Consider the following 72,089-nt stretch of genomic DNA (forward strand, 5'->3'; position numbering starts at 1 on the left):
ACCCTCAGAGGTTCAGTGAGGAAAGTAAAATCCATCAAACCAAGTCAATATGTTTACACAAATTACCTCAGAGCTTAAGTCGCTCACAGAGGACTTCAAAAGGAAGCTACAAGAGTAATGAAAATAAAATCCTTGGGTAGAAGTGTAACAGCGATGGCTCCCTTTTATAGACCTCACTAACTTTTGATATGTCCCGGTTCATTACTTTCTTACTCATGCCTCTGGTTTAGTTGAGCTGGGGTAAAACAAAAAAAAAAAAAAAGCAGCCTTCAGGGATTTTTTTCTGTGGCTCCCAGTAGCTCCTTATGTCTCCTTCATAAGAGTAGAGTGCTCAGCTAAGTGCAGGCTGGCTGTCCTTCATCCGTCCCCAGGGCCTGAGCTCAGGTAGCAGAACAGGTGACTGGCTCTCAGGTTTCAGGACTTACATAATAAGTCCCCATTGCACCAGATATTAATGGAGCCAGAGGCCTTTAACAGCTCCTCTGCTTGTCTCGCCGACACTGGTATGAAAAAAAAAAAAATCTATATTTAAAGATGGAGAAAGTACACCTGGATACACCTATTTTTTATATATGTTTTTTATTCTTTCGAGTGTTTCTTCAAAAAGAAAACTGTCTTCCAAAAAGTTTCCTAAAGCTTCTGAACAGCAACGCACTTCCTCCGCCTATTGAAGCAGGTAGACTACGATGAGGACGAAAGTACAGGGAAAAAGCTGCAGAAACAAACCTATAAATAAACAAACCTATTCTGTACAAGGAGGAAAGTGCTGAATGTTCAACTTATTGCTTCCCCCTCCCTGAATAAAACCCCAGCAAGAGTAGGTTGGATTTCAAATTACAATAAAGAACCCAATGTTTACATTTTTCAGTGATGGATTACTCGACTATTCAAGCAAAAGAGTAATAAAATTGAAGAATATTTCACTCTTGTCACTTCTTGTGACTAACAACACTAAAAATGAATAAACACATGCAGAAGTGTAACGCCTCTTTGAATTTAAAGTCATGAAGAATGAATGTAAAAATGTAGGGTTCACAGTGGGTGTAAGTTTTTACTAAATTTAGTAAACCTTTATATTTAAAGCCAGATGTTTGTATCATTGTGCAAAAGACAGTCTGTTTGTGGTGCTTGTAGAACTTTAACATCAATTCTGGTCTGTAGTTTTGCCAAAAAAAAAAAAAAAGCTAAATACAACCTTACCAGAAAAACTAAGCCAAAGTCAACAGAATCTTTCCTTTTGTGTTGGGTTTCTGGAAAAAAGGAAAACAGCTGGCTTTTGATGAATCTGATTTCACAATTATGTTCCTGATTTTATAATTATACTTGATGGATCCACAAAATGCAAATTGGGGTAAAGATGCATGAACACGGCCCTGAATGAGAAAGACGGAAGTAACTGTTGGAATGAAGTGTTCAAGACTAAGATCACAATTTAGTTTCCTTATGAGAGAAAGTTTGCAAAACTCCTTCATAGAGTTCCTTAAAATCAGGAAACCAGGATCAGCAATGCACTTCCAGGAAACCATTCTTTGATGTCTTACCTTTACAGAGGTACCAAAAGTTTGCACTTTAATCTGATAATTTGAGGCTATTAGTGATTTATTTTTGGATGTTTACAAAGCCCTTTCCACCCTTAGGGCTTAAAGGGTTAATGAACCTTAATTTCCATCCATTTCAGCCTTAATGGATCAAATAAAGTCATTTTCAATGTCAACATTTTTTTCCCCCATTTATTTATGCTGTGCGGACTTTTTTAGAGAGAAAATACTTCTCACCTTACTTTCACTTGGTGAAATCCTAAAATTCCTAAATGTTTGCATCTCTTCTAGGTGGAAAACACAAAACTGAAGTTAACGTCTGACTCTTGCATTTCATTACTGAAACATGATTTCATCAGACACCAGAAAGTGCTCTTAATTTAGCTAAACTGAAACTTAAGGGAAATTTCAAAAGGGATTTCGTGCATCCCCAGAGACTCAGTGGGACATAATAATGAAACTATGAGGACAGAACTCTGGATCATCTGACAGAGGCTCATCAATAGGAAATAAGATTTTTTGTGGACAGCAACAATAGGTTCCAAAATACTGTGTATGTATGTGTGTGTGTGTGAAGCTTTGTGTGTGTGTGAAGCTTTGTATTTGATACAGTCCCTTTTAAAGCCCATTTTCCCAACATGGGCAGAGCATCTTACATTGTGAGGACCCACTGTTCATTATGGGGCCCAAAGCCAGGACCTCATAAAAGGAAGTGCTGTTCTGGGGTTGGGTTCAGCATAACGTTACCTTCAGAACGAAAACGTTTTGCCCGTCAAAAAAAATGGACACTTTAAAGTCAGAAGAGTCTCTTGACTTTTGCTTTTTATTTTTCTACTTCTCTCTGCTCAATGGCAGATGAAATATTGAGAGAGTACCTTGGCTACTATATCCAAACCAGGGCTGTGAAGAAGTTGTGCTACTGCAAGAAAATTCAACTGCCTAAGAATCATTCGACCAAAGGAGGCCTGTAGTTTTAGCAGTTTTAGGCAAAAATAATGCTGACCCAAACAAATTATGTCAAAATTCACATAGAATCATAAAAGTAGAACCCTAAATAACCTATTTAGACAGTTTGTCAGCAAAATAAAGTTTGTAAAGTGAAAAATGCAGTTTTGAGCTGTTGCGTTTGAAGAGAAATTTTGGTGGGTGAATAGTTGAAGGCCAAAGGATTCCCTTGGAAAATTGTATCTGCACTGCCAAGGCGCCTTAATGTGCCCTCGGGAAAATCTATCTTGAACCAAGCTGACTCTGCTGGTTATTTTCTGCTTCTCGTCATCTCACACAGAGCGTAACACCACCCTCTAAAACCATCTATGTTAAATCGATCAAACAACAGTCTGTATGCACGGTATAAACAGTGACAACTTTAGCTGCTTCGACTTGTTATCCACATTCATAGCAAGGAGTGAGGAAAGACTGTTTACCCATCAGGCATGGCAAAAACATAAAACGGTTCTGCTCAAGGCAGAAGGCAATGCGTAAAACAATAATAATAATAAAATAAATATACTTTGTTCTTTTATCATAATTAAGGTAAGTGCCAGAAGGGGCTGCTAAACAAACACTGATAATCTGTCACTTGAAATGCAAGGTAAATTTGCTATTCCAGTAGTTTTGGATATGAGTTGACATAGTAAACATAATTAGCTCATTATTCTCCATTTATGGAGAAGAGTTATGAAAACACTTATAATCTAAAGTACAGAACAATACAATGAGAAGTTAAAAAAAATAAATAAATAAAGTAATTAGCAGGTGTGATAATTGCGGATAAACAAGTCCAACGAATCATAGTGATGACTTATGTTTATAAAAGCGTTGGCTATAATCCCTTTTTAATTGGAGTACTATAATCTATGCAAACACATGAAACAGATACAGTAAAAGAAAAGTGGAGGATTGTTTTTCCTGAATTTTATTGAATGTTTTCCTCAGTTTTATGTTTTGATCTTTAAGACAGTGTCCATCTGTTTACTCTTTTAAGTAAAAGCATCTCTAATTCCCTACTTAAAATAAGCTATATACAATGTATTTGATGTAAAGAGAAATATACTGAACATTTTTTTTTTGATACTCCAGTTTTAATAATAACAAAACTAGCAGAGGGGATAGTGGTGTAAATGTCATTCACTGCACACCTTTCTCCCTACACAAAGAGACCCTGCACAGGGAAGTTGGCGTAATGCCACACTGACCTGACAACTGTGGCAGGTTCAGGCTTAGTTGAACATTTCTGGCTGAGAAACAAACATGCAGGACAACAGTCAGTTTTTTTTTAAAACTATTCCCTAAAAGAAGCAGCAGCCGAGGCATAAGTACTACCAGGCCTTTGCTCCAGAAGAAAGCACAATCAGTATGTGCCGGATCCGCTACTTGTGTGTTTTTCCTTCCAGCAGGGTGTGATGGGCGAGATGACTGGATCTAGCTGTCGCTTATTAGTGGCTGTCAGGGACTGGAGTTTAGAGCGGGTTCCCTGCGACGGATGTCAGATGGTTACCGTGGTTTGTGGTAACTAGTGTTCGCTTGTCTTGAATCCTAGACAAGCTAACACCCATGTTGCTCGTCTTCTTCGCAGCTGGTTACCTCTCTGAGTTCCTCTCTGGTTTCTTCTTGGTTCCCCAGAATGCATCCGGTGTCCGCTCTTGCTCCACGATTCCTCTCTGGAAACCTGCCTCTAAAACCTCTCAAAACAAAACAACACTCCAGTTATGGTTTTGATGAGGGAATAACATAATACGACATAAATCTAAAAAAAAAAAAAAGATTTTACATAATTCCTGCACACTCACCTCCTTCCAATTACCTATTGCTGTTGTTTATTTGTTTATTTTTTACCAATTTTATCCCACTTCATTCTTTTCTTTACAATCAAGTCAGTAACTAACGGAAGAGTAATTGCTTTAACTTTGCAGATTAAACATTGCAGTCCTCCAGTTCTCTGCTGGGAAGTCAAGCATCTGTTGTTAACACAGATAAGAAGCATGGCACGCTGAACGCCTGACAGGATTGGCTGTCATTCCGGCTCAAGTCACCAGGCATATGCAAGTATGTGTGTTTGACTCGGCTTGACGGGATCTGCTTGTTACACTCTTCACCTGTGACAGTTATGCCTGCAGCACTGAAGACGCACACACACACACACACCCACATATATCACACACACACACACACCCACGCAGAGCAGCTCCCTAATCCATTCTCAGCTTCTTACTAAGTTATAGATCTTTAGTAAGATTTTTTAAATGCATTTTGCAGCACCTTTTGGAACCAGGTTGGCACTTTAAAAACGGTAATCTGCTGCTGAATTAAGACCATTTCAGGTCTACAGTTCTTCTGTGATTAATGTTATGTTTTTGTGTAATTAACCTCTATACTGACTGTCTTTGACTTACCACAGTCTGACCCCGGACCTCTTAGCTCTCCCATGCCATTGCATTTGGCCGTTCCCCATTATAGGATTCTTAGCAAGAGATATTTACCTCTGCAGCCCTGAATGTTTAAAACTCCCATCCACATTTGCAAAAGCAATCCTGCTGTTAATAGAAATGTACTTCTCCCCTTGTTTCAGTTGTGCTCTTCAACTTTGCGTTTGCTCTGCTCATGGGTGAGAACATTTTAGTGTCTGTACTGATTTATGTAGGGTAATAAATACAAGCTGTTCAATCTTCACTATTTTATGTAGAAAACTTGATCAGTAAATGTTATTAATTTCAGAATGAAGTTTGTGTTCCCCTGTGTAATTTATTTCAACCTTATGTTATTATTCTCTAATGAGGTTTCAAAGTAGTTTTTAAGAATAGATGCTGTTGGTTTTCTAAAATGGAGTCCTTTTGTGAACATCAAATATGTCTACAAACTGTACAAAAAAGAAAATTGGAATCCATTTGGAAGCTCTGAAAGAACAGAGAAACATTTTCTGTCTTTAAGGAGGTCCAGACAGGTTTTGTAGTTTACTCATTTTATTGCCAGACAACAACAAGAGTTTTAGAAGCCTGTGTGTGAAAAGATGTTACAGATGCATCTGGATTGGATCTATTTAGGCAAAGATGTGATGAGATAATGTGGCAGAGAACTGTGGGAAATTGTTAATTTTTTTTTACTTCTTTGGCAGTCCTCTGTGGTTGCACAAATGCTATAGTGTAATCACTTTTGAAGCAGTATGCTGCTATGTAAAAGTAGCCTGAGGTAGGTGATCACAGGCTGGCTACCAGAGAGGATAGTCTGACTAATTAATTAACCAGTGTGTGCTTGTTATACTAGTCCGGCTGTGCAAAGAGCAGAACAACAAACATGTAAAACATATTAGTAGTCTCTTCCATTTTGCGAGCTATGAGTGGTGACTATGATGGAGAAATTGGAAAAAAGAAAGCAGTTGCAGAACACTGCAACAAAAACATTAAAGCCTTTGCATACTCTGAAAATACAAAAAAATATATATATAATGTTTTCCAAAGCTGCAAGAAAAGATGACATGGTTCTATTCCTGCAGCTCTGATTCGAGAGTTCTTGAAGCTTGACTGTGACTCATCTTCTGGGCAGAAACTATCCTGTGACTGCATGGTCAGAAAGTTGAAGTTGGCGTGACAACTATGCTGATATTCGACATATGTTGACCAGTGCAAAGTTCATACAAGGAGTGCTACACTCACTTTTGCTTATTTGAGGTAAGACATGACATGACTCAGCCAGAAATAACTTTTGTCGTTCTATCTACCTTGAGTTTAAAAAAAATGTTTCTCTGTTCTTTCAGAGTATCTGAAGGTTAAATTAAGCTGACAAAACCAATATGAAAGAAAAATAAATAAATGTTAATTCATAAAGAATTCATTAAACAAATTTGAATGAACCTCACATAAAGAGAATATTTCAAGAGTTAAAGTCAAAATAAATGTCATCCAACATTTTTTTAAGTTCCCTGCCAACTATCAAATTAGCAAGCAGCAGAACGTATAAACATAAGCACAAGGGCAACAGTAATTATACCAGAGGTATAATTGAGGCAGAGAGGCTCAGAATTTGTCAGCTTTAATAAGATCTCTCTCCTGCTGAGAAGAAATAATCTACTTGAAATTGATGTGACTGATGAACCTTAAAATAAACCACCAAGCCAGTCAATTCCTCAAATCAGACAGCACATTACTCTAGAGATCGCCGCAGTGAAAGGCTGTCTTTAAATCTGGCCAGTTTATTGCACTATAAATGTAAATTAATTATAGTGCAATGAAATTTGTGAACATCAGAAGCCTGCTCAAATTCAATGTATCTATGGAGAACCAATAATGTCAAAATTAGAAAAAAATACAGAATTAACTTAATGAACAAATACTCGAAAAACAAAACAAAAAAAATGAAACATGTATTCAATAAGTGATCTATTACTTGATTGTTTAGGGACCTATCCAAAAATTGTCCACCATGTTGTCTGGTGATGTAGATCTAATGATACAGCTTACTTATGGTTATCGTAAATGACAGCTTCATAGTAACATCCCTGTTCCTCTTCTGTTGATCACTCAAAAGTGGAAAACACCCTGTTTTATTACATCTATGATTGGAATCTACTAATAATAATTCTCTGAACAATAACGTGAAGCGGACCAGAAGAACATGTACAAATTAACGGGCAGCTGAAAGTGCAGTCTAGCGTGGCAAACATGCAGTAAAAGGACCATCTGTTTATATGGCTTCCAGTTGCATCACAGCTGTGTTTTAAAGGGTTGATTGAGTATAAAACAGGAACTGAGTGACACCCTATTTATGACAGGTAAATGTCCCTTTTCTTCAAGATGTTCTTAGTGGCCGTAAAACATTTCCTTCTGAGCCATTGCAACATCGGATTTTCTCTATTTTTAAAAATATATATTTATACAAAACCACTGATTTGGAATTTTGCTGTTGCCTCATGTGAAATCCCACCTAAGCAGAATTGTGTTCTGCTTGGCGGAGGTTTCATTGTTTTCTGTGCAGGAGTGTGGAAAATCCCTCTTGTGTATGCACAGCACTACTGGCCTTTCTTCAGGAGGAGAGCCTCGCCGTTCCGACTGAGCGAGACTTATTACAGCGAACATGTCATGTGGCAAACTGTGACAATAATTCACAGGGAAACGCTTGCCTCTGTCCTGGCGCCGTTCGTCGGGACAGCCATCTGCAGCCCACATGTCAGAGAGCAGCAGCCAACACACTGCTGCAGGATAATTGGTGTTGGGAAGAGGGTTGGAACAGGAGCTGGGGTTTAAACCTACCTAAATCAATTAGCAGGAGCTGGAACAACAAAGCAGTCTAATTTGGGTGCATGTGCGTACGTACACCCACAATGCTGCGATCGGCTGACAATTTGCATACCCGCCGCGCATACCGTCAGAGTGGGAGAACAGTTTAGATAGACTCCCTGACTGTGAAGGTGCATGATTTATTCATGGCCTGAGGGGGCCATCATACTATACTTTTCATTGCGCGATTTGTGTAAACATCACTTGTGTTGGGCCGACAAAAGTCTGTGCATAAAGAGACGCAAGACATCACTGCCACAGAGCTGCAAGAACACACAGTTTTCAATTTACGTCAGCAGGTGCTGCGCAACACATTTTACATTTACACACCTTAATTTTATATGCTGCTTTGCAATTAACCATTAATACATATACCACATTACCCATTTTGTGTTCAAATGGTTTTCTGTTTTGTTCAGGCTAATGTTAAAAACAAAAATAAATCAATATGCCACAGGGTGTTTTTTTGGACATTACGCATTTATTTCAAGGGGATATTTTCAATTTTCTATTGTAAAGTTAGCAAGACTGTTTCACAACATCAGCAGGCCAGACCCACACTAACTGTGTGTGTTATTCATGCAAGATGCATAACATACACTAACACTTAAGTCTGCCAGAACTTTACATACGTTTAATTTGTCCTGAAATTAAAAACAGAGACAACTGAGAAACTTTAGACACAGTTTAGTCCTCAGGAAAAATGTCTCAGCTACATGTTGGCAGCTAAAGGATTTCTGAAGCTCTGAATGTATGAATACATTTATGGGCCTGAGGAGCAACTTTCAGCTTAGCAGGTTTTCCTTGTAGGAATCGAAGGCTGTTGATTTACAGATGAGTAGCTCATCTTCTTAGCTGTGATACAAACACACATATCTGAAGAATAAATGGTTTTCCCCTCAAAAAAAAAAAAAGTTTCTCTTTCATAATAAAAGCAGAAACTGTCTTGGAGATGAAACCACACGTTTCATCTCCAAGAAACATGTGGTTTCTTGGAGGACCCAAAAGATTAGACAGAGTGACAACTAGGTAAGGGTTTAATGTTGAAACAAAGAAAAACTTTGTAGGTTTGTCACACAGAGAGAGAACAGTACATAAAACCATCAGAGATCAACGAGAATCAAAGGGCCTAAATGCTGAGGTGTGAAAAGTGACATTGAATCCAGGTGAGGCTAATCAGAAGAATGCCGAGCAGCTGAGGGAGTGTCCTGAGCGGGCAGCAGAAGGACAAAGTAACTAATAAATGCAATGAACAGATGAAGCTGAACACAATGGGAATATGAGCCAGGCTTTTGCAGAGACAACACAGAAACAATCAAGTAAAATGTAGAGATCAGAACACAGTAAATAAGAATAAAGTACTATTGAGAAACTCTGCTGACAATAATAGTCTCTTTAAAAAAAAAAAAGTCAACCCCTTTGATGTTTTACCCGTTTTGTTTCTTTTACAAATCATTCCTTAGCAATAGCATTTGGCTTTTTGACGACAAAGTAGCAAGATTACTGATTTCCTCAACTTAATGACATTACATGACACCTCCTTCAGGTCAGCATTGGAGCATGGAGTCTGTACGGAGGCAAGGAAGTATGCTTTTGTTGGGCATTCATGTCTCCTGACTTTTCCTCGTCTTTGCTTTTTTCCTCTTTTCTTCTTCTTTTGTTTAGTCCTGGACTCAAGGTTATTATGTGTCACAAACACGCGTGCAGGGAGAGCAGTCAGGTCGCATCCAAGCATCGGGTCATGCAGTGTGAGAACATGATTCATGAGCTGTGAATTATTGAACCCTGCCATGTGGTGGTGCAGTTTGAGCTGGAGCGCTGAATGCTGCTGGACTTCTCTGTCCAGTGTATGCCCAGACTTTGGCAACATTTCATCCAGGCAAATTCCACCGCTCCCTGAACGGGAAAAAATTAAATAAAATTACAACACTTGTAAAGGCACATAATGATTTCAGAAATTCTTTCAAAAAATTATTCCTTCCCCATCCTTTTACTGTAAACGGATAGGAACCTTTGCTCACCAGCTCATTTAAATATATATATATATATATATATATATATATATATATATATATATATATATATATATATATATATATATATAAAATATACAGTCCACTGCATTTCTTCCAGACATGCCAGAGTTGTTGTGACTCGCTTCCAAAGCTGTGGGGCAACACAGTGCCACTCTTAAAAAAACAAGCTGTCATCACTCTCCATCTCAGGGCTGCTTTTCTCAAAAATCTAACTAAAGATCACTGAGCCCATTCATCAACAACATTGTTTAAATATGCTGGATACAGGCATATGGATACAGACTTTCTATAGCCTCTGACCTTTTGTGGTTGTTCAGCTGCTGCATTCACACCTAGTTTCTCTTGCTGTTGATTGTACCTGCCCCTTGTTAGTCTTCAGCTTTCTCAGTGTACGTCGTTCATAGTTGTCTGTCCTTTATATTTTAGTTCCGACTGTAACTTTAGACAGAGTACCAAAAAAAAAACCCCTCAAAACCCCCGATCCTCTCTCTACGAGTATAATTCCAACAAATCATAAAAGCAACATTTTAAAAGAATAAACCACAACGTGTTAACCGAGAGGTAAAGTTATTTTATTGCAGCGCTATGAGCTACTGCGTATATAACCTTGCAAAAGGAGGAGTTTGCCGAGATCCACCCGTGATAATATTTGACATTATTTCTGTAACTGTTGATGTTAAGGTAGAGGCCTGCACTGGCTTTGGGATATGACAGGCCCAGTAGGTTTTATTGTTGTTTTAAGTGGGAACAGATGGTTCAAACGGTACACAGCAGGCACTCCTCTGGTATTGAGGTAGCTTTAATTGTCATAATAAACCCAGCACACTGCTTTTCAATAACACTTTTGCACTACCTTAACTTCCAAAAAAATAGAGTTGGCACTTTTATTCTCAGCCTCAATTTCTGTCTGGACAGTTTTTGAATATTTTGTTGTTGCTCATTTTCAACATGTTTCTACTCTGCTGGCAATAGATATGCTCTAGATCTTAGGGCTCCTTTCCAGTCTCAAAACCAACGTTAAATATCTGAGCACATTCACTGTTATTTTGCTCAAAGGGGTATTTTTATCCTGGTGTTGTATATAAATTGCAGGCACTGTCAGTTATACAGTTGCTGTCAACACTGTGGCCTTATTAAGGTGCAAGATATTAATAACATAAAATGAAAACCCACTACTTTCAGTAACAAAAGCATTTCGTAACAGAATAAGGAGTCTTTCCGTCTTAATTGCTCATTAATTATTCATGAAGCCGAGACCTTCTGTGGACATGATGGTTTCAGAGGAGTAAGAATAAAACAGGGGAGTGTTGTTATTGTGAAACAAAAGCAGAAACATATGGTTGTTGTGTTATTTTTCAGTGTTTTCAAAACCTTTGTGGAGACTTAGCACTGCTAGCTTCGTTAGCATAGCAAACTTTAAAAGTAGACTCTTTTTGTATTTCCTAGATGGTAAACACTCCAGCTTCATACAAAAATCTTCCAACATGCCACCAGCATCTCCAAATCCATAATGAACAATGACAGAAAGAGGTCAAAAGTAAAAAAGGGAACAAATAAAACAGCTTCCTGTTTTTAAGCTAGCCTTCTCACTGCTGCTGAAGCTGCTTGTTGCTCCTCTGTTGAGTTTTCTCCTCAGTTAGCTCAACCTAACTTTGAAAACTCTTAATGTTTGCATTTGCGAGAGAATTAATTCCAAAAAGCTCGGGATCAATCAGTCTGGATCAATGGATGAACAGGTGGCCTCGATTGATATCAAATCCAAGATCAGCTACAGTATCACATCCAGTGATGGCAGTAGATCAAACCCGTCTCTACTTATAGAGACTTCTTCTTGCTGAAAGAAAGATTCCTCTCCAAACTGTCACCAAACAATGATAAAAAAGCTATCAAAATTACTGCAAGTAATAACGCTAATCGACAGCCGAATGTTATTTTTTATTGCTGTTATCTTTCGGATTGGGGACCATGATTCTGCAACATTTAAACACAACAAAGGACGACTGAAACATAACTCTATGATTTTAATTGGACGCTCCTGAGTATAAAGTAATGTCATGATTTGCAGCAAAATACTTTTGATATACTAACTAGAGTGCTTTGAATAACTCTCAATGCCCTATTTTTTTGTTTTTATTTCTATTAATTATTTAACCAGAAAACATGACTCGGACCCTCAGGCTGTGACGGCCCTTAAGTCTCTCACAACTCAAAAGGTCCCCAGAACATGGCCAATTATTCTGGCTGGAACAGCATCATTTTAGGTCTGGCTGGTAACAGGCACTTTTTATTTATTTTTTATTTTTATTTTTTGTCCTTCAAAGTAACAATAGCCACAATCTTTATTCTTATTTTTTTGTCTTCATGTGCAGACTAAAACAACACATTCTGAGGTGCTATACCCGTTCACAAAACAACAGAATGTGGCTTAAGGTGAGTGAAGCATGTGGGAGTGATTTGCTGTGAAATTGACTTTGTTATTAGTGCAGTGATGGCCGGCAGTGAAATGGAGAAAAAAAAATAAATAAATAAAAACTCCTTTGAGGAGACTGTCAGACATGAACAAACTTCTGTCTCACAATTGATTGTGCATCATTTCATGTGTTTTAGAGAGCATTTAGACCATTTTATAATATTATTCATATTTTGCCCAGAGCTAGAATGAGTATGCATGAGAAACAATTCTGAATGAATTATAAGAAGGCTGCCTGCAAATCTCACCACTCAAGAGAGCAAGACTAAATATCTTATGGACCTTGCTAATAAACAAAAAAATAAAAAATAAAAGAGAATACTTGATTATAGCTTATTTGAAACAACTGATACTTGGATTGTTCCGCTAAAGAGGTTTAATTCGTTCACAGAAAAAAAAAAAATTAACTAAACATGAAATTGTTCTTTATATCTGTGAAGTCACTGTAAATATGCACAAAAAAAAAAAAAAAAAAAAAAACACAAAAGAGGATTAGCAAGGGGCTTATATAGTCTGTGCTTTTTGGCTAAGGGCATCAAATATAGAAAATGTTAAATACTTTCCACAAGCTGATAATCTCATTCCTATACAAACCCAACCACAAATAGCACTCGCTGGAACAGTGAGGAAATTCTCATTGGTACATGTGCCAGTTGGAAACTAGTCTTTTTGCCTCCAGACAATGTCAACGTGGGAGAGAAAGTAATCCAATTGGGGGGTGTCAGACAGTGAACATGAAACAAGAAATGAAAGATGGCAGCAAGAGAGGGATTTGTGACTCAAGTCTTGTTCAAATTAACAAACCTTTTTCTGCTCTCTGAGCCAACCTTCCCCCATGAAGAAGTGCACATTGTTCCTGATTTCAAGTCTCGCTTGGCAATTTATCTACTTCTCTCCTTGCTTGAGTAAATTTACTGTCTCTCTGCCTGATGACTTGGTTAGTGGTCTTGAAATTAATTTTGACACTCCCAGTTTTCATCCTGATTTCTTGTCTACCTCACCTACTGGGTTTTCCTATTGTTTTTGGGGCACTAAATGCTTTGAAAGATTACTGGCAGCACTCAATGACCAGTCTGTTTTTGTTATTTTTGAATCATGAATATTGCCTTTAATAGGGACAAGTGAAGGCTGCAGTGCTTTTAGATAGATTTTGATGCACTTTTTGCAGTACTTATGGTCGGCCAGCAACAACTTGGAAGACTCACCATTTAATTAAAGGGAATTACATGGAACCTGAGTTCAGTATTATAAGCCCGTCTCTCACTCAAGTTCACTAGAGTGCCAAAGCCTTGGAAACAGTTTTGTAACCCTTTCTTGACTGGTGGATGTGAGTCATTGTGGTATTTTTGTTTTCTTGAATTGCTTTAACCCTCGGCAGGATATGGTGCTTTTTATGATTTTCTTCATCTGTTGTATGCTGTCAGCTGAGTTCTGTTCACATGATTTCTGGAAACCACAGGGATGGGTGTGAACATGGTTTGTGAAAATGATGTCAGCCTTTAAAAAAATTTGCTTAACACAATGAAAGCATGACTTAAAAAAAAGATAAATTTCTTATTTTTCAAATGGAGCTTTCCAGATTGGTTTGGATAATTCTTATATGCTTTTTGTTTTTATATACTGCTTATTTTTTGTCATATGACTTATTAATGGCGTGAAACAGGTAAGCAGATAAAATTATAAAACAAACCACTAGCAACTGTTAATCAACTCAGTCGAGAATTAAGTGCATTTTCAGAGTTAAGTCGACTCACTAAGGTCTTGAAACAAAAATCCCTGTTCAAACTGAAATGAAACTGAGTCTCAGTTTCAGTTCTGGCTCATTTCATTGGATGTTCCTGTGCTTCCTCACTTTGAAATGGATACTGGGATGGGCAAGAAAGAAAAATATATACACATTAAAGAAAGTATGTTGTTAGCACACTTTCAAGTTGTAGAGGACAAAAAATAATCAAAGCTTTCAACAACAACAACAAAAAAAAACTCAAAATCATCAACTGAATCTGGAAATGATGATCGGTTCTGGATCTGAGTCGATGCGGCAGAGCACATACGTAGCTTCAATGGTTCTGTATGACTGAATCATCGTGCATTCATCACGGGGAAACATCAGAAGAACCTGATCAGCCAATAAGAGCCAGAAACCTGCAGGCTTATCACATTAATCAGACAAGGAAAAGTGACTTCTATTATTATCTTCCAAAGCACATTGCTTTAATAAGAGACTGAAAAGGTCAGGAAACTAACATAGCAGATAAAATAACTCTTTCATGGCCAGGTTTATATTTTCATTGAAGGCAATTATTGTATAATTCTACTGAATTAAAAAAAAAAAAGATTAAATTTAAAGGTGATCTGAATTCTGTGATAATTTGCTGTCTGAGAAAGTGCGAAAGTTATCGTCTTCTGCGAAGTTCTTAGAGAGCCTGCAGCACAAAGTATTGATCCATTAATTATGAATTAATGTTCATAATTATTAGCTGATTTTCATGTAATTTTGTCTTTGCAACATTTTCAGAAATAAAAGTAAAATGTTTAGCATGTGGTTTTGATTTTAATCAGAAATAAACGTTTGGCGGCGATCTAAAAATCTACCATGAGTTTAGAGTTGAAAACACCAGCTATGTAAAATGAAAATGCTCTGACAGCTCTGTGCTTAAAAAATAGAAAGCTGTTTTGTCTAAAACCCAGAGTAACAGTTATCTCTGCAGGACTGTGAAGTGGAAAAATTAGCATATCTGTCTGCACTGTTATTTTTATAGATGTGTCTGTTTTATTTCCTTTTGTAAGTCTGTATCTAAGCAGGTTTTAGGCACATAGTGCCAGAAGTAGGTGGATTTCAAAGATCAGATAATATAGGTGATGACCACAGAGTGCAAGTAAGGTTCTTTCCGATACATATATGTGTGTGTGCGTGTGTGTGTGTGTGTCAAGACAGGATGTGGTTTTAACTAAGGATTTATAAGAATTGTGTGCAGCTGTACTTCTGGGCTCTGGTCTGCTTGTTTGTCTTTCAGTGACAGAGCCTTGAACGCTTCCGGCCTTCGAAAGAAAACATTTAAAGACAAAGTTCGATCTTTCTCATTTCTTAACAGATTTCTTCTACCCCTTTAAGAATTTCCATAGCAACTGTGTTAGGTTAAAAGATGACCTTTAAGCAATTCAGTAATCTTTGAAAAAATGTTGACTGAAATGCAAACAATTCCCACAGATCAATAGAAATCCTGACTTCCTTAGACATTAGGATAAACTTTTACACAGATTACTTTATATTTATAACTCTAGGCCCTTTATTGTCTTGTTGAGATGGATTTGAATTCCAAGTGAAACTGATTTGGAAAGTTTACTTTATGTTTTCTTTAACCTTTTAGCAAAATTGCTATGACTCGTAAACATAATCAAAGAAATAACAGAATGGTCAGTCCCGGTAGTTAAGTCACACTCTGACTCCAGCATAATCACCAAACACAAATACACATATGGTACACCTTTTTGTTAACTTTAAAATCTAAAAGAGAGGTGTCAAACTCATTTTCATTTTGGGCCATATCAATATCATGAACGTCCTCAAAGGGTCAGTTGTGGCAGAATGTATTTTTAAAACTCATTAACAAACTGTTAAAATATAAACTAGAAAATTCCTGCAGAAATTTTAAGGGGCCTGCCACCTGTGCCCATCCCTTTAAACCCAGCGTTTCAAATTTGTCATGAAAAATAGAAATAAGCAGGTCTGACATACTTAACCCAACACTAGCACACAGTAGCTGTGAATATTGTCAAGTATATCATGATTTATGTGTCACCATTGAAAATCGAGACCGACGACTATAAGCTTCGCACATGTGGTTCTCACTCATGGTCCAAAATAAAAAACATGAAGAAAGTTGGTAATAGTTAATTTCTAAAAACAATTTAAATTTTCATAGTAAAGATTTTAATTTACACTCAAAAATTCAGACAAATAATAATTTTATGTAAGCAAAACATGAAAAGTCACAGGAAATATGTATTATTCCCACAATGCATTGTGAGATCTGATTCAGCGCTGTGAGATTACTCACTGCCTCTGTCTAGGACCCGTTGCTATGGTAATTAATTATCTGCACCTGGGCTGGCTCTCTCCCTGGTTTCTATACTTGTGAGACACCCAGCGTCGGTCTCAGGGCCCTGACAAAAAACCATAAGCCCTAGGTAAATTTTGAAAACATTTTACAGGAGCAGGCATGTGTATCTATGTCATGACCAACTTTGAGATCAATAGGCCGCTTTTTGTGCCTGTGAGGGGGAGTTAAAGAGAGTTTTGGAGTCAGACCTCCACTGTCCTGTGTGTGTGTTTCAGAGAGAAATCTTAGTGATGCTGCGAGTTCCTCAGATTAAAGTTTTTTCGTTTTTTTTAATTTATGTCGTCATTTTATCTCAGAATCCCACTAAAAGTAATAGCTCCAATGCCGGGATCGAGCCGCTCGTTTTGATACCACTTTTGTTGGTGGGCACGCAGCGGTACGAGCCGCATTAACGGTAGTGGAAGAATAATAAATAAGCTATAATAAAGAGACATTCTATTGGGTGTAGAACAATAGGTGCCTGCCATGCAATGCATGGAGGCAGTGACTGATCTGCTTTGCAGGTCAGTCACTGCTCTCCCTATGCATTGCTTATGGCAGGCCCCAATAAAGAGACATTCTATTGGGTGTAGAACAATAGGTGCCTGCCATGCAATGCATGGAGGCAGTGACTGACCTGCTTCCATGCATTGCTTATGGCAGGCCCCAATAAATAGCTGCCTCTGCACTCGACTTTACTCCTTAAAGTTAAATAAAGCCCTAAACCCCTCCCCCCCCAAGCTTTGAGTTTCACACGTGAGCTAAAATATTTCACCTATTTCTCTGCAGTTGTTGTTCTTCCATCTGCTGCTCCCACCAGCTGCTGCAAAATAGGAAGGTATTATGCAGACAACACAAAACACAGTTTCTGCTTCTTTTTTTTTCTTTTTTTTTTTTTTTGCTCTGTGAACCCCTGACATTTCTGCACGAGAAATCTGATTGGCTCTTTGAGTTACAGAGAGTGCAATAAAAAGGGATGTGACAAAGGTAGTGGAAGCAAGCTCAGAGCAAGTTTAAACAATTGCTGTCTTTGAGTCAGACACACACACGGAGGGAGTTTTCCTTCAAAGCCAAACTGCTTCGGTGGAGTTCAGGGTAGAGCATATGGAGACAAACTACAGAGAAACACTGCAGGCGGACTTTGATGCATTTGATATATCTGAAGAGCTCGGATTTATCCTTGAAGAGCCACTGGTAATATTTCTTGTCATCTTTTCTTTTCTAAAATGGCAGGCATTCAACAAATGCCCTAAGAATAACGATATTATCCGTTATGTAGGAGCAGGGTTATGTTTTATTAAATTTTGAGCCCAAATATTCCTTCTGTCTCCTCAGTCTAAATGTTTGGTCAGCAGCACACGCAATCCCTGCAGACTGAAACAGATAAGTTTGACTTGGCTTGTGTAACGTTAAGGAAGGTTATTGATTTGATGGAAGCCTGTTGTTTCTAGCCTTTGTTGAGCCTTTCACATGACTGTGACTGTGCAGTAATGTACAAAAATAAGTTCATTTAAAAAAAAAATGATCAAAGGTCTGTCAGATTTTTGTTTTTGCCTCTGTCCTCTAAGACATTTAAAAGACTGCAGTACTTAACCAACATACTCATAACCACAAAGATTCAATATATCTTGCTGGGATTTTACATCAACCAACAACAAATAGTGCATAATTGTCAAGTGAAAAGAAACCATTCATATATATATATATATATATATATATATATATATATATATATATTCTTTTTTTACATTGAAAAACCTGAAGAATGTGACTTGCACTTATATTTCCCTTTACAATGACAGCTCTAAAAATATATATATGCATTCAAATATTTTTCAAAAATCACCATATTAGCAAAAAGAGTTTACCTGTGTATCATTTTGGCACACCTGCAAACCTACTAAGACATGACCATCCAGCTAAACCAACAGGCAAAGAATTAATAAATCAGAGAAGCAACTAATCAGTACTATTTAAAATTTGCCACAAGCCGTTTAGGGATCAAAGTAAACTTGTACCAAACTGTGCTTCGGTGAGATTGAACTTATTGATCTAACTACAAAAAGGCATTTAAGGTGACAAACTTATAATGCACATAACCCTGAAGGTACCATGCCTTTTGTGGTGGTGGCACTAGGCTATGGTGGGTTTAGGCTTTTCTTCTACAGAGAGAGGGATTGTAGAAGAGTCGTTGTGTTGTTGAGGATGTGGAGCCAAACACAGGAGGGTCATAGAAGAAAAACTTGTTGCAGGCTTCAAAAGACTTGAGACTGAGCTCAGCTTGCAACAGGACTGTAATCATAGCACCAGAGCTAGAAGAGTCAGATCAAAGCTTATCAAGCACTAGAATGGCCAAATCAAAGTCCAGGAAACAATCATTTCTCTATAGCTCAGGGTCCAGAGACAGAACACAGCAAAGGGTGGAACAAGAGGCTGGTTTTTACCACGTTATCTTGCAAAAGAAAAAAGTTGTATTTCCTTCCCAAAGACAAAATAACAGCTTATCTTCTAATAACATCTCTCCTCCCTCGTCTCTTAGTTAGCTGATTTTCTTTTATTTCTCCACAGCAGACGTGAAGTGATGATCTACATGAACATCTTCAACAAATACAATCCCAAACAAAGGAAAATCAATGAATATCTAATTTTATTCTTATCATCTTCCAGACTCACCTTCCAGATTATTATCGGGTGTGGCTGGACTTGGCAAATAACCTGACACATCTGATTGAGTCACGTAAACTGCGAGATGTCGTTCATAAGGTAAGAGCGTGGAAGTCTGTTGCAATAAGAATTAAGAAATTGCACAGTCAGATTCATTTTCATCCCCCCACCCTGACACCCCCAAGCTCCAGCAAGCAATGAATACAGTGTTTACTGTCACCAGAAAGTAACTACAGGTGAATCTAATCTCCATTCAGATGCCAATTTTGAGTCCCCATCATTTAAGTAACCATCGGGAGCTCCGGCTGGCCCATCTTGCCCTGGGGTTCATCAGTATGGGATATGTATGGCAGGAGGGACAACATGAGCCTGCACAGGTAAAGCACCACTGCACTCGAGAAAGATAGTGGAAAAGCTATGATTTGTTTACTGGTGACATGGGAGGGTAAAGCACGGCCACCAGCCTCACATTTATATCCAAGCTAAAATATCCACAGGGCCTCTTATCAGGATCGCCTTAATAAGGTAAATGCTGAAGTCAAAACATGAAATTTGGTGATAGTTTTTAAAAATTCACTGTTTCATGCAGTGTGGATTATTGTTTTGGACAAATTTTCTTGATGGTGTTTTATTGGAGCTTCTCAAAAAGCCAAAAAGTGAACTATTTTTTTTCAAAGTGAAAGCATTACAAGTTATAAAGATGAGGATTTCTTCACAAAATAGGTCAGGAATATCAAGAACTGAAATAATGTTGGAAGATAAATACCAAATTTCAATAAAGCTCTGTGGGAAAATGTGTAACATTTAAGAGTAAAAGTGAAAAAACTTCGCTCGGGTCATAGTTGGTGAGAAAAAAAGAAAAAAAAAAATCAAAGGAGTCATCAGGGTCAGATTCGTCCTGCTGGAACAACCCAGTCTGCTGATTGGATATCTTTTTTATTGATTGGTTGTGAACCGAGTGAAAGGAGCTAACTGCGTTCCTCAGAAGCATGCTGTTTTGTAAGTTAGCCTTTTGACTGAACTTTAGTATACTGATTGCTTGGCAGATTCTTCCCAAAGCCCTGGCCTGGCCTTACTGGCTAATATCTCGCAGGATCGGCCTTCCACCCATTCTGACCTATGCAGATTCAGTTTTAGCCAACTGGAAATTAAAGGATCCCACAGGGTGAGTAGTATCTTTTTATTTTTTTTATTTTTTTATTCTTACACGTTTGACCTCACATGTGTACACTAGGAACCTTCATTATAATAATCAGGGGTGTCCCAACTGGAACTTTTTGTCCCAAACATCGATCAAAGTCAATTAGGACTAGGCATCAGCAGACCTATTCATCTAAGTTATAAAAATGGCAAGACAAAAACTACAGTAAAGTTTTTTATGAAATGAAACCAATAGTATATGTCTCAGCTATACAATACGAGCTGGCTGTAGCAGGCAGAGTAGGTCACATAACATAGATGTCAGGAATTCACTTTAGCCTCTCTTTCTCTTTCTCTCTCTCTCTTATTCTCTGCATCTTTCTTTCTCTCTGAATGTCTTTGCAAAAGGCGAGGAAAGAGAAGCAGAAAACCCAGGTTTGAGCTGAAAAAGAAATTGCAGGAACTAGGATTTTGCATTTGGAAGCTCAGCACATGCATATAGGCAATGGTTGATAACGATCCTTTAGAAATGTCTTGACGGGGTTTCAGAGCCGTTACTTGGGATCACGTTGGGACATCCCTACTAGCATTTGCTCAAATACCAAAAGTCTTCCTGAAACAAATGTTCCACTGATGTCTCACTTTTGTTTTAGGGATATGGAAATTGGGTAAGTCTAAAACATTTTCTTGCATCATCCACGTTGCATTTTTGTTTGGTGATCATTTCATGTGGGTAGTTACATGACAATTTTTTCTAAACACAGGAACATGGACTTAATATTTTCCTTTCCTGGAGGGGAGACTTGCAGAGGGTTTTTTATGGTGTCGTTGCTGGTGGAGATGGCTGCCAGTTCAGGCATAACGGTCAGTGGTTTTTCAATCAGACTTCCTTTTTCCCACATGAGCCCCAAACCATTTGCAGTTGAAGTCGAGTATTTTAATACACTGTATTGAAGAACAATAACAATTTTTGTCGCTTCTTTGATAATAAATTAGTTTTTTTTTTCATTTTTAGGTTAGTTAGCCTTATCAAAATTATTTGCAAAAACCAGAATGTTTGGAGAATTTTGTAGATACTTTTTTTTTTTTTTATGTTTGGTTCTAATGTTTTAGGTTTCCTTCCATGAGTTTCTAACCACAGGTTGCTGGAATTTTGTCCCATTCCTCTTGACAGAACTGGTGTAACAGAGTCAGGTTTTGAAGACCATCCTAGGTTTTCTGAAGGTGCTGCAGTCACATTACGATGCTGCCAACCTCAGTGTTACGATGTCATTCTCACGTTTACAAGCTTCTTCCTTTTTCCCCTAAATGTAGCGACAGATCTTGTGGCCAACACTTTACTTTTAGTTTTGATCAAACCTCACCACATGTCACCTAAAATAAAGGTTTTTCACTTTTGCAGTAATGAGTTCTTCCTCACTCAATGGCATTTTAGTACCTGTGAGCACTGGGCTTGTTTTTAGACAATGCCGCTCTCTTTCTGACTTTAACCACCGTCTTCACAAGATCTTTTGTTTCTGTTCTGAGGTTGATACACAACCGTCCTCTAGATTTCTTGGTTCATTTCTTCAGTTTTCCCATGATGTCACAAAAGATATGCGTGTATTTGAGGTTTTGAATCAAAGTACATCCATAGGTTTGCCTCAGTAAAACTCAAATGTGATAACAACTGAAACTTTAAAAAAAGTTATTACATTACCGTCTGCATTTTCTGAGATGGTTTAAAGGTGTATTCGTTTTAGTGTATCGAAACATCTGACTGAGGAAAGAAGAAAAAAAAAAGTGGTCTCTGTTGTGTTTTCATAAACAGTGAATGTAAAATCTGGTTTCAGTTTCATCTTTTCCCTTCTGTGTTTTATTCTGTTGCAGTCTCTGTGTTATTGTCTCTCATAACTTAGCAGTTCATTTCTGAACTCTCAACTCTAACCAGGGATCCCTGGAAGTGATGCACGCCGTGAAAATCTCCGACCTAATCGGCATACAGAAAGGCCTAATCAAAGTAACACAGTCTCTGAAGAAGATGAAGGAAACATTCCAACTCATGCATAGTAATTTTCAGTTAAAGCTACATCAATATGATTTTGTAATTTAACGGTAAAATCGAGGTTAATTAAAATAACTTTGATTTGTGCTCGATCCAGATCATGTCGAGGCAAACGCATTTCATGGAACATTGAGGATTTTTGTCTCAGGGTGAGTTTTTGCAGCTGTCCCAATGTCCCATCTACCTGAGATATTAATGATCCAGATCTTATTAGATATTTCCTTTTGATCTCACTTTGTTATTAGAAGAAGAACTTGTGTTGAGTAAGCTGGATCTGGACTTTTCAAATACTTTTTAGGTGGCGAGATAACCCCATGCTTCCAAGAGGGCTCCTGTACGAAGGCGTTAGCAACGAGCCGGTTTTGCTGTCAGGTGGAAGTGCAGCGCAGAGCTCAGCCATTCAGTGCTTTGATGCTTTGCTATGCATTCAACATGAGGGCGAGACAGGTAAAGACGCATTTCTATTGACCTTTAACCTGCTTAGATACCCTCCGTGAACTACGGTTGCCTTTTGTGAAGTCAGTAGATATCCCAGGTGAGAAACCTTTCCAGAACAGGTTGTTATTTTTATTCTGCTTCCTCTCTGCTGTTGTTTTTTTTTTCTCATTGATTTATCCTATCTAGGAGCCTTCCTGACACGCATGAGAGATTACATGCCCCCTGCACATCGTCAGCTGATTGAAACTCTGTCTGTCTGTCCGTCGCTACGAGATTTCATTACGACTTGCTCCGACTCTGACCTCTGCCAGGCCTACAACTCCTGCGTCTCTGCTCTGGTGGATTTACGGAGCTATCATCTTAACACTGTGGCCAAGTACGTCACTGTGCCTGGTAACCGTGCCAGAGCCATGGGCTGCCCTCTCAGAGGAGCGGGTACTGCCCTCAACACCACTGGAACTGGCGGCTCGAATCTCATGGTTTTCCTCAAGACTGTCCGTAACACCACCCAGAAGGCACTGATCTTAGAAAGACCCTCGACATCAAGAGAAACATAAACTGGGATATTTATATTATTGCCTGCAGGGACGCATAAAACATTTTTATGAACTGTATTTATGAAAAGTTTACTAAAAGATATGTATGTGTAATTATTTTCAGGAATTTTTAAACGTGACAGTAATATTTGTCAGTTCTTGCTTCAGTAAACTCGTGTTGCGCTGCAACACGAGGACTTTCAGAACATTAGAAGTAAACTGTAATAACTGTACGGTTCTAAAAGAGGAACCAAACAGTTGGACTTCTCTTTTAGCAACCGCAGGCTGGACAGCCAGTTAGGTTGCATTGTGTCATCACTGTGGAGAAAGAGGGGGGAGACACCAACATTAAAACAGAAATCATTCAGAGAAAGCCTTTCAGCTTCACTGTTTGTGCTTGATTTCAGCCGCTGTTATGTTTTTTCAAGCTGACCCAGTCCAGCGTACATGAAATAAACCTGAGAAATAGAGATAAATATTAAGCATTGATTTCAAAGCAATTTTCTGCTAACTTTTCTTAATAAAAACATCAACAGTATTTTTCTGTGATCTGTGGTTAACTTGAAAAAAGTATTTATGATCAAGTGATGCGACAGAGCAAACACTGAAAAAGTAAAATTTTGCCTTTGCCATTGATTTCTTCCTGTTTGAACTGTGAGACTCAGAGTTGTCTTCCCTCTCATTAATGGATATGTATGCACAGAAACTTGAAAGATTTCACAAATCTTTCAAGTTTTTTGTGATGCAAAGTACAGGCCATGACAAATCATTTCAAAGCTTTTTCTATTTTACATGATACATATATCTTGCAACACCCAATGTCTCAAATCCAGCTGAAGAAAAATAACCTCAGATGCTGATATTCTGTTGGGGATGTGCTGTGTTCCTTTTATATCAAGTATTCCTATTGGAATTATGGTTGAATTTTATTTTATTTTTTCCCATCAGACTGTAGGACATTCTCTTACTTCATAAGGGGGGGAATTTTAGCTTGGCCGATTTTTCTCTGAAGAATTAAATTCTGTTTTTTAACCTAACTTCTTAGTCCGTACTAATCTCTTTGTACCTTCTACTGGCTGATACCTTTTTACAATATTTTTGATCCTTTGTAACTTTTGTTAGCAAGTTGTACTCAGACATCTGCACCTTGTTTCTCATTAAACAGATCCTACAATTCCAGGGGTAAGCTCATAATGGGGGAAATCTTCAACAAGGTCCTTGTTTTAGAGTTTACACATAGTCAACTGGGTTATTACGGCTTTTTATTTATCATGACTTTTTTCCTTGTTTTTCACTGGATTATTGTCACATTAAAACGGCTGCTGTACGTTTTTCTTTTAGAGGGATTTTACTTAAAGTAGAAAGAAATCACAGTGTGTTTCTTGAAAAATGAAATAAATCCTTTGAGAGATGGAGACTAACAAGCTATGAAAACTAAAACGTATTGTATATGACTCATACAATCGTCACGAGGTCAGGAAAATACTATATTTGATGTTTCTTAGAATTAATGCAAAATACAAAAGATCTTAGCAGAGCTAGAATGCACTGATGACGCACAGCGGGATGGATGCAGCCGACGCGGATGTATTAGAACCGTCTCATGCTTTAAACTGAAGATGTTGTTCATCTGGTCTTTAACCAGTCCAGGATTTAGTTACCTTGCCAACATAGTTATATAACCCCTTTCTACAGCAGGTAAGGGAACAATTACCAATAATAACTTTAAAGAACATTAATTAAAAAAAAAAAAAAGATTGGAACTAATGTTTTTCAATGTGGAAAAAGTTTCACGTCTCAATATATATTTTTAATTACATTATTATTTTTTTTATTTGTTCGAATGAAGTTCTGTCAAATATGGAGAATGCTACGTATAATGATGTGAAATGTAAAATATTGGTAAGAAAGTGGAACAACTTTAAAAAGAAAAAGAGCAAAGACGAAAAAGTTGGAAAATGAAAGAAGACACTGTTAAAACAAAGACTAAAGCAATATCCTGGAGGGAACGAAAGAGAGTCACAGCAGTGGTGACAGAGACTGCGGATAGATGCTGGATGGGGTCAGTCAGTTTGATGGACTGGAACTGCTGCTCCCCTCCAAGACTTGAAGGTTGTGTCTCTTCTCTCTATTGAAGACTAATCACATTTGAAGAGAGTGGGGAGGCAGCCCGACTGCTAAGCCCTTGTCATGGTCCAGCTCCATTTCACTTGCAGCACAAAAGACTGAAAATGTGAATATAGCCTAAGCCCCACAGTAGTGGTGAAGTGGTCACACATTGATGTGTGTATGTATATATGACAGCTTAAACTCAGTTGGATTAGACGGAGAGTATTTCTAAAAAAAAGTCTTCTTGTGTATCACAAATCGTCAGTTGGATTCAGGTTTAAATGCTTCCCCTTGAATTTGAGTTCAGTATTTTGCAGCTTGCGTTTGTTCTTGTTTAGCACAATGCATCTTCCCATCAGCATAATCTCCTTGCGGAAGAAGAGCATCCCCTCAGTATGTTGTTGACGCCACCATATTTCCAGGTAAGGAAGGAGTGTTCAGGTTAATTTGCACTGCTTGTTTTGCTCCAGACACACTATTTTGCTCCTCGGTCAAAAGTACAAATTCAGGATTTCTTCCACGTGTGTCCACACTGTGCTGCTGATTTCTGCAGCTCCTCTGGCGTTACTAAAATATTGGGAACTTATCTGATCGGTGTTCCCCTTGCCCATCCTGTTAGTTGTGCAATATCTGACTTGTGCCAAACTTTACATGACATTCTACCTCTGCTCTTCTATAAGGGTCGTAGTTTTATTGTTGAGTGTACAACCTATATTTGTTCTCTTGACTCATTCTTCCACCTGAGTGAATTTGAATATAAATATTAATGCTGAATATAAATGTACATCAAGCCTTTCTGATTTCTAAAAGTGGGACATTTAAAAATCCAAGTGTCATTTTCCTCTTACTTCACGACGATACACTACAGCTAAAATCTCTCAAGGGATTTTTGTGAATTTGCTCATATAAAATATAATCTGGTACCATGGATCACAGGGTGAGATTTATGTTGAAGCTGTACATTGTTCCTTTTTATTAAAAAAAAAAAAAAAAGTTAATTATCCTCAAAATATTGGTTCTTTGGTAATATTGTGATGAAATCGGAAAACATTCAAGGAGAAATTAAGTGTTTTGGAAGTCACTATGAAATGCATAACATTTTAATTATACACACCAAAAGTCTCCTACAATCTTTACAACCCATCTTCATTAGAGGTCAAACGCATCCTTTGGTGTCAGTCTGTGATGCACCTGTTATGGCTGCATGGGACACTTGGAGCAAATGCTGTCATGTAAACGAACAGAGGCTGCCCATTTAGGACAGCTGGCCATGGCAGATCACATGACTTTTGTCCTTGCAGTGCTCTGAGTCCCATGTGTGAGGCCAACGTTCTTCTGTAATTTCTACTCCCTTTTTGTTTGGCGAGGAATTGACAATAAAACGGGTTTTAAGTTAACAAGGTCCCAATTTGTTGAAACAGTTTAAGCTCAATGCTTCAAAAGAGCATTAGCTAAAAGAAAGTGAATGTATTACAATTCAAGGTTACAGGAAGGGGTGTGAGGATGTAATACAAGGTAGAGAATGATTACTTATCCAGGGACCAAGTGAGCTACGACTACATGTTGTGAATATAGGTTTGGTTTGTGCTAAGAGCTGAGGTGAGATTCTCTGCATTTGGACACTTGTGTTGTCAGGATATCCATAGACGTTTTCATGAGGCTTGCTCAGAGACGTACTGTCACAAGTATATAGCTTTGCAGCTGCACAAATTAGCTTTCTGGAAATGCACTGTAGCTCTTCACGGCACAACTTTCTCGTATTGTTTAGACTATCCGTCTTTCTTATTGCCGTCTTAAAGGGAACATCCTTTGGTTTTCATTTGTAACAGATTTAAGCGTTGAGCTGTCCTTCTTGCTTCACTAGGCCAATGATACATCAAAATGTAGTATGTCTGGGGGAATCCTTGCAGGGAATCAGTATTTTGTCTGCGCAAAACTAGTACACGCTTTGAATTTTCCCATCGGTAGGCTTAGACGTGGCTACCTGGAGCTATGACCTGAATAGGAAGGAATCAGGACACTGATTCGGGGTAAAAGACAAACTTGCATTCAGGCATTCAGTATGTGACAGCACCACACTGCAACACTTTCCAGATGAAATATTTTAATTGTATTTAAAAAAAAAAAAAAAAAAACATTAGAAAAATCCATTATATTGCACTTGGTCACTAAATTGCACTTTCTCGTAGAACAGCTCTTTACTATGACCCTGGTTAATGAGTGAGTGAGCTCTTTGTTGCAGGTTGCAACCCACGTGGCAATCGGTTGTGTGATTCTTTACTAGATTGCTTTATTTCAAGAGGAGTTCAGAAAAAAATCCTTTCAAAATAAAAGCCCCCAATTTCAAATACCTAAATCAAAGCTGAATCAGAAGTAAAAAAATTTAGTGACAGACATTTTGAAAGGTCCCTCACCCCCATATTGTATGTGTTATATATGTAGGAACTGTATACAACTAGCAGCCATGTTGGACGCTACCTGCATAAAAGAAGCATCCAACATGGCTACTAGTTGGACCTCTCCAAGGGCAGGATTTTCCACATTTATTGCCACATCCAGTGAAGATGTGTGAAACTTTAAATGTACTTTCAGTATTTTTGTTTATTCATACCATAGCATTTTAAAACTGATCAGAGCTTTGCAAGTCTTACAACTAACTATGATATCTTGTGTAACATGAACAGACACAAAGTGACTCTATTCTCTCTTCGCCGCTCTTCAAAATGGGAAAGACGAGTGAATATGTCATTTACGTAACACAGAAGTGTGTTGATCTTCACAAAAGGAGAAACTATTTTAAAAAGTAACATCTCAACCAGACTTGCTAATATGTGCATCCAGAGTGAAAATACACAGACAGTGAGGAGAGTATTTGGAAAGATGGGTATTTTCTAAGGCTTTTTGCACATCTTTATCTGAGGTACTAATAAATGTGGAAGGTGTTTTATGTTGTTTCATGACGGGAGGCCTGTGTGCATTTCGGACATTTCTTATACATTTCAAAACATACACTCGGGGGGCTACAGTTGCAAAGTCAGAGTAAAGCATCACTAAATGCCCGCTTTGTAACAAGTTCCGTGTCACTGCTACATCATGAGTGTTTCATTTCTTCATTTATGTGACCCAAGCTGGTGGTTACAAAGTGGTTTTTTCACTTATGGATTACTATTATATTCCTTTAGCTCTGTATGTATATATCTATATAGCCCTTCTGCTTTTGCTGCAAGTTCAGTGCACAGTTGTTTTGGGTGCTTCCTGAATAAGCAGAGTTGCCTGATGGGGCTTGCAGCAGAATGACAAGGTAGATCAAAGACACAAAACATCTCTGGAAGCATTAGATGGACATTAAACAAGACTGATTTTGCTACTTTTTGTCAGAGCTCCACTGCGACACGTCAAGTGACAGAGAGGCAAGGCAAACTCTTATTTGACTTTGAGAGAAATGTCAAAATATCATTTACTTTGAAATAATAAAAAAAAAACAACACAATTGTTTAAACTTTTTTCGTAGAAAATACTGCAGAAATATTAAAACATCGCCCATGGTGATAGAAAACGAGAATACACTTGAGAATACTTGTTCTATACTTTAAAATATTATACCTGCTTTATCAAGAGATTCCCAAGTATTAGGCTGTAAGATTTCACAGTACGTTGTTATAAAAATGGTTATTATTTTTTCTAAAATATAGATTGGGAACATTAGGAGTCAGTCAGATCAGTAATCACAACTGGATGGGTGAAATTGGCTGCACATAAAGACACATTAGAAACAAACAAACATTAAAAAAAAAGATACACAGAGGGTGATGATGTGTTAACTGTGCTAAGCAGACGTTCAGCCAGGGGCGAAAGGTGAGCAGCATGTCGACAAATATGGCAGAAGGGGAGAGGATAGTACAGGGTTACAATAACAGTGCTGATTCTCTGGTGATTACTGTACTGACAGTCTTTTTATGTTTCTCCTCTTCTTCAAATATCTGTGCTCTACTGGAAGTGGAGTTGATGTCCAATCAAAGATTACAGCTTCCTTCAGGCAGGACCCCTCTGCATGTCTCCCCCACTTGATGCAAAGCAAATGGCTCTAAAGAAGAAGAAGAAAAAAGACAAAGTGCATACCACTGCCTGGAAGATTCAAAAGAGGAGGATTACTTAAAAAAAAAAAAAGTAGCTTCATATTTACAGAAAAGGGTGTAAAAACTGCTTACCTAGAGTTTGAAGCTGCCGATAATGTCCAGGAAACGCGTCAATAAAGATTAGGCTGAAATGAAAGCATTTTGTGTCTCTGCTCCCCCCCAGCTGACGTGACAGTCTACGTTCAAAGCCTTATGTCAACTGGTGTCCGACAGCATCCATTCACGCTGCGCGTTGGTCCTCCGTCTGGATATTACTTTAACGGCTCCATGAATAACTGGAGATGTCGATGTGCCCCCCAAAAAGATGGCTTTTTTTTTTTTTTCCAAAGGCTTTACATTTTATTCAAAGGAACCAAAGTTTCCAGCGAGCGTGCTTCTTGGACTCTGACTTGGACTTGCGCTTTGGGGTGGAGGTGAACACTTCGTTGGAATAAGGCAGAGCAGGGCACTGTCGACTGTCCATGGGGCAAAGTCGCTTCATTAAGGGCTGCAGCTTATCCTCCTGTTGCTTAAAGTCCAGCTCCACGCTGCAAGACAAACACAAGGAGTAGGATGTAAATACCAGCCTAATATAAATACACACACACTAAGATAAATTAGATGTAGAAATGGCCTTTGCTTCATTTGATTCCATTTCATCCATTTTATAACCGTCAATTATGTACATCTTCTGTTGTTTTTAATGTAGTATTTTTACTTTGCTTAATTTCATAAGTTATGATTTAAAAAAATCAACTTGTGTGTTCATGATGTCAGACATGTACTTGCTGCTCGTTTTCATCTTGTGCATGTTTTTTGTGGAGTGTTTCTGTGTATGTTGACTTCCCATACTTTTTGCCTTCTTTACTTTTTTCCAGTGCCGGTTTTTATCTGTTTTATGGATAACCTTTTCTGTTAGAGCAGAATTGTGTTCTGAGTTTTAACCATCTGATACAAAGTGTTCCTGTCAGATGAAGGAATATTGTTATGCTGAACAGGAAGTGAGTCAAGGAACAACAAAGGCAAAATGTTTACTGTCATGACCTGCAAACTAATGAAATACCATTATCACTGTCCAGTACGAAGCACATTTTCACAGAGCCAGTAAGAGAAGCCCTTGAACCCAGAGAATCACGTTAGGAGTCACAGTGGGTATTTCCAACCCAAGAACCTTGTATTAAACAGTGACTGACTTGTCAACTGATTTGTGCTGCACTAAAAGGGAACAATGACGGCAAGGGAATAACCAGAAAAACTCTCTGATCCTACAAAGCAACAAATAGCTAAAGTTTTTAAACTCTTGAGAATTTCACCAGGACAATAATCTGGTTTTGAAATAGTTCAAGCAGGTTAACATTTTGGAAACCAGTGAGCCTAACTACGCAAAGCATTTGCGGACTTTGCTTAAAAGTTTTTTCTGCGATGTTCAATGTATATTCTATCATTGGTTGTTAATGGGGTTGTGTGTGTGTGTGTAATATGTAGCCTATTTTGATAGAACTTTGTTCTGTATAGATCACAGAAAATCCACTTCATTAAAGTATCCAATTCATTAAAGATGCAACTTGCATCATTCCAGCCTGAAAGAACTACGGTTCAGACAACACAACAAAAAGTCCAAAGTTATGGTGGATATTACAATCATCGCCATAATGAGTGTAAGTAAACCACTGCACATGGGATAGGGAATGCTAATGTTTGTGATCTTAGTAATTAGTAACTTTAATTTGATCAAATCACTGCTGTTTGAATAGAGGCAACTGGTTCAAATGAACTGACAGATCCCACACCGGCTGCAGCTCAACGTTTCAGAGACTCCTTTGAAGTAAGAGAGTTTCTCTGCATTCTCCAACACCGCAGTCAAATGGGCTTTTCTTGCATAGATTATATTTGCATAATAATAATAATAATAATAAAAAGCCAGGATTTTGCTTGCTCCTGACATCAGACCTCAACAGTCACGAGTGTAATCCCAGTCTGGTCATCGTCTGATTTTTTTGCGGCGCCGTAGCTGAGCTATCTCTCCGATTAAATCTCCCAGGGCTGGGAGAAATGTGGGACTTAATCTCATCCAAATGAAACTATCGAGAGCCTGAGCAGTCCCTGATTAACTGGCTGTATTCAAGCACGGGGAAAATACACCATTGTTCACCATTTCCTCTCTCTTTATTGCTATTGATTTCTTGTATATTGCTGGTTTGCCTAATCTTGCTATGTGCAATTTATGTCTTAAAGTGGAGATAATAACGAATTAGCTATCTGCTTGCTACGTGCACTGGAAAAGTGATGACCATAAATAAAGTTTACCCGATAATCAAATTTGTGTTTTGGATATTTCAATTGATTGCCGTTTGCTTAATTTTCTCCATTAATTCTAAATATTTTGCACAGCAGACTGAAGTGACTTCAAGGACTTACGGACCTCACCCCTGACATTCTGAGGAAGAAGAGGAGGCGAACAAACAGAAATAAAGAAAAGACAGCGCAAGGTCAAACATGCAGTCCTCTTCTCATCTGCAGACAGAGAAACGGACATTAACGTGCAAAGATTGCCCTGATAGGGCAGCCGCTTTGATAGGCACAGTAATTAGTTTGCTAAAGGATATGCTTGACTCAAAGTGATATAATGAAACTGGAAACTGTCCTCACCCCCCGACAATAAGTGTCAGTTAAGAGCAGAGCTCTATTAAAGCCTCCAGAGGAGCGACCTCATTGAGGGCTGGATTGGCAGGCTGAGACCTGCTTTTCACTGTGTTAGGTGAAATGAAAAAGTGAGACAAAAATCGTGTAAAGGCCAATTTATTGCTGCTTTAACCTCGACGTCACTCCTGGTTTAAAGGAGCCCTTTCACGTAACTCGATTTGATCAGAATTAAGCCCGTTCTCCTGTAATTTCACGTTCACTTCAAATGAAATCCAATTCTCGTAGGTCTCCTGAGAAGTGAGTCCTCGGAAATGAGAAACTACGTTTTTTGGTGATGCCTTTATCTCGCCTGTTCATTGCTCATCTCTTGATAATACGCACATTATGCCCCGTTCCACCTTCTCTCACTTTTATGGCTGCGGATGTTTCCCTCCGTCGCACCAGCCGCGCACATTTCTAACAACATTCAAATGATGTTGACTTGACAAGCAAGCAGTTTAGAGCAACATCGGTGCGATGCAGTGCAGAATAAGCTCAACAATTATTGAGCAGTTAATCGCTTGGCAGATCAATGCCGATTTTTCTACACCGGGTGCAAACTTCTGAGTGAGAAGCCCAGAACAGCGCTGCATGCTTCATTTAACACCAGAGGGTAGATGCTTCGGCAAACAAAAGCCTCATATCTAAGATCATCTCTGTGCACAGACAAACTGAAGCAGTTGGAGACGGGAAACCTTCCAGGGCACTCCGAAAACCATATTAATCATCCCCTTATCTATGCAATGTGACTAGCTATTGCTGTGATCAGTGGTGAGTTGTTTGTTTGTCTGAGCATCATTCAATAATTGCCGCTCCTGGGAGGGATTTTGCTACTGGGTGTCTTTGTAAAACATCCCGTTGCAACTATTTTCTATTCTCAGTGCTTTAAACCTAAGGCTGCCTTCCTTCCCATTATCCTCTCTCTTCCTTTGCCATTTGCAGTCCAAGCTCCACACTTGACAAAAAATAAAAAACTAAAATAAAATAAATGGCTTCCACCGCGAGCACCAGTTTCCTGGTGGGTTATTTAAAATAAACTGCCAGGAAATTACAGTGATTTCCCTCGCGGGTTGTCATGTAGAAGTCATATACAGGACATCTAATAGAAAAACCTCTATTGTGTGTTGCGCAGAGAAAAATAAACCTATATTTATCAATGAGAGAATAATCTAATGTGCTCTCGCAACAAACCAAAACGTTTTATAAGAACATAAGCTTGTGATTGTGCTATAAAATTATACTCTGTGCCTGGAAGACACATAATACCATAGCTTTTATCATATGTGAACTGTCTTTCTCTTTGTCAGAATTTTTTACTGCTCTGCTTTGAGGTTTCTATTTGACCTAAAGCTCTGTTTCACCAGTTATTTTAACGAATATGGACTACGTCTGATCTGCTTTATTTCAAAATGTTAACAAAGCACAAATTAAAAATTGTGGCAGCCATCTCCATATATAAGACAGCTAATTAGGTGCAACATATTCCTTATTTTTGACCTATTGGAATGTTTTTCTTTTTTAATCCAACATTCATTGTATGTAAAATCCATCTAGCAGCTGAAAACTGCAATGGTGAGTTCCCAAAATAATATTTTTCATTTCTGCATATTTACATCACAAGAAAGTAGTAATTACGTTTGCATTGGACTTTTCCCTCCACTTTACTGAACACCGTCATAATGGTTATCCCAGAAATATTTCTCCAATAGACTCATCCTATCCATCCTTATCTCACCTGCCAAATGCTTGCCCTATTTGTTGCGATGATAAATGAGACACTACTCAATAACAAAGGTAGGAGGAGGCTGTCAGGGGAGAGCCGGAGTCTGGACGACCCACAGATTGACTGCTTTAGCTCTGCGGCTGCCAGATTCCTGAATTTATTGGACGTTTTACATGCACGACTTCTTTAAAATTCAACATCATCCTCTAAATTGAGTGACACACTTGGTGGTCACAACAACAACGTAGAGTCCCCGTCTAACTTAAAGGAGAAATTGTCATTAACTCTCTGTTTTGGACTGGTTTTAATATGGCCCGCCTTATTAGTAGCCGGTCCTCGTTATTAGTGTCACAGAGTAGTTTGTCCAAGGTTGCTGCCCTGCCAGCAGTTTAACTGAGTCAGTAAAGCAAACTTTAATAAGAGGGCCACCGGTGATGGGATCTCACGGCTTTAATAACAGAGCAAAGCAGAGTAAAACTGAAGAAGAAGAAGAAAAAAGACACAATGGAGATGTATCCGTCCACCACATAACACACATGCATGCATTCACACTTGGAACACCAGCATGAAGTCTTTGCAGCTGGGTTGTGCAGCACTATCTGCAGAATTTTGCTGCTTGTGACAGTCATTTTGGCAGAGAGAGAACTGTGATGGATTACCACCCTGGTTGCAAAATGCTCCATTTTGTTCAGTGACTGTAAAAGTCATTCCGTTAGACTGTAATAAACAATTATTTAGTGATACATGGAACAGACAAAATGATTATCTCATACTTTATTAGTCCTCTGCGGAGAGCATCTGTAGTTTCGTTATATAAATGGCTTCCATTTAGAGAGAGTAAACCATGGGCAAAGTTTTTGCAGCCACGCGGCAAAAACTCAGCTAAACTAAACATAAACATTTGCTGCACTGACACATTTAGTCTTACCAGCATCCTGTTAGTTAAACAAAAGAGAGAAACCGCAACACTTTACAGGAAACTAGTCCTCTATCTAGTCAGAGCTAATGTGTTGGTGTGACAAATCTCCATTATGTGGCATCCACATCCCTTTGGTAATCCCATTTGCTGCTTCTGCTGCATCTGTAAAAAAGGTTCACCATGTCTTATAAAAATTAAACAAAATCCCATGACACAAATAATGCATCTCAGTGGCTTTTCTCAAGAGTGGAGATATTTTCCTGATTGTATTTGCCATTGCCTGACTATTTAAAGCCTAGTTCCTGAAAGCTCAGTTTATCACATTATTGACATCATAGCAGCTGAATGCTAGCTGAAAAAGAACTCACATAATGCCATATTATGCTATTTAAAGAGAGATTATTTAGCTTTCCTTTGTAGCATCCTGCTGGGATTTATAAAGTTCATTAGACCGAGGAGGGAGAACCTCCAAACAAGAATGGGCCACTTTGAACTTGATTTATTTTGGTGCTATTTAACTTTGCTTTCTAAAAAGTCATATTTAGGAAAATTGCAGTAAATAAAATAAGAACCACTTTTTTTTTTGTCCACCTGTTCATCAACCTGCTTGCACACACAGTTAATCAGCAACTCACTGCACCAACACAATGTATTTAGGCACCGGGACATGGTGAAGGAAACTTGCCAAAGTTCAAACAGAACATTAAAATGGGGGGGAAAAAAAGAAGAAAAAAACAAAAACAGGAATTAAAGCGGCTTTGAACAAATGTGTTACCAGGCAGGCTGGTGTAAGCATTTTTAGAAACTGCTGACATTGTGGCGTTTCAATGGTCAGCCACCTCTTGGGTTAACAGAGAACAGAGTGAAAGCACATCCAGTAAACGCCTGATGTGTGGACAAATATGCCTTGTTGATGTCAGTGACCTCACAATCACCTCAGATGGGTTTCAGCAGAATGCAGTGCAAGTTGGTGAAGGGCCGCAAAGCAAAAGCAAAAGCAAAAGCAAAGCACGCACTGGGATCTAAACAAGACAAAATAAAGGATTTTACTGAACCAAAATGCAAACTTTAGCACTGAAATAAGATTTCCAATGAGTATATAGAGAACAGAATACAAAAAAGAAACAAATAATCTCAAATTGAAATAGTAAATCATGTGCAGAGGACAATGAGTGACATCAAAAACATCTACTCAAAACGATCTGAATATATAACCAAGGTGACTGACAAAGCACAAAGACTCTTAGATCATGACACTCAGAGGACTGTTTTCATCATCTTTTTCAGTCTGTGGTGCGGAGAATTAGAGCAGTTGTGAAGGCAAGTGAGAGCATAATCCAGTATAAGTAAGGCACACAGAGTAAAGAGACAGATGCATATAAATTCTGTATGCTACCAGTGAGAGAGGCTCTCTAATTTTAATTTTTTTTTAGTTCAAACCTTTATTTTTTTCCCAACCCTTTGTTTTACCAAAGCCCTAGTGGTCCGTTGCTCACTTTGAGTCAGAAACAGCAAAGATGCAATCAGGCAACGTAAAGAAATACTGTGACAGACCTTTCTGGTATAACAATCAATTCTGATATCATTTGCTGCTCGAGAGGGGAGCCAGCTACGAGGACTGCCGTCTCAATTTCCTCTCCCGTTTTCTAGCTCATTGAAGAGCTTGCGATTCAGAGTTGGGCTTTGGTTTGGCAGAAAGAGGTAGAGGGTGTTTGGGACAACTCGCTTTACTGCCTTTGGCCTCGTCGACTCCGACTTCACGAGTTGGGCGAACATCTGGATGGCTGACCGCCTCATGCTAACAAGTGAACTGCTCACTGTTGGCTCTTAATTCAGGAAAATCCATCTGTTTAAAAGCTTTATTTAGTTCAACATGTACAACGTCCTAATGACTAGATAAGCAGATCCAGAACTTAATGCTTAATGCTTTGCTTTGGTCAGACAAAAGGCAAGTCCTCTGATATTAATCTTGTGACATTAGTGATGGGGGAAAAAAAAAAAGATCAGACTTAGATGTAACATGTTGCTCAAATCTGATATTTATTGTATTTCAGGGTCAACCATCCCGTCTCTGGGGAAAGAGGAGGGCTGCTTTTAGACCCGCTGTCAGTGCCTGCTGAACATCATTCTCTTATGATGACTCAGGCTCATTTTTCAGAGCCTCGAGTCTGTCTCAAATGTTTTATTTACTATAGTACAGCATCTCTGTTTAGTACTGACATGGAGGTGTGGCTGTCACTCCGCAGATCCAAGTCTCTGCCACATTTTTAAGAGCTATCGACAGAAAACAGAGTTTTGAGTCTTCTGCTGCCAACTTCACACTAAAGCTCCTGAACAACAGCACAGCACAAAAAAGGTCTTTAGTCATGCATCTTTATTAAATCATCATTCCTTATCTGTTCTGATTCGTATTGAGAGATCAGGGTCTCAAGTGTGAAAACTACAAGGATGTTGTAATTTTACATTCAATTTTTTTTCTGCTCTTAAGGACTTTTTGTGCGCAACGTTCCATCATGCAAACAATCTGAGGACACTTCCATTACTTTCATGTTAGTATAAGCAGAGTGGAAAAGTATAGCAATACAGAACAATTGTTTAGAGCAATTGTGAGCACTGTGTCAGAGCTACACAAATCACTTTAACAAAATGAATGACCAACAAGTATTTGTGCGCAACATCCTCCAACTCACAGGATGAGAGGACACCCAATACTAGTTATACAGTTTTTAAGAAAATAAACATTTTTGTTTTTACATGTAGAGCAATAGTGTCCCAAATCACAAACTTTTTAAAAACTTAGTTGGTATATAATCTTCCAGTTTCATGTTACCAATGCCAAAAACAATCTGAAAATGTTCTCTTGCAGTGCAATTGGAATGAGAGTTTCATAAATCTCAGAATACAGAAAAAAAAAGAAAAAAAAAAAATCCAGTGAGCAATTATCCATTTTAGCTTCAATCAGTCTGTTTAATTTAGATTTCAAATAAGACTTGATAACATTCAGTCCAAACCAATTAAAATGTTGAATAGTCATTTTGCCAGTGTTATCTGGTGTTTGGTACCTGCTTTATTTTACATTTACAAAGGCAGCCATATTTAAAGTGGGGAATTCCTCAATGATTATGCAGCTGAATACTTTTGGCCAGCTTGACAACATCCATGAAGCTGCACATTGCATATGCTACTTTCACATTTGCAATCTGCACTTAAATTACAATTTGACAGATTATTTTCTTTTTATGCAATTGAAAATAATTCCAGGCCTTAAATACTTAAACATCCTTTTTGCCAGTTGTTTTACTTTTTACTTGTTTTTCTTGCAAGTTTTATGCAAGCAAGACAAGCAGACTCATGAAACCTGCATCAATGAACATATGAGGTTTTGATGGAAGGACTTTAATGCAGACAGCAGACAAAAACTGTTTCACTGAAGCACACATTGTGTGAATAATAGAATAATGTGACTAACAGCAATATTTGCTGGAGAGTTAATTACTAAACAAGGAGCAGGTGGTTGATTAGAAACAGCATGCAGCTGTGAGGGAAGGCGAGTAACTTGATGAAGAACTGAGAAAATGGGAGAAATGTCTGATGAAACACACAGAAGAAAATACAAATACACAAGAACTAAAATAAAGCACATTAAAAAAATTAAAGTCTCAAAGATCGTGACCATAGAATCATATTCTGTGACATGAAATCATCCTATTTTGTCTTTAAGACATGTCATGATTGCAAAAGGTCAATCTTCCTCCACTGAGACAGCATGGATGTTTTACTTATATTATTGGAATCACCATTCATTAAGCTTTTCCCCACATAACCTCAACATCAACTTTGAACTAAATGTTGTCAATACAGTGTATATTTCTCAATGTTTTGCATAAAGCTACTTATTCATTTTGCCAGTGCACTTAAAATAATGTATTTGAACTTTTTTCGGTTTTCTGGGCACCTTGCTTTGATTTAGATGGACTGACTGAAAGTTAACGTTTTTCCCTATCCTGAGGTGAGGATTGGTTTTTGTATCAAGCAACAGGACTTTCAATTCGGAAACACAATTTTAAAAAAATGTCAAATGCACAATTTTTTAGTAATCAGCCTCTGAGGCGTTTTTGTGTGCTTTATGTATTTTTTTAAATTATTTTACAAGATTATTTTGAGAACATTCTAATATGTTTGTTTTTGCTTAATTTATATGTATTTAACAGCAAAGCCTGTCTAATTAGGATTTTTTTTAACCTATGAATTCAGAAACCCGGGACATTCCTTAATTTTGCACCTCATTCGTCCCCCAGGACGACAGAAGGAGTAGCCTGTGAGAAATCAGTGACTTGTTATTCCCTTCCAGCTTGAATGAAATAGAGCTTTTGCTTTCAAGTTGCACAAGGATCTTTCGCAACAATCTGGGTTAGTTTGACATAATTGACTTTTGACATAATCATGGTAAAAGCTTGAATGTGTGGTTTGAGGTTTTTGAGGTAATTTTAAATGTGTCTTTCCTCTTACAGAACTACACTGTAAATTGTCCTTTCATCTTTGGGCTTGAGAGAGCAACCCAAACTATTTTTTTTATTTACAGTTTAGATAGAACCGATTACGTCAAAGCTTTTATCTCGCAAGATTACTCCGAGCTTATGTTGCTTAAAAACTCACACTATTAGATTAAACTTTTTTTTTGTGTGTGCAAAATAAAGCATTATTTTAAAATCTCTTCTTTCTTATGCACTTCTTGCTACTGTGCACTATTTTATTTTTATATTTGTATCATGTTCGAATAAAATTTCATTTCATTTCATTTCATTTCAAAAAATGACAAAGACATAACAGATAAAGGTCAATTCAAATCTAACTGTAAATATTTAAAGAGCTTTATGGGATCTGATGATTTACACTGTGGTCACAAAACTTCCTACTTTATGTATATAACTTCCCACTTCTCTGTAAATGTATGTTTCGGTCACAATGAGGCCATGCAATCCTCAGAAACCAACGCTGGAGACACTATTTATCCCTGCAGTAAAACCAGAGACAGGAGTAGTGCTGAACATAAAGTTCTAATATTTCCCATAATTTTACTGTAGAAATTTGAATAACATGTGCTCACACATATAAATATTTCTACATTAAATATGTTCGACTGTTTACCAGTACATTTTATCATTTTATATATTTCTCACTTTGTGGTAAAGTAAATCTATTTCCTTCACATCATTCAGTCAGTCTATTCAGTATTTTTCTCAAAAATTTGAGAATTTGCAAAACTTCCATCAAATCATTAATATCTTGTTCATTTACAATTTAGTCTAATCTGCTTGATAAAATGCATCTGTCTGTTCCCAATGTTGATTGTCTGTAGCTACAAGCTTCTTCAAGTAAAAAGGCTGCATGTAGCTCAATATATTTATTATCTGTAAAATTATATATTTTACTAAGATTTTATGCAATACACACACAGAAAGTAGTGCATAATATAAAAATAAATGAAAAAAATTACTGACCTTTTTCTTTACATTGAGTAAAAAAACAACCTCTTTTTTGTTTATCTATCTTTTTTTAGAAATAAGCAGAAGACCGTGTGCGTGATCAGGTTTACGCCTGTTTTTCGACACAACTGCCTTTAGGAGATCAGGCTCTGAATGTTGTGGGGATACGTTTATGCTGCAGAGTCAGGGCTTTTAGTCAAAGATGATGTGAGGCTGGATGGAACATAATACAGGGCAAACCTTGAGAAAAATCAGTTCCAGGCTTTTCAAGACCTCCTAGCAGGACAATGACCCCAAACATCCAGACAGAGCTGCACTGGAATAGATTTGATCGTGGCATAGTCATGGGTTAGAATGGCTTAAAGTTCTGGTAGAAATTCTGTTGAAAAGCTGTGGCGAGATCCATTGTGTTACAAAGTATTATCTCATGTGGCCTGAATGCAGGCAATGCCACAGTTTATATTTCTATATTTTGTAAAAAAAGATAAATAAAACACACATTTTATATAATACTACTTATACCACTTTGTTAGGGTTTATCGGAAATTGTATGTGTACCAAAATGTTAAATTGTTCAAGGTTATGAATACTTCCAATAGTCATTGTACATAAAATATTGGAGCCATTTTGCTAAAAAAAAAAAAACAATCTCAGAAACATTAAAATAGACTTTAGAGTGCTTTTGTTAAAGTTAGTCCATTATGCAAAGACGGCAGCTTAGCCGTTTGAAAATGGGAGAACCTTAATGTAGAAGACTGACGATGCAGTGTTAATGTATGTATGGCTGGGCGAACCTGTAAATGATGCAGGCGCTGTTTCGACACGTATCACAGTTGGCCGTGTCTTGTCCCGTTCTGTATGAGAGCCTGCAAAGAGACAGAGAAACGTTTCTGTGAATTACAGCCGCATTTCCATATGTCAACAGCGATGGGCGTGAGCAATCAGATTTTTTCTAGTTACAGCTGAACTAAAGAACACTGCAGTGTTGATCTTGCTGATCTCTTGGATTTGGTTAATTGATGTGCAGATTTGCTAATTTTATCTGGTAAAGTTATCTTGCTTCGCAATGGCAGTGCGTTATAATTTCTGCAGCACAACTTGCATAATAGAAATCTTCACAATCTGTGCCACTCCATACTTTTCTCTCATCTAGCAATGCAATCACTGTGCTAAAAGCCCTCTACAAATCACCAACGGTAATTCAGGTGTTCTCCCCCGAAGAAAGAATCTCCTATGCACTACACGACTGTAATTGCTTTAACAGTCTCCATCTTTCAAACGCAGATTATTCATAACCTCGAATATAAATTTCCTTAACCAAGTGCACTCATTGTTACTGGCACAGCATGCGCCTTACTGCAGTAGTCTTTAGCAACATAGGAAACATCCAAGAACGGTCGTGTTCAGGCCCTACATGTAACTGCATGCTGTCACGGCGGCCCTTCGCCCTGATGGATGACATGTGGCGGAGGTCGAACCCGCCCGCTTACGATGGCATGGGAGGTGACCTCATTGAAGAGGGGAACAGATCTGCTCCTGCGCGGATCGAAAATGCTGATGAGCGCTGAAGGGCGACAGGTTTATTCGCCCTGCCCTGTTCTCAAATGAAGGGTTCTCCAACAGCTGTGAGCAAGGACAGGAACTCGGCACAAAGACAAGGACTGCTCCAGAGATGCGCAGCCTGGATTTAGCTTTAGATTCGTGTCATTTAACCAGCCTCTCTCCGTTACTCACCACAAGTAATAGTCACTATGTAAATTTAACACAGCCATTCACAAAAGGATGTCCATGACCGAATCTACTGACAATGAATTGAAACCAGAATGATTTGCTGCTGAGGTGTTTGTTCGTATCAGTTGTCCTGGGACACGGTTTGTCCTCAAGATTTGAGCTGCGCTGTGCACACCCCTGCCTATATACCTGCTGCTCCGCCTGCCTGAGCACTGCATAATGTGAGAACAAAGGTCACCATCTTGAGTGGCCCTTCATGTTTCATTTATAGTGCAATGCAGTGTAAATTTACATTTTTTGTAGCAGAATTATCATCTATCTATCTATCTATCTATCTATCTATCTATCTATCTATCTATCTATCTATCTATCTATCTGTTTGTACCATCTTTGATAATATTTCAAGGAACATAGCCCCTATAAAAACCTCATTTGTTTTTCCCCTTCACATGTTTTGCTTCTCATATTAAACCTTGAGTGTAATTGACATACTTTTACCCAAAAAATTCTAAGGAAAATCCTAAAAGAAGTGAAACATGCAACAAATAAATGGGTTGCTTGTGCTTCCTATTCTTGGGATATCACAGAAAACCTCCACCAGAAAGTCTGACTTCACTAAATTTAAGGAGATGTGAAACATATGGTGAGCACCAATCTCCTAATCAGTTTCTTGCTTTCATAAAGTTTTGGTCTTATGACAAAAGAAGAGGGGGGGGTAGAAGCAACTATTGATTCACTGACATGTGATGAACCAGTGGTAAATACTAAAAACTACAAGAAATTTCACCATCACATAGTGCTGTGAGTACAGTGAGCTGCTGTTTGCTGAAGATTCGATGTGCCAGAGCAATCAATATCTGTTAACTTTGCCATTAAATCCATAAGGCTAAGCAATATCAGGCACGATAGTCCAGATAAAGATAAAGCTAAAGGTTATGATTTAAGTTATTTACATCTTAATCAAACCACTCAGTGACTGATCCAAATGGCTGAAATACCTCCTCGGCATGCAGCCAAATTCTCCAAAGTCCTGCTAATGACCTGATTATTTGCCTCAGGTGTGTTGAAGCAGGCACACATCTGAATTATTTACCAGCATTTCAATCAATAGTAGCTTTATATTTCAAATCTTTAAAAAGAAATTTCGCAGAAAGTCAAAATTACTGAGGAAAGATTGTTTTTCCAAATCTGGTTCTCAACAGAAAGACACTGATTAATCATATGTTGTCTTCTCGTTAATTGACCAAAACAATTGTTATGATTTTAGTCATAATCAAGCAACAGCAGCCTGCATCCGCACCCAACATTTAACCACTTGTTAAATTTGCTCCTGAGGCTTTTTTTTTTCTCCAGTCATTTTTGATACAAAATCAGGACCAACTGAAAGAGGCACATTTAAAACAAGATTGAAAGCTAATTACTGAACTCTTCTGCAAATTGCAGATATTTTTTTTCAATTCTGCTCAAGCACTGCAATGACTGCAGTAGACAATGACAAATGAGAAGGTTTCAGCAAAGAAATGTCAAAGTATTTATTGCACCCTTTTCTCTAAAATAAGGAGAACAATAGAATAGACGGTATGATATGTTGGTAAAAAAAATGACAAAAAAATTAATTTTACTTCTTAAAGACTTGCTTAGAATCTCTATCTGGATCTTGTTCCTGGTCACATATGAAAACAGCTTTTTATGTGCAGACAGTCTTCAGTTCAGTGCAGTTAAGGATAAAATATTCTGTACAGCCCAGTTTTTACAAGAGCTACCGTTCATGCTGGCCTGAACCGAGGAAACTCAGATGAAGTTTTGCTCCCGTCTGAAATTTCGTACGCAGCAGCTGCTTGGCTACAGATGACCTTTCCCTTTGACTGGTTCATCAATATAAGTCTTATTGCAGTAAAACCGTGAGAACTTTTACTTCCTTTAGTCTAGAATCTGGAGATTTTACTCATTAACTAAGAACATTTGTTCCCACTGGGTTCATGCAACGTTGCCACACAGGGAATTTAAGATTCAGAGTTTTTAGGGAGCAGCTGTGATAAGGAATGAGTCAGCGGCTTTAAAAAGTACAACCTGTCTTGCTATTCTTTTTCATTTCCTTTTTACTACACACCAAGCCAGAATATCAGTTTAGGATTAAATGCAACTACGTATTGCCCTACAAAAATATGTATAAACACAGGACTTATTTTTTTAATTGTTTGTGTGTTTTAGCTATTCATGTGTGGCTGTGATCCTTAAGTCCACCTAATGCCGTCTGTTCCAGTCTTCTGCTGTATGTATCGACCAGCTTTCAGCCGGTCATTCTACCACGTAAATATGTTTTAAGTTAAACCAGCATAGCTCTGTCTATGTGTTTTGGATCATTGTCCTAATATTGCAAGTCTTTTGCAGGTTTTAACAGGTGTTGCTCCAATAAAGCCCTTCATGGATTTTATCTAAGTATATTAGATCAGAAGAGCCTGAACACATGACCACAGTTTTCAGATTTGTATGTTTTGATCCAGTTATGAACTACTGTGTTGTTCTTTCACAAACAATTGCAATAAAATACCTTAGATTTTAAATTTTATATTTGACAATTGCTAAAAAAAAAAAAAAAGAAAATCAACAATCAACTTCTGGCACTGCAGTCAAAGCCCTCCAAGAGTTGTTTTTACATAAACCTAATAATGTCACATCACCAGCCTCTGACCGACAATGTTCAAAACTGAATTTCCTATAAAAATAGGTTAATTTTGTTCTCTCGTGATCAATTTCTTTGGTGTATAGGATGTTCTGACACTGCAGTAAGTCGGCCAACGTATAAAATATAATGCTAACTTCAGAAAGATGTTTTAGAGTACAGCAGAGATTTAAAAAAGCCTATCCGACTGTCCAGTCATGTCAAAGCAGAAAACACGGTTTGTGAATGTACCAGAGAAGGTAATCTAGCAACGCCGGCTCACAATGCCCTCACACCGCAGACCGCAGATGCTACAAGCTGGCAGAGTTTTGTAGAGATGAAAGGCAGTGCTATGAGGTCGCACTAATTGGGCCTTTAAAACAAAGTCTCACAGTGGCACCAGGGTGCCTTCTTCTGCAGTGGGAATGAGTAACACTTAAATAACATTTTGCCCTGGATTCGTTTGGATTTTGTAGATGTTGTTTTTGTGTTGCTTTAAGAGCCTGGCTGTGAACAAAGTTCTAGAAATGTAGTTAGCCAATATAAATTTCACTCTTAATATGCAGCACACATTTAATGAGATTAGGGTATTAGAGAAGGATTACAGTCAACTGACAATGTGGAGAAAAGTAACCTGTTATTGCTAACAATACCAAAATCAAAATCAGCTTTATTGGTCAAGTTTGTGCATACAAATAATTTCACTTCAGTTCAACTTTGCTTCCAATCTACAATTTAAATATAAATATGTACACTTCATGTGGAATTTCACAACTCACACATTCAACTAGACAGGTTTTCATGTTATGATTGTAAAATCTGTATTCTGGTATTTACTCAAGCGTAACTATGAAATATCACCAAACTAAATGCAGTTTTCTTTTGTGATAGCCTCTTTCCCAATAAAACAGCTTTTGGCCTTGTAAAACAAACTCGGGAATACCTTGAAGATCATGAGGGGCTCAAAAAGGTTTCTGATGCCCAGGATGCCAGTCTGATAAGATGTGAAAACATAAACAGCAGACGAGAAACAAAAATATCTTGCCCGTCATTTAAAGTTTCCCCAACAGCCTTGTTAGGTCCTCACTTCCCCTAATTGCAACAGAGTGTCATGCTTTTATCTTCCAGGAAATAAGAAATATTTTCTTGCAGTTTTGCAACAATATGTTGGTTTGATTCTTGCCTGCTTAATATTCAGGTTTCAGTTAAAGAACAGCTTGAGGTTGTCCTTTTCTGATTCTCGAGGCATCGTATATTTTTAACCACTGCCAGTGACTTTGACACCTTTTGCTGATTAAGCTTTCACAATTTTATGTTGGACCAGTTGTTTGCTATTTTGCTTTTTTTTTTAATGATATTTCATAAAAGGGGCCTCCTCTGACAAACAAAAATGTCCCCACTGTTTTTTTGGTCCATTTTTCAAAAATGGAATTGCACGACTTCTGTACAGATCATAAACATGTTTTTTTCTGATTTATTTTGAAATGTTCTAGGAGACAATCCTGTTTGCAGTGGCACACACCCAATTGTCTTCAAATATTGTCATTTCAAATTCATTAGCCTGATGAAGCGTCGTTTCTGGTGAAAGTTATTTTTCTGTATGGCAAAAAAGTTACGGCCAGGTGGAGTAGTAGTGCATGATTAGTAGGCTCCTGCAGTACTTGATGGCATGCAGTGATTTGAATCAGTTGTTCTGAAACAGAGATATATCTAAAATATGCAGAGCATGAGTCCCTGAGGACTGAAGTTGTTAAACACTGATCTAGAGCAATGATTAGAAGATAGCAAAGTGAAGTCGAGCTTTTGTGAAGAAGCCCCCAAAAAGCAAAATTATTGAAAACCAACATGGAGTGAAACGGCTACAAGTTGCCAAAAAACAAAAACAGACAAAAATAAATAAATAAAAAAAAAAACCTCGTCAGGCCTAAAGATGAATGTTTGAACGTTGAAGAGATTACTTCTTTTTTTTTCCTTACAAATGCCAAACAGATCATTTAAAAGCAATTTGGTATTTAAGCGTATTTGTTGTATATCAGGACTCATAAATCAATTTAACTACACCTAAATACTTGAATAGGTCATGTTTTCTTATGCTGATGAGGAAATTACTTTGAAAAAGGGAGTTTCAACAAGACAACAACTCCAAACGCACCAATAAGTGAACAGCAGCTTGACGACTTAATGATATGTAGAGGTCTGGCCAATTCTGGAACTTTAATCCAATAGAAAACCTGAGGGCTGGCTTCTAACACACCGTTTCTGAGCCAAAACCAAGAAATGCAGAGGTACTGTGGAATGTCGTCCAATCGTCCATGTCCAGAATACGTGTTCGTAAATCCCAGAGGATGATTGACTCTATGAGCTGCAGATTTAAAGCTTCTTTCATAGAACATGGTTCTGAAGCTAAATATTAATCCAGAAACTAAATCATTTAGCATTTCATTACACAGAAAATGTTAGATTTTGAAAAGAATTAATGCTGATGCAGCTGTTTTCTTTTTTTATGTGTTTTGATTTTACCAGCCTAACCTCTTCGCTCCATTTCTCTTGAGGGATGAGTTTCATTCTAACGTTTTTATAATGTTTAACCTTTTGACTTTTGCGTTTATGTTTCTCGGTGGGGCAGTCCCTGTATTCATCGTAGGAAAGCCTACAGTCTTTGCAACCTTGCATTTTGATGTGGTTTTGAAATTATCTTTAGGTCTGTGTGCCAAAAACAGGACAGGTCAAAGAAATGAGCATGCAAAATAATCAGATCTCCAGAGGCTGTTGTGGTGAACAATGTCTAAAGAAATTAAAGCAAAAGGAGCCCTGAAAGCAGAATCAACAAAATAAGGTATTATAACATCTTCTCGGACAAAAAGAAGTTAATGAAGGCAGGAAGCCATTACAATATGATGAATGGACAATGGAAAAATTTAATTTTACCCGAGCTATTATAAACATGAGAAACAGATGCACTGATCCAGGACACATGTGAAAAATGGACAGGGAATCAGGACTAAGAAGCCAATACTAAAAACCTGAATAACCAACAAAAATCTAAGTTCAACACAAAACTCAGGAAGGAAAGAAAAAGCCCAATTCTGAAAGCTCCACCTGTCACCAGTTAATTGGAGAGTGGTGCAGTTTATTTTATCTAGCTTCTCCAGAAATCCCTGCATGTAAGGTAAAAAAAATGTTGATTGCTACTTTTTGTAGGGTTTAAAACCGATCCTTTTTTTTAATGCAAACTGTTTAGTCTTTTCTGTAGCTCAAAATATTTAATATAGCCTTGAAGCTAACAGTGACATTAATTTAGTAATGTGGTTTAAATCCAACTTCAGCTTTACAATGTAGTAAAAACAGGTTGAGCCCTGACATAACATAAGACGCACCTATGCTGTGAAAAACGATGTAACTGTGTGAAACGTCACAGTCATGATGACGACTGTGAGCAAATTCATCATCGTTAGGCTTTATAAAACGTGTTGAAATTAAAAAAAAAAATGCTGGCTGAAGTTCATGAGTAGCATTTCACTTTTTTTGTGTGTTTTTCTGCACCCCAAACACACATTGTATCCAGCATTCACAAGCATTGAGTTTCTGAGTGAAAAAAGATTACTATTATTATTTTATTTTTTGACTTAAATATTTTACAAAGGGAAGTTTTGAAAGTTATGACTTCAAACCTCTACCCAAACAGATTCTCACCTAAGGCTTGTGCCTTATTATTGTCTCTAAACCCTGCGCTTCTTAAGGATGAAGTGTCCCAGCTGGTTTATGGGACTGCAGGAACTACTATGGGAAATAATCTTTTAGCCCTTAGAAAGTGCGGTTTTTCAGGGGCACATTCAAAAGTAAGAGAAATAGAAGCTGAGCTTGTCTTTCTCTTAAGGAATGTATATTTTAATATCTTATCATTAAAATGTTTTCATTTACAAAATGAAGGACCAAGGGATAGGGAGTGGGAATCATGAGTGTTATCTTTGGAATTGCCATTCCGGCGATTACAGGCAAAAATCTCTGTTGAGTTTGAGCAGATCCTTCGATACAATGCCAAAAAACCAAGAGATCTTGTTTTATGTTTAATTTGTAGCAAATTAAACAGATAAAACAGATCACTCTGAAGATAAGTAAAATTTAACTTAAGTAGAATTAGCTGCTAGACAACTAAAGACTGGCATGACAGGGAGAGGGTTTCATTTCACCATGCCATGATACAAAAATATTTTCAAAAGCCTTCTTTGCTTGGTTTTCCATAATACAGTAAAATATGACCTTTTGCTATTGGGTGGTTGAAATATTCCTGCTACCTTCCACTTCCTTTTGTTATTCTCTGCAGATAGGCTCTGGGATGTGGTCATATAAACATACATTTTTGCATGTATTAAAGTTGAGATTCATCCATAATCCAGGTCTAATATTCCCTTACAGGAAATCCCACGAAATTCTTATTCTGTCATGTGAGACGTGATTGCATATTTCATACAAGTGTACACATATGGAAATATATAAAACCATGGGCATCACGTTTTTAATTTCCACCATGAAGCATTCCAAATCCACAATTATACATGTGGTTTTTAAAGTGACTCAAATCATTACACATGGTTTTCAAACGATTTCTACATGTGACATTCCTGGGATTTTTCTGTAAGGGCAGTCGGTGACATAATTCTTTATTTTTCTCTTCTGAAACAAGTTCTAATTATGTCGGTTTACGCAGTTATTAGTCATGATGAGAAAATACTGTGTCATTTATAAGCTTCCCGGTTGGGTTTTGTGCCCTTGTGAAAGTCTTGATTGATGCTTTTCTGTGTCTTGATACCAGAAATGACTTGGAGGTATCATGTTTATTTCCAGTGGTGCATGGCAATAAGAAGTAAGCAGTAAATCCTTAAAGTTTTAGTATGATCCTGCTTTAAAAATTCTCTGTGCGTTGCACAGAATTTGCATGAACTTAATTTAATCAGTACTCTGATGCTTTTGTGTAGAATTACACAGTTAATTGCACTATACTTACCCTTCCCTCTGTGCTTCTCCTTTCTCCAGCTCCTGAATAACTCCAAGAAGAACCTTGATGGTCTCCTGGCTTGAGCTGATGAGATTCTCCATGGCCTGCAGCTGTGCTTTCATATCCTTGTCTCCAGATAAGGGTATTATCTCCTGGCTGCTCCCCAAGCCTGGAGCTTGTATGCCTCCTGGTGGAAAGCTCTCATCCCCCTCAGCAGTTCTCTGCAGTTTAGAGGAAGCTGACGCATGCCTCGTCCGACACTGCCCTTGCGACTGCACAGAGCATTTAACGCTATGAGGAAAAGTCTGCGACTGCCGCTCATTCAGCTGTGGACCCTTTTTCCGTTTACAGCTCACAGAGGGACTTCCTATGGCCTCCACTTGTGTCAGAGAGTTCCACGCTACAGGGCCCGTGCTCTTTGGCTTGTGTTCTGAGAACTCAGAGTCCCCCAGCTGGCGCTTTGAGGATGAACCAGGGTCAGTGTCGTCTTTGAATAATCCTTTGTGTTTAGTCCACTTCCCACACACTTGGTACTCCGGTTCATTTTTAGAAGACTGCTCACTCGAATGTCCCTCTTCCGTAAAACGTGAGGAGTCTGGACACAAAGGTCCATCCACACAGTTGGCACTCGACAGCAAATCCTCGGTGCCGCTGCTGTCATCCGTGTGATGAAGCAGGGCTTTTGTCTGTCCTATAATCTTACCCTTATACTTGGAGGATTCTCCAACCGGCTGCCCATCGTCTCCCGCTGTCTTGATGTCGCTCAAAAAACCATTGTTTTCTCGTCTGTAATCTTCCACCATGGCTGTATGTTTAAACGTGTGTCCTTTTTTCCTCTCCAAAGGAAATGTTTTGTATCGCTTAGTGAGGTCTGGTGAGGTCTGGACACCAGTGCTCCTGGTCACATTCGGAATCGAGCGCCTAGCCGGCATGGTCATGTACTTCCTGTGTGTTACCTTGCAGGAAATAGACCTTGAATGTCTTCCCCGCTGCTCTTTTTGAGCTTCACAGATATCTTTGAAACGTACTTGTAAGGCCTTGTTTCTCTTTTTCACCTCTTGTCCGCTTGAATCTGGTCCAGAGTGCGATGTGTGTGACGGTCCCTCGTCTGAGTCTGAATCATCTGAATTTGACAAAACAATGCATGTGGTGTCCTCTTTGCTCACCATATTTCCTGAAATAAGAAGAAAAAGTAGTTTGAGTGTTGCATGTTACTTCAGAAGCAAAAATGTATCTTTTCGTAAAATAGAGGGAACATATGTTCATGGTTTTATGGAACAAAGACAAACTAAGTAAGAACCCCTGAAGTTTACAGCTGAACACACTCTGTAAAACCAGAGTTTGTCCTTATTTTGTTTCCTCTTCATACGCCTCTTTATATTATAAATTTTGGTGTCTTTTGGAACAAGAGACTTTTGGCACCACAGCAATTTTTTGCTAGATGCATCTGTTTTTTTTTTTGTATTGGATGCTTACATGTCATCACTTCAAAAAACCTTTCCACGTCTTGTTGAAACCACAAATTTTAATGTATTTTAATGAAAACGTATTCAGAAAAACACAGTAAAGACAGCATACACAATACGTATGCATGCCACACATTTAAAATATCTATTTGTAAAGCATTTTTAAAAGTGGACATCTGTCATTTTTCCAGCCATACATGCATTTATGTTGGTCTATCACACAGAGCTGCTCGTGGAAAGAAGTCAGTCTGACCTAAGACGTAAACCTAAATGCATTTGATCATCCACATCATTTTTAGTTTCCACCATGTTTTTATGGGAACACAAAACAGAGAGAAAAGAGTTTTTCTCTTCACCGCTGGCATTGTTGTACTTATAGCCTTTGCCCATGCAGTGGCATCTCACAATGTAGCTTTCTTGCCAACTGTTTGATGATTTGCTTCGAGACCTTTCTGGAATAATAATTTCCTCCACCCTGCCATCCGCGCTGGTTCTGCCGTTATTTAAAAACTGTTTATGGACTCCTATGCACAACTCGGGTTAGGAGGAGCGTTGGCTGCTAACGCCGTCTAATACTGCTAAATCCGTTAGCTGTTAAGATAACATGCAGTATGAGCAGGTATTGCTATGTGTGCTTCAGTGTATCATTAATTCATAGCACCGCCAAAGTGAATAATTTAGCTTTTGAATGTGATTAGACTGTGACACGCTTATTTTACTTATTAATGCTGTGGTGAAAGAGCAGTATTTACATGTCTGACTCTGATGATGTGGTCTGTGGGGATCCCTGCTGGATCACTGTAAAACCTGACCTCTCTGAAGTAATGGTGTACCAATTACTTCATGATTTAATGTGACATTGACCTGAAAAAAAAAAAAAAAAAAAAAAATATATATATATATATATATATATCTTCACATGAAATGTACGTGAGGGAACACATTAGATAAACGTTCAGACTCAAATCTAGGAGCTTATAAGAAGTTTTGCTTTGCTGCTTTTTATATCTTAGATGCATCTGAATTACTTCTCACCGCTGTGCTACAGTACAATCAGCCACCTATTGCTTACATTTCACTCCAGCATCCACTTGCTTTTCAATAAACCTTCTTAGAGTTTTTATGCCTTGTGAGCTGCTATGTTGAGCTTTCTAATGGTATATCCACCATAGTGGTTCGAGGTGTTTTGCTAAGAAATGGCTGGAGGGTGCTTGGTGCTTAGCCTCCTAGCTAAAGGTGTTTACTATATAATATATTCCTCCTGTGGTTTCAGGAACCCGCCAGCAGAAGAAATGGCCTCGGAGCAGCTGTGGCCCACACATGCTACGCTCTACAATAATAACTGGTGTTGAGCTCCTCCATCTGTATCCACCTGTAGGCGCTGAAAGTCCCCGAGGGGAAATTTATTATCATCACTCCCCGGACCTCAGCTGTGCTGAGTGGAGTGGTGAGGTCAAAAACTAGACACAAAATATGAACGGTGCATGCTCAGTGATCACATTTTAAAGGGAGCTGGATGAATGAAATGACTTTAATAAATGTAAAAAAAAAAAAAAAGAATTAAAAATTAAAAAGAACGAACAAGAAAATATACGGATCAATTGGAAAGATTAAGAAACACTTAGCAACAAAGAGCTACTCCCCAGCACCCAAAACATTATTTATTTATTACAATAAAAAAAGTAACATGTTTAAAGGCTCATATATCTGTTAATGGAGCGTGATAAAGAGCTAAAACTCAAGTGCATTATTCATGAATCTATTTCCCGAAATACAAGTTACTTTAGTTTATGCTGAACGTCTAGGAATGTGTTTACATTTCAGTGCTAAAGTACATTGCTAAGTTATACAAAAACAACAACAAAACAAAAATAACATATAACACTAAAAAAAAAAAACAGCAAAGCTCAATCTACATCTTTAGTGTCAAACTCATTTTCCTTTTGGGCCAAACCAAGATAATGACTGTCCTCAAGAATGTATTAATAAACGCATCTAAACTGTTAAAAATATTATAGCTTTCTCTTCATTTAATGAGTACTTCTTAAAATTAAATATTATTGAACACTGATATGATTTGACACTATACAAATAAGAACTGATTTAATTTGACTAGTAAAATAATATTTAAGCACACAATAGTTATCTTCAAGTTCTATTTTTGTGACCCTCTACAGCCTTGAGGGCCACATAAACAGCTGTGGCGGGTCACTATCATCTTTTTTGCTCCAGATTCAGATCCAGATGCAGATTTCAAGGTTACGGTCAGCTGAGGCCAACCTGACTTCCAAGCGGAAGTGACCTGAAGACAGCACTGCAAGCTCCTGTAATTGCAATTCTTTTAGACAAAAGCAATTGCATCATGGAGCAAGAAAAAGCTCTTGTGTAAGTCAGTTGTCTTTACACACAGTTAACGAATCGTGTAGAAAACTGAGCTGAATTATCAAAGAGGTAGGAAGCAAACATTAGCTGAGCACTTTGGTAAACTTCTCAAACAGAAAAGATACACAAATATCCAAAATGTGTGTTTTTTTGCAGACAAGTATGCCAAAGTCATACTTTAGCATACTAGATAGGTAGTCTGTCTGCTACCTATCTACACTTGTAGATAGGTAGCAGACAGACTGATATATTTTTTTAGAATATTAAAATCCTTTTAAAGCAACATAGAAAGCCTAATGGTAAACATATTCTGAATTTTGCAAAAGAAAAAAAAAAACTTGCCTGCTGTCGTACCCCGTATTTGATGCTCAAACGATTCCTTTATTGACCTTGTGTCTTCTTAAAAACAGTTGAGCATCGTAATTGATGAAAATCTACATTTTAAAGCTCATGCTGAGAATCATTTGAAAAAACAGACGAAAACTGGGTTTCTTTTACATCAACAGGTCATGTTTTCTTCTTTAATGCAAGGAATCAACTTGTTACGCCAACATTTCTGCCTCTTTTAGACTATGGAGATATTTTACATGTGAATGCTTCCATCTTCTTCAGTTATTGGATTAGCGTGAGGCACTACGCTAAATAATTGGATCTCAACATGTTATTCATCATTGCACTTTGTATTCTTTAGTTATTTTGCCATGTCTATTGACATGCAGTTTCCATTGGTACACTTTTATTTACAAATCAATTACTGGCACGCTGCCCTCCTATTCCAAGATACCATCACTCTCTGTGTTCCTTCAGTCTGTACAACATAGGGGGAAGGCAGTTTTCTCTTTCTCTGCACCATTAGCATGGGCTCATCTCCAAAAAGGAAACTAAACTGTCTGATTCGTTTGGTGCCAACTTAATATACAGGTTAAAAATACCATGCTTTTGCTTGACCATTGCGTCACAATTAATTATTATCTTACACATTTTGACATTTTTCTACTGTTGCTTTGTATATAACTTTTATGATTACATACAATGTTGGAACATATTGCTCCTGTAGCTGAGAATTAATTTTCTCAGTAGGACATAACCTGCATAACTTAAGGTCAAACAAAAGTAAAAGTTGTAGAACTTCAGAGCGATAACAATAAATCATCAACACATTTGGTATCATAAAATAACTACAAAAAGCCACTCATAGACAATTCTGAGAAGTTTTTTTTTTTTTTTTTTTGCTGTCACCCATACCTAAAAAAAAAAAAAAAAATAAAAATTTCTGACTCAGCTGGTATAAAATATTTCCTATTTCAAGTGCATGAAATATATCAAGCAGCATGAGGAAATGAAATGATGTCTGATATGGTTGAAGGGAAACACCCGAAAGAGCTGGTTAATCATTTTCATATGACAAGACAGCACGCGATAAATAAACCCCAATGAATCATTTATAACCACACAAAAGCCAGCTATTCATGGTGTTGCTGCTCCCCCGAAAGTAATTATGTTCTATCATCCCGCGACATGTAAATCCATCAATGTGATTGTTCTGATGAGACACTGACACCGAAGAGATGTTTTCCTTACTGCCCATTTTACCATCTCTTAGAAAGTTATAAAAAGACGACTAGATTGCCATAATGTTAATTTCTAATATGCGGGACATTTACAAAGAAACTGCTTAGTCAGGATCGTTTTAAAAGGATGCACGCTCTTTGATGTTGTCCAAACTGACTTTGTTCTTTGTAACTCTGTTGCTTTTGTATTTATGTGTGGGTGTTTTTTCTTTTTTTTTTCTTCATATGCCAGCTCTGACTATGAGAGAGGGAAGAAAACGAAAAGGAAATGTTGGTGTGTGGGCCTTGTAGTCACCTTTTCAAAGAGACACCTTTCCCGGCATCTCAAGGTGCGCCCGCTCACACTAGGCATAAACACACTCAAAAGCAGAACCGGAGCAGATAACAAAAGGCAGGGGGCTGTACTTTTTGCAGGACGCCTGCCTTGTGGATCACCGTGCAATCTGCCCATGCCAACCCAACTCTTAGCTCGGACATTTGAAGGCACCGTATGTATATATATTATATATATATATATATATATATATATATATATATATATATATATATATATATATATATATATATATATATATATATATATATATAGTGTGTCTTGAAAGAACACTGATGTTCCCAAAACTTATTTTTTACGTTTTATCATTTGGCAACCACAAACTTATGCTACACAAAACTGTGAAGAGAATGAAAAGTGCCACATAGGATCCACAGTGTTTGCAAATAACGATCTCAATAGTGTGGTATGCATGCGTATTTGTCTTCCTTTTCTTTGACGCCCTTAAAACAATGCTATTCAGCCAGTTGCCGTCAGTCAACAATCTCAGGGTAAGTTAGTCTGAGTAGAAATAGATGTGTTCAGTGAAGATCTCAGAGGTTTGTTTGAAGATCGTAAAAAAGACCAAAGAAAAAAACCAGAAGGTTCAGTTGGGAAGTTGAAAGCAGTGTGAGGTCGCCCTAAGCTTTGAACTTACTACAAAGCACACTTTAATCCATCATGTCAAAATGTAATGAATTCGGACGAACGGCAAACCTACAGATGCATTATTGGTGTCCATCTATTCCAGGTCCAGAAAAGACACCATTAATAAGAGAAGTAACCACAAGATGCATAATTTCTCTGGAGGAGCTGCAGAGATCCACAGCTTATGTGGGAGAATCTATGAAAAGCACAGTTGTTGCACACTCTATTAGCCTGGCTATTATACTGGCCAGGCTTCCAAATATTGAATTAACGTTAATGGTTCAGTTTAGCACCTCTCGCTTCACAGTGTGGGATGGTTGTTTACCTCGTAGGCAATTCCCAGCAAGTTTCATAGCGTTGAACAGGCGCATTAGATATGCCATGGCCAAACGTTAGCCACAGGGTAAAATTTAAAACCTTAACAGAGTCCAAGCAATTGTTTCTCAATAGTTGAGAGTCCAGAACATCTGTATGATGCAAAGTGTAGAACAAGGAGTTGGTAGGCTAAACATCTGGGCTTAATTAAAGTGTCAGTTGTTGAATTATTGACAGGAAGCAAATAAACCCTCTCTGTAGTTAGCTGTAAGATTGATTTCTGGTCAATCTACATTCTTAAATTAATCTAGAGCTAATTGGCCTCACCGACAAAACTCTTTACTACAATACCATGGCCTTTAAGCATACATATTTATAGCACATTGTGGTATTACTATAAATTATTCTATGGGTTATTTCATGTTATATTCATTACATATTTCTAGTGTTGTGTGAAGAATACTCAACATATTTTGGTGTAAATGACGGTTAATTCGTTATAATAAATAAAGACACTCCACATTCCTCATAAACAAAATCTGGTCCCTCAATATATGCCGTGTGACATCATTACATCATTACATAGGTTATATTTTTAGATTTTTTTTTTCCTTAGAGGTTTTAGCATCATAATTTAATGTTACTTTCTCACTAGCTTAACGACTTTGTTCAACAAACTATTTAACTGTAAGGTTGAATTATTTTTAAATAAACTTATGTTACTACATAAGTTTAAACATAAGTTTAAACACACACACATACACACACACACACACATATATATATATATATATATATATATATATATATATATATATATATATATATATATATATATGTATATATGTGTGTATATACACACACACATATATATATATATATATATATATATATATATATATATATATATATATATATATATGTGTGTGTGTGTGTGTGTGTGTGTGTGTGTGTGTGTGTGTGTGTGTGTGTGTGTAGTATCTTTCATGTTTTAAAAAACTAAGCCTCATCCGTAAGTTATTCATAAACAACAACTGCCACTGAACTATTGGCTATGGTTTTCTTGATGGTGCCCCGATGTCGTCGTTTCAAACTAATTTACTAGTTTTATAAATAATTACCCTAAACAGTTATTTATAGTTCATCAGAGCTGAGACATGACTTCTTCTAACACAACACTTCAAATCTGAAGCTCAGAGGCATCCAAGCTGACTAAGCTTGAGGCATTTTGAAAATAAAAATTCATTTAAATGTGTAAAGCAATTGAAAGCATACCTGCAGTGAAGGGCGGTTCTAAAAAGGATTGATTCACACGTGTAATTTAGCAATTATGCACAATTTGATGTTGCTCTGTTACAAAAGATCCCAATATATGCATGACGTATTGTGGTTCTGATGTAACAAAATGTGAAAATATTTTAAAACATGAGATTACTTTTGCACGAATGCAACTGTTAGTCCCAATTGTAGCCAAACTTCAGGAGTTGCAATAAAACAAATGAACCAGCTCATGCTCATCATGCAAAAACAATATGGGGTCCCATGACTTTACATTCAGTGGTTTTGAAATACGGAGCAGATGAATTTTGTTGTCGTGGTATGGCTGCTTACTATGCACTTTGATTTGTCAAGTTGCTTGCTGAAGTGGTAGCTCAGATTAAAAAAAATGTTCAAGGCTGATTCACATGAGATCATACTATTTCACACTCAGAAACCCCAATCTCACACCACTGAAAAGGTAATCACATCTGCAGGAAGTCTTCTTTGAGCACACGCGATTTCCTTATGCAGCCATGTTGCACGTAAAGAAGCTAAACGACAGTTCAACAAAACAAGAAAAAGGAAAAGAAGAAACGCTCCTTAATGAGTTAATATTGTTGGAAGTCAGATGCAGAGAAGGCGTGAGAGACTATTATGATACGTGGATGTAGTCAGACTGTTTGAAGAGAATTTCCTTTTTTCCTCCTCAGATGCCTTCTTTTCTCCTCCTCCTCCTCACAGCAAGCGATCTCTGCTAATGACCTGAGGTCCTTCCCTGATTTGGCCCCAGCTATCCAAAGGATTATGAATAATGCATTGAGTCTAAAATTGCAAAAGTAATCCTCTGAAATCTCCTTATGTACCCTGACAGACCACGTTGTCTGCTCCAATTGCCCCTCAGTTCTTCAAACTGCAGTGCTGAATATGTGTGTGTGTGTGCTTAGGGTAATAAAGCATCTTTAGCCACAGCAACGTCATCCATTACCGTGGCCAGAATGCTGTAGAAACATATCTGTTTATGAGGACATTTAGTGTTGGCTTGGATCAATTTTCAATGCAATAGCGAGCCTGCAACAGTGCTGACTCATGATTTCTTCCTCATCACGAACCAGAGAAAATTGATGCAGCTTCGCTTGGTTCGGCTTGTATTCCTGTCTGGTTGCATCAACATAATAAATACCGAACTGTATCACTAGGGTATCTACATATGATAGCACTGTCTAGCCACTCTCATTAATGGTTAAGTAACGATGGTGGCCGTACGCTTCTTAATATTCTCACGGCATGCTGAGCGCTTCGTAAGCACGACTCAGTCTTGAGTGTTTCAGTTCATTGTCTTAGAAAAATGCTTTAAGACATTTGCTTATTCAAATGGAGAATGCTTCTTCGTCATCATGCAAATCATCCAATATGCATTCTGCTGTGCAATGACTCGTCTTTGCAGAGGGAATCTTCAGTTTACTTTTTTTTGCATTAATTTCTCCTTTCACCAGACGGGCAATTTAAGGAATCTGATGACAGAGTGCATCGTATTCCCTCCTTCTCTTGTACATGATCAGCACGTACTACGTTTTGCATAGTTGCCCCAGTGTGGGGTTTGTGCAGCGATTAGATTGCGCCCGTTGCAGTGATGTATTTTCCCCTACATGCTCAGTTCAAAACAGTGCCAACTGTGGCTTTAAGAGAAGACATGCACATCATCTTCATTCCAGCTGTTGCTTAGAGCTATATGTATCTATCTGGGCCGCGAGCAAGACCTGTGAAAGTTTGCTTTATGACTTTATTAGCTTTAAACATTTATCACCGAGTTGCAGTATCCATTATGGGGGACCTCGATGAAAGAAGCTTCAATCTCCTTAGTCTTGAATGAGAGCACAGACTGTGAAATAGATCCTTTAGGAGAGTCGGCTCAAAATTTAGATATGAGAAATGATTTTAGCAAACATTTAGCAAACTCATACTAAGGAAAGGAGAATAGGAGAGTGGCACCATAAAACTGCATGATATTAGGTAGTAAAGGAATGACCTGCAAAAAGCAGAGGGGTTTTGGGTGGCAGTAACAGCTGAGACCTAAGACAAGTGCAGCCCTTTGTGTAATGCTGTACCCTAGAGTCCTCCGGATCAAACATATTAGCCATGATAAGTCTGAAACCAGCTTTCATCACATTTGAGCTCAAAAATTACACCAGGTGATTTATGTAGTTCACAGAACTTGATGTAAAAAAAAGGGGGGTTGGAGGGTTTCTCCTACAGTACGTCCTCTGTCTGCTACAGTTGAATACACAATAGTCTATTAGTGAGCTCTCATCAATGTTCTTCTGTGTCAAGCCCTGGCAATCCACAAGTATAGCAATCTCGATAATCAGCTTTTGCCTCAGATGCTGCAGGTCTGTCAGCAGCTACAAAGACATGCATCATGTTGAGTTGATATGAATCAAAGTCAAATGACTCCGACACTCATCATTTTTCCTCATTTGACTGTGAAGGAAAAATCTAAACCTGTCTTTGTCTTTTGAGAGTATCTGTTTAATCTTTTAAATGTCTTTCTGCAAGCATTCCTCTTGCAACAAGATTTGTCACAAAAATTGAGCATATGCAGTGAGTTTAGCAGAAATATGTTAAATTATTATGGATGCTTCTCCTTTACACTTTCATCGAGTTGCAATTTTGGTAGTCAGAGCAAATAACTCTTACTGCAGTGCACAAGAATATGTGTGCAAATCCCACAAATGGATGCAAGAAAGTGTCTTACCTTGGAAAACAGATCAAAGGTGAAAAGGACAAGAAAGCTCAGATCCCCTGTAGATCCGTTGCTCATCCATGAATTTACAGGGTGCCGTCCAGCCTCTGGAGCAGTGCTCGCAGGGTAGGGGAGGACCGAGAGAGAGGCAGCCAGTGCAGTGACAGCTGGAGTAGTTGTAGCACGTCCGGCAAAGATTCAGGTTATCGAGAAGGGAGAGGAGGAAAAGCAGACAGACATCGTCTCCAATGCACAGTGATATATCCCCCCCTTTCTTCCTCTTGCCTTTTTACTCCAATCTCCTCCTCCCCCCCCTCTGCTCTCCCTCAAACACCTTATTCAAGCATCACTGACACTCATCCACTCTCGTCCCCGCACTCACCAGGAACAGGCACTCACACACGCAGCGGAGATCTCCACCTCACATTGCTGCTGTTGCTGCAATCCCTGTGCATTGAAGATTCAGTGCGTGTATGCGTGCATGCGTGTGTATGTGTGTGTGTGTGTGTGGGAAGAGCAGAGAGAGGGGTGGGCTTGTGGGTGGGTGGAAGGGGAAGGAGGACGAGGTGGAGCAGGGAGGGGTGGTACGCAAGCTGCTGGGGAAAGTCCGGAGTTGGTGAGCCGCATCATCGGCAAAGACCCCCTCAACTTGTCCTCCACAGGCTGGCTCCCCTGACACCGAGCTGTTATATAATCTGAAGGGCTTCGGGAAATGGCAGAGAGGGGGAGGTGAGAAATATTAATGCATTGTGTTTTTAATTGGATGTCTTCTGCCCTCCTGTTACTTTAGTACATCTGACACATTGTTTATTAGAAGTGGTGAAGGATGTGGGGGGGTGAACCGAGAAAAAGAAAAGGGTCACCACTCAGCTTCGTAGAAAGGAGAGAGAGAGAAAGAGAGAGAGAGAGAAGAGACAAAGCGCCAACAGGGCAGAAGTGTTAATGAGAAGATGAGACAGAAGAGAGAATGAAATGACGGGACTGAATAAAGGGAATTGTAAAACAGAAAGAAAAAGGCAAAGGGAGAAGAAGTACGGAAACAAAGCGGTTTTTGTTTCTCGCTTAGTTTTTTCTTTAAATCTAAACTTTGTCAAGTCAGCCTGTTTCATAGTCCATTTCATGTAATGGAGTGTATTTTGTGAGAATAGAAAAAACAACTAAGACCACAGTTGTAGATTATACAAAAGATCACATGCAGATAATTTTCCCCCAAAACGGAGAAAGGACATGAATCTAGATAAAACTTTGGAAAAGAGACGTGCCTGTGGATCTCAGGAGTGTATGAATTAACATGTAAAACTTCCTAAACAAAAACAAGTATTTTTAAAATCTTTGTTTAATTTAAAGCCAGAGGAAAGATTTTAATTTGGGAGAAATGTGTTCAAATCTTTTTAAAGACCAAGCACCTGGATTCTGTTTATTAAAACAATGTTTTGATAATTTGAGAAAAAGTGCTTTGCTGTAATCCAGTCTTCCAGAGCTAAAAGCATTCCTAATTTTTTATTTTTTTCTAAGTCAGATTTCATTAATGAGAATGTGAATGATATGTTCACAGCATAGATTCAGCTGAAGATAAAAAAAAAAAGATGGACCAAGTCATCCACACTGAAAAGAATAATTTCTGCTTATGTTATAATTTATCTTGAAGACACTGGACAATCAGTATTAGACTTTACTAAGGGAGTTGACAAGATTGCATGTGAGGTTAACTTTAGCAGCAAATAGATGTTAAAAATATGTCCGAACTTCAAAACTGCTAGATTTTATTTGGACAGCCATTAAATATTTTCATAATGCCATAATATTTAATTTTAAAATGTGAAAGGCAAAGGCAAAACCATCACTTGTATTGTATTCAGCTAATGTAACTAATCTAGGTCATACTTAGCAAATGTCGCTAGTTAATGTCCATCAGTAGCATGACTTAATTTAAAGACAGTTGTTGAGAACCGAAAGGTTTTAGTTAATTGGGTGCCTGTCTGTTAGATATACAAGTTAATGGCTCTTTTGTTCCCTCTTCATTTTCTCCTGAATCAGAAAATTTATTAGTAGTTTTATGGGACCCCTTTCAAGCTGGACATTACTTTAACTACAGCGCTTTCCTGTGGGGTGACCATGACTGATGCATTGAATTTGTAAGTCTGGATTTCCTGTTGTGGAATTATCACTCTTTTGCAACTTTTGGCAGGATGCTTAGCTGTCTTTTTTTGTTGTTATTGTTTTCATTTTTTTAATTATTATTATTTTTTTGCATTTCTGCTTTGAACATAAAACAGCACCAAAAGTTATTTAAATCTAAAATGTAGATGTCTAGCAACCGAGTAAAAAAAAAAAAAAAAAAAAAGCAGCAGTAGAAACAACTGAAAGTCTCATCTCTTGGCACTTTTTTTTTGTTGTTTAAAAATGTTGTTCCACTGAAATAACATAGCTATTGAAGATTTATAATGCTACTTTGTGTTTTTATATATGCTATATTCTATCTTTGTGAGTCTACCTGCTTTAATTTTCTGTCACTTTGCAGTTGCACAGAAATGTCCCCTTTGTGGGACAATAAAGGATATTTCTATTTTATTCTGCAGCCTTCCAGAGTAAAGTCCATTGTGGAGTAGTTGACACATCACACAAGCTATCTTTTGTAGAGATGACATGAGCTGTATCGTTTCCCTGTGCCTCAGCCTTGTGTTGTTCAAACATTGAAAGTGATATTTAGCTTAATTTTTGGGCTTTCCATTTTCAGAGAAAAAGTAAAATAGAACCATAGCACTGAGTAAAACATTTAGTGCACAAGAGTTTTATATATATATATATATATATATATATATATATATATATATATATATATATATATATATATATATATATATATATATATATATATATATATATATATATATCACTCACTACAAACAATGTGAACAACCTTGGGATTTGTGAATAAACCTCATCGCAGAGAATGGGTCAGCAATTCACTTCCATTGTCAGGTCTTGCTGTTTTTTTCCCCCAATGTAGCTTATAGCTGCATTAAATTGTATCCCAATATTTGGTTTTAGTTAACACAAAGACAAAATATTGTCACAATTTCCTATTTATTTCAGCTTGCTCACTCCTGCTTTCCTCGTGTCTATTTAGCCTACATTAAGGTCTTTCTCCAATGTTTTCACTATCAATGCTGATGCACAGCATTAACTGTAAGACCACTGAAGCAGGTCGATACGTGAGGAAGCACATTAAATTCAGACAGCTTGAGGTGATCTGAGTGTGGGATGTAGAAAAATACAAGAAAATGAACTGGCGAGCTGAAAGATCTTGAAGTTTTAGGGCAAATTATTGTCTTCTCATATTAAAAAACATCTTAGTAAAACTACCAAGACAAAGTTGGCCCTCTGATGGAGCTATCAGAAAAGCTTTGACCAACAATGAATGCAGTGAATGTAACAAATTGCACCCTAACAATCATTACCATTAAAATCATGCAGACAAATGATAATAGTGGAGAAGTACAAGCCATTTCATGTGCAGAACTGGCACAATCTAACTGACTTTAGCTAAAGAGTCAGCAGTTGACTAGCATTAAAATGTTTGTCTTGTTTTTTGGAGATGAGCCTCTCACATTTGAATTTTGTCCTATAATATTTACCATCAACTTTTAGGGTTAATACTGTATGAATAATTATAAGCACAGGTAGCAGGTTCTGGAACTATAAATACTTTTCTATTTTTCTTTTTCCATATTTACTCAGACCTGGAAAGTACTTGTCAGACTGCTCATTCTGAGAGAAATCTAACAAGACATAAAATAGATACAAAGTAAATACTCATTGTCACATTTAGTATGTAGGCTCATTTCAGAAGAGGCTCTGAAGAACCCTACCCCTTCTGGACGAGTCCCCACTTGCAGACCTCTGCCCTAACTTTGAGAACTACTTCTCTGTCTTATTGAACATTTTAGAATAAAGGGAGAGGTTTTCTCTTACTCAATGTCAACAACTTGAGTTCCAAAAATGTGTTGTTTTCTTACTAAAAGAGGATGAGAACCAAAGCCAGCACAGAGATTTGCTGACTGCTGGTTTATTGATTTGATTGTCTGTTTTTCTCCCAGCTCCGCCTGTTCATAAACCAACGTCAAGCTTCTCACTGCTCCCACAGCATGCATGGAAATTCCACCTGCCAAAAAAAAACCCCTCAACCCTGCCCCCTTACCCCTCAGTCACAACACCAGTTTAATCTCTGTGTGCTCAATGAGTGGAACAACACTGATTTGACAAGTACAAAAATCCTCCCTCTCCCCATCACTTTCCACAATCCCCTCTCAACTACGCTCTTTATTGACCTGCCAAAGGCTGTGAGGGGAGTGTCCAGATTTATGCAAAAAAAAAAAAAAAAAAGCAGTCCTACTACTTGCCGATGACTGTCAGCTTAGTCGTTCATTACAGTTGGATCCCTGAGGACAACTTGAGCCTCTGAGCCACTGCAGACAGATTCAAAGTGCCTCAACGAGGTGTAAATGTGCAAGCAAGAGAACAGCAGACACTGCATGTAAAAGACTCATGGAAAATGTTAGATTTCAGAAATAAATACTGCTCCCTTTCTTTTCTGGTAATATTTTGGGTCTCTACTGAGTTCTCTAGCATCTCCAAGGTAAGGAAAGTGTGCTCTGCCAAACGGTTTCTCAGATCCACACATGATCCCCAAGTAATAAAAAAAAAGAAAAAAGAACTCAGCATTAGCATATGAAACAGTCAACGCTGTAAACATACATTTTTATCTTTTATCTAAATTATTCATGAAGAATTTCCCACTGTATGCAGAAAACACATAGGGATGGTAACTGGATTTAGCCACAAACATGAATAAACAAGGGTTTTATCCTATTCCCAGGGCAGCTGCTGGAAAAGGGAGAAAACTTTCAGGTGGATAATGTGCGGAGCCTGCAGGAAGCAGAACTGCCTAAACTTGCTCTTTTGCTTCAAAGATGTGGAACATATTGATTGTATCTGATGACATTACAACAGATGGCAGGTTTTAGTCATGCTGCTGGGGTGGCCAATGGCGTAGCAGTATCACAGTCGGTCCACCACTGCAGACGGTAATAACTGTTGAATAAATTGCCATGACACTTTCTAAAGATAGAATAAAGCCTATTTATCCTAAAGCCTCTCTTCATTTAAATGTGGCACTATGTATGTAGTCGAAGAGTGCGAAAACTAGATTTGCTTACTGGCAGTGCAGACCTGTTTCCCTTTGAAAATGTGTGTCGCAATATGAAGCAGAACGTACAACAATGGAGACCCGGAACAACGAGCAACTGAAGTTGTACATCAAGCAAGAATGGGAAAGGCTTCAGTAATTAGTGTCCTCAGTTTTCAAACATTTATTGAGTGCTGGAAAAGTGATGCAACGCAGTGGTAAACCTGCCCATGTCCCGATATTTTTGGAACGTGTTGCAAAGATCAAAATTCAAATAGAGAAATCTATAAACTATAAACTTTATCTGTTTGAACATTAAATATCTTGTTTTTGTAGTGGATTTAATTGACTATAGATTGAAACTGATTTGTAAAGCATTGTATTCCGTTTTCATTAATGTGATACACAATGCTTCAACTTCACTGGAAGTAGGGTTGAATGTATGACCACCTGATGGTACACATCATTTACTACAGTGTGATTACCATTTTTTTTAATGGTAAATAGTCATATGAAATATGTAAGAATATCTGAAGAGGCTCATTTGTCTTATTAACAGTATATTTAAAAACTACTTTTAAGCAGGCATTAAAAGTTACTTTTCAACAGGGCCTCATTTTTGTATTGAAAATGTTTTTTTATTTTCTTTTTTATCTTAAATGCCATGTTTCCATTAGCTGTAAGGAGAAAATCATCAGATAACAGAAATAAAGGCTTGAAAACACGACTGTACACTTTGTGAACCGAGTTATGAAATATAGAAACTTTTTCAACAATATTACACATTTTTACTGCTGTAATTGCTTTTATTTAAAACAAAAATATCTGCCAATTTCCTCCTATTGCTAAAATAATAAATTGCTATAATAATGTTATATGGCGGTTTTCAAGTGCATATTGCACTGCCTATTATCCCTTTCGGCTATTCTGCTCTTTGTAGAGTATAGTGGAGGTGAAAGAAGCTCGTGTTAGCTGGTTAATGAGTCGGTGCTTGACAGCCAGTCGGCAGTTTGTTGTTTGACTTCGTGACTGGAAATACACTGAAGTGCATACAGTATTCTCTGGAGAGACAAATCATGCCTCTCCGACTGGCAATCCAAAGGATGAGTTTGAGTGTGTGGCAGTTGCCAAGAGAAAGAGACTTGCCTGATTGTATTGTGTCAAGTGTAAAGTTTGATACAAGCGTTTTTCAGGAGTTATGCTGAAAAACGCAATGCTGGACTCATTGAAAGGAACTATTTAATTGTTTCGCACATCAAGGCATTTTGGACAATTTAATGCTCCAGCTGGGAGTATGGCCCCGTCCTGTGGTGATAATGGTTGTAGAAGTTCATCCAGCAGTGGGTGGGTTGCCAGTTTGACTTCTGCTCGCCTCTGTTATTGTGTCTTTAGGCAAGACACATCCCGCCTTACCTGCTAGTGGTGGCTCCACCTCTTGTCAGGTTTTCCTAGTTTATTTACATATTTGTGTGTGTGCTGACAGTATGAAGATAAACGTGGTAAATTGTTTAAACAATTAAGGATTAAAATCATGAAGAATATTAGGTTTGTAGCTTAAATAATGCTGGATGGAGTCAGATTTCAGTGAGAAAGTGTAGTGTAAGTGGAGAATTTATTTTTTGGTGCTTTGTAGTATTGTTGTCCTCAGAAAATTTTCACGGCAGGTAAAAAGTTTGCGTATATGTACGTAAACTTTCACACAGCATTTATTTTATAAATGCCAACTTCTGTGTAACATTTGCACATGAGGTCCCGGGATAAGATAATTTTGTGTGGAACCATACTCCTAAACCTTCAGCCCTCCCAGAGTAGTTAATTCACCGGAAAGGACTATGTCACAAAGATATATGTTTAAAGATTTATTGATGAATGGATGAGGCATGAAGGGATGAAGGGAAGAGGGACAAAAGGGAGAGGGGAGAGAGATGTATGGGAGGAGGGATGAAGGGATTATGCATGTTAAAAGGACGCGGTATGTAGACAGAAGAAGAGAATGAAAGAGACGGTTAGCAGGTTAAGTGAAAACTAATGTAAATCACTAATGTTCAGCCTGGTATCAGTTTTCTTTAAGACAAATGAAGATGTACTACTGTAGTTGATACAAAATCTTTCTGACATGTTGAGTGTAAATGTCGGTTGCTATTACGAGTTGAGGAGAAACAGATTTGACCAATTTCAAGTTTGGTTGGATCGAAAGGAAACAGTGTTGGATTTTTTCCTATTGAACTTTTAAACAAAATAACTGCTCCAGCAGGGATCACATTTGTCACAGTGTTAAATTCACCTCTAGGAATTACAGCGCCGTATTTTGTAATAAAATCTTGACATGATATTAAAAATCCATCACAGTTGAGCAACTTATGAACTAAAACTATGTTGTGAGTGACTTTGACGAGTTGAGACGCAATGATGTTGGTGTTGATTGACTGAGTGACTCCAGAAGAACGAGCCTGATGGCTGACGCCTCTAAGCGGTCTACGGCCATGGGACTGAACCTCGGACGGATTTTGATTTGATTAATGAGGTGTGAGACGGAGTATCAACGATGACACAGCGCAGGCGTTTGCGACTTGGAGCTTGTCTAGTTACTGGAAGAGGAGAGTGTTCGGCAGCAGGTGAAGTATTGAAGTTCATCATCTGAATCAGAAGGGTAGAGCTGAATAGCCACGTCGCATTCCGTGGTGAGTTGAATTTAAAGAATTGTTATCGTAGCGAGAGTCACGGGTCTGACGGTTGACGAAACATAACAGACTGAGATGAGTGGGAGAGCAGAGAATAAATAGGCCGCCTGGAAAAATAGAGTTGTGGTTTGGGCGTGGCCCAGCTCCCGAACCTAAGTTAACACATTAATGCCATAAGATGTTATAGATGCAAAGAATGGGCAACATCATGTTGAACCCTATGGATTGAGAATGGGATGTCATTATAGCAAATGTGTGTGTAAGGAAACATTAGCCAATGCCTTTGGCAAAAAAAAAAAGTGTATTTTCAGATTTTCAGATTGGTCTTTCTTACAGAAATGGGAGAAGGTAGAGACTATCATCAGCTGACTGTAGCAGGAGGGGTAGAGCTGCATCATTATGCTCCATCCAGCTTTAGAAAACACCATTAACTCTCTGTATACCTTGAGAGAAATGACCTGCCCATGCCCTAGGCAGACTGAATAGATGATGTAAATATTCCCAACCAGCACTTTTGTTTCTGACAAGGTTAATATTAAATCCAGAAAAGATTTTTAAAAAGTGACAAGAGGAGCTCACACACATTCTGAACTGTGCACCCCATTGAACACAAATGGCTCTCATTCTCCTGCTACAAGGCTAAATTATAATGCCCTTCCTAAGGTGATGACAAGTATTTAATGCATTGACTCCTGCTCTAATTCAGGAGCCTTTCCACCCAACTACCCTCATTTGTATCCCACAAATAGCTTTAATAACACAGTATCATTAATCACCATTAATGTCTCTGGAAAATTGGCTTAACAATCTGTAAAAACTCCCACAGAGAAGCCCACCCTTCTTGTCATTTATCTTGTTTTCCTTTAGCAACACCAGCAAGGAAACAAATAACTTATGTTGTATAGAAACATTACGTAATCTGTGATTTCTCAGTTGGCTGTAGATGATTACTGGGCAACTGTTTATCATGGTGTGTAAACACAGGAACAAATCACCAGCTTTAGTGTCTCCTTTGCCTATAACAGCAGCCTGACCCTGTCATGTTCCCACTGCAAAGCAGGGAATCTCTGTCTGCACGTGTTCCCATCCTTGATCTTTACATCATATGACAACCGTTTATACGATCTACTCCCAGCCCACAGGGGGATAGGCCGGTTCCGCAAAGATGAACTGTGCAGAGTGTGAAGTTGTCTGACAGGAAGACTGCGAGCCGCACTTGCCCTGCTCCAAACAAGCGCATGACCTAAAACTTTATAATTAAAACGTCGACACACTGTGACTCTGACTCTTTGGGTCTCTGTTCTCTGTGTGTTTTCCTTCCAGCTGTGACAGGTCTCTCCTTTGCAGCCCCCCTTTTGTTTGAAGGGTTTTCGTTTTAATTGGTTGTCTGTAAATCTATTTGCATATGCACTGTGTGTCCGGTCCTCCTGAGATCACTTTCAAACACAGCTAAGCTGGCGCTGGGGAACAACAGCAAGTTTGATGGATCACCGAACAGTAGTAGAGGAAAATGGAGTCACTAGTACATTTAAAACAAACAAACACACACACACAAAAAAAACACAAATATTGTGTAAAAGTGCAATATTATTTGCCAGTCATCTCAGAAAGTCAAATGGTCATTTTTACAGAGGTCCACTACACATAGAGGAAAATGTTTCAAACTTTTAGATTTTGAAATGTTGATGAACAAGGCTTACTGGTGAAGAAAATCCCAAATTTTGTATTACCAAAAGTCAGTAACCAATCAAAAAATACATGTAGCATGAAATGCTCTAGAATGTCTTGGTTGACAGCTGCATTGACTGTGGGCTTCAGAAAAACAGTGCACCAACATCAGCAGATGACATGGAATCACTGACTGCGGAAACTTCACACTGAACTCTTAGGAACGTTGATTCTGTGCTTTCCCACCCTTCTTCCAGACCAAGAATTTACTTTAAGTTGAAAACCAAATTCTGGACCATTGCTCATCAGTCCAGCCATCTCCCTGTTAATGGTTCCCCTTTTCCTATCACACGTCTTCCTTCCACTTAACTTTCTGTTAATATCCATGCATACAAGACACTGTGAACAACCAGCTTCTTCAGTGATGACATTTTGTGGCTCATGCGCCGTTTGAAGGGCGTCGACGTCTGTCAAGACAGCAGTCTTTCCCATGATTGTTTAGCGTACTGACCCAGTGTGAGAGACTTTTCAAAGGCTCAGCAAACCTTTGGACATGCTGGAGGGTGTGGCACCATGGGTTTCTAATAATCACTTTTTTCACAGTATTCCGATTTTCCAAGACAAATATAAACGAATCCCGGGAAACGGCCTTCTTCTTTTTACCTACTGTATGCAGTCACAGAGCAGAACAGCTGCTCTAATATTTCCCCATTAACAGCATGACAATGTCTGCGGGAACGCAGGGGGAAAGTAAAGAAGCAACAGGTGTTACTTCTTTACTTAAAGAAGTAACACATGTGATCTCCGGGAAATCACTTCCGCCATTAAATAAATAACAGTCTACATTTTGTTTGCCCCTAGTCTGTGACAACACTGCAGACTGCAGCCGGAGCGCACATCAAAGTGAGAAATGATCTCTGGGCCACAGCGATGCTCGGTGGGCTGGATTTCATCCACACCTTCAAACTGTCAGATGTTTCAAGGACAGCTCGTATTACAACATTTACCAAACCATCTCACATATTATCAGAACAAGATAACACGGCGTGATACTCGGAATTAGTGTGATGTTTTCTGCTCAGCTAACACAAAAGGCGTCAAACGTTAAGGACTCGGTTATCTAACGGTAATATTAATCACATCTTCCATTGAAATTCGGACTCATTTTGTCAGAAGCGAGAATTTAAGAAAATACTTTGCGGCTCCAGCTGATCAGATGCCGTTTGGCAGTTTCCTGGTGCATGAAAATATCATCAAAGCATATTCAAATTAAATTAGTTTTATTCATGAACTTCACCCATTTTCTGTACCCTTTTCATCCTGTTTGGAAGCAAGAGATGGGGTTGTGTGCACAAGAGAAGGGGCAGGGTACACCTTGATGTCAGAGCCAACACAGACTCCATGGACACTGACAGTTTTACACTAAACTACTGTGAAGGCGTTTGAATAGTCAGAGAAAAACGGCCTATGGATGAAGAACATACAGTCCACAGAGGTGGAGAGTACCAAAAGAAAATAAAAAATACTTGAAAATACTACCACTTCAACATATTTTTATCCTTGTAAAAGTAAGTAGCATCTGAAGAAGTGACTGAAATAAGAGTAAAAAAGTATTTCATGAAACAGGCTACTTAAGTTGTGAGTTGTCAATCATAACATCTGAATTAATGTTCCAAATGTGACGTTACTGGACAGACAAACAGATAAAACTATGTGCAAAGTCTGGTATTTTCAAGGACTACAATTCCATAAAAATAATTTACAAAGATAAAATCAGGCAGATACCTGCAGAACGTAAATTACATGGACATATACTGCAACAGGGTATGTATGGTACTTGCATTTACAATATCTGATGTACTTTCACTTGATCTCTGTGTGGCACAAAAGTCACAGCAAATTGAAAATAACATCAGATGAACAAACCTGTCCATTAGCAAGACGTTGCAGTGTAACAGAAACGTTTAGTTTTTGTCAAAATGATGAAAATAATTTCAAATAATAAATTATTATCTAAATCTGTATTTTGTATGAACAGCTTTGGCTTAAATGTGATCCAAATTTGTACCAGTCGTGGTTTGATTTAATTGTTTTTGGATTGTTATTTTGAAAACTTGAAGCAAACCCTCCTTCTCGTGTGTCTGTCAGAGACATTCTGACAGATTTGCGTCATCAGTGTTATTGGTCAGCCTGGCA

General features: G+C 38.1%; 2 protein-coding genes across 2 annotated transcripts; one reads left to right on the forward strand and one right to left on the reverse strand.

Annotated features, from left to right (window-relative positions):
- The first annotated feature begins 17,081 nt into the window (after positions 1–17,081).
- On the forward strand, positions 17,082–24,417 carry LOC106914144 (indoleamine 2,3-dioxygenase 2-like). The gene is made up of 10 exons (XM_014980760.2): positions 17,082–17,610; positions 19,084–19,179; positions 19,338–19,457; positions 20,127–20,245; positions 20,874–20,888; positions 20,985–21,084; positions 22,151–22,268; positions 22,362–22,413; positions 22,563–22,711; positions 22,889–24,417. The coding sequence occupies exons 1-10, from the start codon at positions 17,521–17,523 to the stop codon at positions 23,257–23,259; spliced, it is 1,230 nt and encodes a 409-aa protein (XP_014836246.1). The 5' UTR covers positions 17,082–17,520; the 3' UTR covers positions 23,260–24,417.
- Positions 24,418–29,792: 5,375 nt separating this feature from the next.
- On the reverse strand, positions 29,793–50,958 carry insyn2ab (inhibitory synaptic factor 2Ab). The gene is made up of 3 exons (XM_014980759.2): positions 49,671–50,958; positions 41,067–41,138; positions 29,793–30,010 (listed from the first exon to the last, which is right to left on the reverse strand). Exons 1-3 carry the CDS (start codon positions 50,828–50,830, stop codon positions 29,827–29,829), a joined length of 1,416 nt encoding a protein of 471 aa, XP_014836245.1. The 5' UTR covers positions 50,831–50,958; the 3' UTR covers positions 29,793–29,826.
- Positions 50,959–72,089: the final 21,131 nt, after the last annotated feature.

This window comes from Poecilia mexicana, unplaced genomic scaffold (genome assembly GCF_051168715.1).
Source record: "Poecilia mexicana isolate PSO_F unplaced genomic scaffold, ASM5116871v1 scaffold_15, whole genome shotgun sequence".
NCBI classification, from domain to species: domain Eukaryota; kingdom Metazoa; phylum Chordata; class Actinopteri; order Cyprinodontiformes; family Poeciliidae; genus Poecilia; species Poecilia mexicana.

Bases quoted from the DNA above. Each gene is read 5' to 3' on its own strand.
- LOC106914144 (XM_014980760.2), top strand. From the start codon at position 17,521: ATGGAGACAAACTACAGAGAAACACTGCAGGCGGACTTTGATGCATTT. The intron at 22,269-22,361 runs GTAATTTTCAGT...TGCTCGATCCAG, and splicing joins AACATTCCAACTCATGCATA to ATCATGTCGAGGCAAACGCA. The intron at 22,712-22,888 runs GTAAAGACGCAT...TATCCTATCTAG, and splicing joins TCAACATGAGGGCGAGACAG to GAGCCTTCCTGACACGCATG.
- insyn2ab (XM_014980759.2), bottom strand. From the start codon at position 50,830: ATGGTGAGCAAAGAGGACACCACATGCATTGTTTTGTCAAATTCAGAT. The intron at 41,139-49,670 runs GTAAGTATAGTG...GTCTCTTTGCAG, and splicing joins GGAGAAGCACAGAGGGAAGG to GCTCTCATACAGAACGGGAC. The intron at 30,011-41,066 runs GTTCGCCCAGCC...TTTGTCTTGCAG, and splicing joins AGCGCCTGCATCATTTACAG to CGTGGAGCTGGACTTTAAGC.